At 41.5% G+C, this 72,089-nt stretch overlaps 1 protein-coding gene across 1 annotated transcript; it reads left to right on the forward strand.

Annotated features, from left to right (window-relative positions):
• The first annotated feature begins 33,871 nt into the window (after positions 1–33,871).
• Positions 33,872–37,800, forward strand: MBL2 (mannose binding lectin 2). Its single transcript, XM_007963442.3, has 4 exons — positions 33,872–34,062; positions 34,722–34,838; positions 36,197–36,265; positions 37,022–37,800. Exons 1-4 carry the CDS (start codon positions 33,876–33,878, stop codon positions 37,393–37,395), a joined length of 747 nt encoding a protein of 248 aa, XP_007961633.1. The 5' UTR covers positions 33,872–33,875; the 3' UTR covers positions 37,396–37,800.
• The last annotated feature ends 34,289 nt before the right edge of the window (positions 37,801–72,089 follow it).

Genomic DNA, 72,089 nt, shown 5'->3' on the forward strand with positions numbered 1-72,089 from the left:
TCTGTCTCAAAAAAAAAAAAAAAAAAAAAAAAAAGGTTTTTTTTAAAAATAGTGGTATGAATTGTAACTATGTTCTTTTATATTTGTCTTTGACTAAGAGTGATGATAAAGTCTCTACCTTGCTCCTAACATTTGAAAATAAATTACTATGATGCATTTGGCAATACACATGTACATACAGACATGTGGAAATAATATTTGTTTAGGATCACAAAGAATGTTATACTGCCATTTTTCATATACCTCACAACAAAGATAGTGATATTTCTTTCTTTCTTTTTTTTTGAGACGGAGTCTTGCTCTGTCGCCCAGGCTGGAGTGTAGTGGCGTGATCTCAGCTCACTGCAAGCTCTGCCTCCCGGGTTCACGCCATTCTCCTGCCTCAGCCTCTCAAGTAGCTGGGACCACAGGCGCCCACCACCGTGCCCAGCTAATTTTTTGAAGTTTTTAGTAGAGATGGGGTTTCACTGTGTTAGCCAGGATGGTCTCAATCTCCTGACCTTGTGATCCGCCCATCTCGGCCTCCCAAAGTGCTAGGATTACAGGCGTGAGCCACCGCATCTGGCCAGATAGTGCTATTTCTAAGTTTTCTGGCAGGATGATATGCCAAGCAAGGAATGATTCAATTACACATTCAGAAATCATTCAGTTTTACATATATGTGACAGGGGAACACAGATTAGTTGGAAAAGAAAATGCATTGTCACCAAAAATAGCATTTATTTTATCATTCGGATGTTATTGCTGCAGTTATCTATCAGGAATATCATGTTTGGCCCTTTGGGATTTCTTTTGTACTATAATTTCAAGAATTTGAAAGTCATATTCTTTCTGCATGTTACAAAGTTACTCTTTTTCATATCAAAAATTGATTCTTTTATGTGAGTTTCCCACTTCAGCATAAATTGTTTATTACTAAATGGCTTTGTAAGGTTGCAGGAAATACGCTTACCTCTTTAATATCCTTTTAAACCAAAGTGGAATGGAGTCCACAGGGAACATTTAGTTGTATTAGGAGACTGGAAAATTTGACTAACTTGCTATATTTTTTTATGAAACTGTTGATAAAGGAAATTTTCTAAGGTAGTTTTGATCTTTATTAAATCTGTTTTTCTACAAAGAAAGCCAATTTCTACAACAATTGCCAATGTTACTTGAAAGTAACAAGGCAAATGTGTCCTCTATACTTTCTCTGCACAAAAGTAGAAAAAAATGAAAAGGAAAGGTTGAACTTTTTTCTCTCATTATATAAAACTGTGATCATTCAGTAGTGTGCAGTGATTTCTCTAGAAATTTGTTGAAACAAATAGTCATCCTCATCTGCTACTATAGATATAATTTTGATAAAGTACCATACCAAAACAATGTAAAAATAATTGTGACACATGTACTATCTTAAATTGCAAAGTATGTTAATGGTTGTTATAAGTCTGAAGTGGGTCTTGGAAATTCTCCTTCTAAATCACACCCACTTCCTCAATTTCACGGCTCAGGAAGGTTGGCTCTGGAAGGATACAAAAATAATAAAATAGTGCCTACAAGTCCATGTTTCCTTACTTTCAACCCCAATGCTCTTTCCAAGTCAAATATCCGTTAGCTTACCTAACTAGCCTGAGCATGGGATGGTATCCAGCTAATGGTTACTGAGTGTTTGACATGTTCAAGAAAGAGAGGAAACCTGTCACAGAGAGGGAGACCTTGGCAAGACAAGCTAAGGAACAAGTCACCAAGAACCAAAAGCAGCAGAGAACATCTTATGCAGAAATAGAGGAATTAGCTAAGTACCCAGAAGGTGCAGTATTTATGAGCAATAGATGGGTACAATTTGAGGGGTTTCAGTTTCACTGAGTGGAGTACTCACATGATAAGTGAGAAAGGAATTGGTCAGACCCATGGAGTGCATTCTGATAGTCTCTGAGAGGAAATAACAAGGAAAGTGAAAAATAATTGGCTGGAAAGGCAAAATGATAGCATTCTAATGATAAGTTTGACTTAATGTTAGCAAACTTATGAATCCTTGCCCATAAATCTTCAGGCAGTTATCCATTCTCATTAATCTAGGGGGAACTGTGCTCCGTTTGGGATCTGCGTATCAAATATTGCTTTGGTATGTGGGCCACAGGAGCCCTGCCTCTCCTGCCACACATAAACCAGAGGTTCCCTGGAGAGTCATACTGGCTCATACATGCACTGAAATATTGATCCCTGTATGGCTCAGAGAAGCTGAGTGGAATCTGAAGCACTTGAAGCTGGATTAGCAAACAAGAAACATGCTATGAGGGAGAGAGTAGAAAATAGGAGGTAAGATGACAAAGGGAATATCAGGCAAGCATGCATTCATATTCTATAGTCACCATAAGAAGCTACACATACAATGAGGATGCACAGACCCTCCGTAAACCAGTCCTGATAGCATTCTTTCTCCACTCTGACGTGATTGCACAAAATTGAGGTGGCTCAGCTGAAGGGTAGCAAGCTAATCAGTGAGCACCAGTACAGATTTACAAATGCTCTAAGTAAATGACATTTGAATACCAGTCACTGGCTTTTTCAAACAAGGTCGTTTATCATAAATAAAAATCTCCCAGGAGGAGCACAGTGGCTCACTCCTGTAATTCCAACACTTTGGGAGGCCAAGGCGAGTGGATTACTTGAGGTTAGGAGTTCCAGACCAGCCTGGCCAACATGGTGAAACCCTATCTTTACTAAAAATACAACAAATTAGCCAGACTTGTTGGCACATGCCTGTAATCCCTGCTACTCAGGACGCTGAGGCAGCAGAATCACTTGAACCCAGGAGGCGGAAGTTGCAGTGAGCCGAGATCATGCCACTGCACTCCAGCCTAGGTGACAGAGTGAAACTATATCTCAATGAAGGGGTCCAGCCCCTCCACACTTGTGGGTGTTTCTCATCAGGTGGAATGAGAGACTGAGAAAAGAAAGAGACACAGAGACCCAGTATAGGGAAAGAAAATTGGGCCCAGGGGACTGGAGCTCAGCATACGGAGGACCCATGCCAGCACCAGTCTCTGAGTACCCTCAGTATTTATTGATCATTATCGCTACCATCTCAGAAAGGGGTATGTGGCAGGACGACAGGGTAATAGTGGGGAGAGGGTCAGCAGGAAAACATATGAACAAAGCTCTCTGTGTCATAAACAAGGTTAAGAAAAGGTGCTGTGCTTTGACGTGCATAGATACAAACATCTCAGTGCATTAAAGAGCAGTATTGCTGCCAGCCAGCACATCTCACCTCCAGCCCTAAGGTGGTTTTCTCCAGTCTCAGTAAATGGAATATACAATCGAGTTTTACACCGAGACATTCTATTGCACAGGGAGGAGCAGGAGACAGATGCCGTCCTCTTATCTCAACCGCAAAAAGGCCTCCTTCCTCTTTTACTAATCCTCCTCAGCACAGACCCTTTACCCCTTTAAGGTGTCAGGCTAGGGGCCGGTCAGGTCTTTCCCTTCCCATGAGGCCATATATCAGACTATCACATGGGGAGAAACCTTGGATAATACCTGGCTTTCTTAGGCAGAGGTCCCTGAGGCCTTCCGCGGGTGTATTGTGTCCCTGGGTACTTGAGATTAGAGAGGGGTGATGACTTTTAACAAGCATACTGCCTTCAAGCATTTGTTTAACAAAGCACATCCTGCATAGCCCTAAATCCATTAAACCTTGAGTCAAGGCAGCACATGTCTCTGTGAGCACAGGGTTGGGGCTAGGGTTGCAGATGAACAGTATCTCAAGGCAGAAGAATTTTTCTTAATACAGAACAACATGGAGTCTCTTATGTCTAATTCTTTCTACATAGACACAGTAACAGTCTGATCTCTCTTTTCCCCACACACAAACAAACAAACAAACAACTCCCATTGTCACATGATCAATGGGTGTTCCTTCAACCTCCCAACCTCTCTATCAATATGAAAGTTGCATGGTGAGAGAAGTGACCCCCTCTCCTGGAGCACACCCCTAAGGTGTATCCAGTTGCACCAAGTCACCCATTCTGTGATGGAGAGTTAGGAGACCAACTGTATGCATTCTGCTAACCTTTGCTTCCCCAGTAACCCTGATATTTATGCTTAAACCTTATGGCTTGACACTTTTTGAAAAGCCCAAGAGATAGGAAGTTTCTTCATTGTATGGTTGCGCTCTGACTTTAAACTAAAAATTGATTGCAGAGAGGTAGAATTGTGGGAAGGTAAACATTAGTCTTTGGAGTCACAGTTAATCTTCAGTTTAAACAGTGTCTCTGGCACTTAAAGATTGTGTGACCACAGGCAATGTATATAATTTAGGATGTGGACACTGATAATACTAATGCCTGCCTAATAGATTCTGATAAGGACTAATAAAGAACTGTATGCAAAGCACTTAGTACTGTGTCTGGATCAAGGTAGGTACCCAATACATACTGGCAGGCATGTATGTATAATGTACATCATAAGTACTTCATAGAAGTTATTCCTGTCCTCTTTATCTTTTCTTCCAATTCAACCTGCCAGCCTATTTTATTTTCTTCCTTTTTGTTTTTCTTTTCTTTTCTGAGACAAGGTCTTGCTCTGTCACCCGGGCTGCAGTGCAATGGTGCATTCTTTGGCTCATTGTAACCTCCTTCTCCTGGACTCAAGTGATCCTACCACCTCAGCCTCCTAAGTAACTAGGACTACAAGTGCCAGCCACTGTGCTGGGTTAATTTTTGTAATTTTTGTATAGATGGGGTTTTGCCATGCTGCCCAGGCTGGTCTCAAACTCCTGGGCTCAATTAATCTGCCCACCTTGGTCTTGCAAATTGCTGGGATTATAGGCATGAGCTATCTAGCCTATTTCTAACCTAGCTAGCCTATTTTCTTTATTACTGGGTGGTCACCTGACCTCTGAGTCACCCTAAAGAAACACAATGCTGGGATTTTTGCTGAAAGCATGGGGAAGAAAACTTTTTCTAGTTAGGTTGCTAAACGGCAAGAATGTGATCCTGGGGCTGCTGTTAGATATCTTGGCAATACAAAAGGAGAATAGTCTAAATCAAATAGAACAGTATAAATAAAATTTCTATACAGAAATTTGGTCTATTAACTTTGGCTATTTATATAAATTAATTCATCCTTTATAAGATGAAGATTCATCACAACTAAGTACAAAACAACTAAGTACACAACTATATCAAAGCTTTGGTCTGTGAAGACAATTTTCAAGAAGTGTCTTTTGATTGAATTGAGAAATGTCAGAACCATTTATTGAAATGCTGTAAAAGAGAGAAAGATGTATCAATTGATAAATTCTATCCAGCTTGAATAAAATTAAGTCAGTTATTAACAGTGGTCAATCGCCTCCTTCATTCTACTCCGATTTAATTTAGTAGATTTTTTTCTTCAAGAGATTGTGCTAAGCATTGTGTAAAGAAAGACTGAATAATATACATTTGCTGTCCTACCTAAATAATGGGGTCATTTTGAGAATTTAAATAAGAAATGATGTATATAATACTTTTTGTAAGTACCTACTTTTTGGAAATCTCTGTATTGCAAGTGAGTAAACCAACTTGATTAAACAAACACTTCTCAAGAATAGGGAGTGGTGTCTAGTGGTTCTAGTAATCAAAGTCCAGGACTGTCTCTTCAGGGGTGGCTAGATTCCGAGGCACAAGAAGATAATAAATAATCTGCTCCTGTTTTTCTGATAGCTCTGAGTCAGTTCTATTTCCTGTATACTGACTTCCTGTTCAGGCTATTCCGCTTTTGTATTGCCAAGATGTCTAACATCAGCCTCAGGATCACATTCTCACAGTTTAGCAACCTAACTGGAAAGAAAAGTTCTTTTTGCCCTGCTTTCAGTCAGAATCGCAGCACTGTGTTTCACCAGGGTTACTCAGAGGTCAGGTGACCATCAGTGAGCCATTCATTGTCCAAGTAGGTGGAATGCTTGAATTGGTCAGACCTGAATCAGTTATTCCTCCCTAGTTCTATGAGCTGGAATCAATCTTACCCAAGCTATCTGGACTGGAAACAGGAGAGAAAAATTAGGTGTTTCCTATTAAATGAGAAATGTATGTTGAACAAACAAAAACACTTAAAATAGACTACAAGGATATTGGTTAGAATTATGTTAGATATAAATTACATAATAACTCAGTATAAGTTTATTTCTCTTTCAAATAATCTAAAAATTGTTAGTCTGTAACTAATATGGATTCCATTCAGTAATGCAGGGGTCCACAAACTACAGCCTGCAGACCAATCTGGCCTGACACCTGCAATGTAGATAAAGTTTTATTGAAACATAACCATGTTAATCATTATATGCTACAATAGCAGAGTTGAGTTAGTTGGAACAGAGATCATTTGGGTCACAGAGCCTAAAGCATTTATTATCTAGACTGTTACAGAAAAATAAAAACTAAAAAATGTCAAAAAATAAAAAGTCAAACCCTGCTCTAGGCAATAAAAGTAAACCCCAATACATTTCAAATGATGAAAATCACATAAAGTATGGTCTATTACTACAACTGAAAGATCTGTGACAAAAATAAAATATAATCATCAAGTATTCCAAAAATTAAAAAAAAAAAACAAATTAAAAATAACTCATGGATAAAAGATGAAGTCATAATGATAACACAAATATTTTCAACTAAATGATAAGAAAAACCCAATACATCATACTTTGGAGATGTAGCTAAAGAAGAAGTTAAAGGTTAATATAATTGATAAACACCTAGCAGTACAGAACTGATCAAAACAGAGAGAAAGAGAGAGACAAAGAGAAAAAGAGGGAGAGAGAAAGAAAGAAAAAGAAGGAGAGGAGGGGAGAAAGCATGTGAGAGAGAGTGAAAGACTGTAAAAAATGAAAAGGGGAACATCACAACAGATACTACAGCTAGCAAAAGGTGAAGGAATATTAGGAACAATTTTATGCCACTAAATTTGACAACTTAGATGAAATGGACAAACTGCTGTTTAAATTTTTTTGAAAAATGCAACTTACCAATTTGGACCCATGGAGAAATAGAAAATCTGTACAGTTCAAAATCCATTAAAGGAACTGTCATTAAAAGTCAGGTTATAAAGAAATCTTCTAGTACACAAGATATTGCTGGTGAACTGTAACATTTGAGAGAGAAATAATACCAATCTCACATGAACTCTTTCAGTAAGTAAGTGAAAAAGAAAAAGTGGGAGGGGGGACATTCCCAACTTACTTTAAGGTAGGCATATCATTGATAGCAAAATCTTAGGGCTTATGGGAAATGCTGACTAATACTCCTGATGAAGCTACATGCAAAATAACTTAAAACAACAGCAAATGCAATCCAGTAGCACTCTCAAACTTATCAATATTGCCTTAAGAGAAGAAACATACCAAAAAGAAAATCTTTACGCTGAGCATCTTGAGAAGATTATTGTTACAGGACCTTAGCGAACTTAAAGAATGATCCGTTTTCATTTCTATGTCAATAAACCCTGACTATCACCCAAGTCCCTGGGAAAAAGAAACTTGATCTGTGATTTGAAGGCATTAAACATTCTGGTGTGAGACACGTGCCTTCCTGGAGGTCTTGACTTTTTCTGCTCCCTTGCAGGACTCTTTCTCCTGGCAAAAGGTCACCTGGGAGCACAGGACAGTGGTTCCTTCCCTTGTGCCTGCCTGTCCTATCCCCGCGTGCCGGGTGATCCTATCCATCGGCCCTGGCAGAGACATCACAGGGTAGAAGCACTGCTGGGAGGCGCAATGAAATACTGTATTTTTCCCAGGAAAGAAGAAAACTTTAAAGTTGCAAGCTCACACCTAAGTCTGTGAGGAAACCAGAACTACCAGTTCAGAAAGTGGGGGCTTGATGGCGCTTTCACCAGCAGTGAGAAACAATCACCTGCCAGCACTACCACCGAATTCTAGGAAGAGCCTCCCGCTCCTCCGGTGAGCCTGGAGCTCACATCACAGCCCCCGGTCTCCGAGTTCACCCGGAAAACACAGGGCATGGGGAATCCTGTAGGTTCACACCACCAAAGGGCAAAACTCTTGCCTCTTTGGACAAAGGGACTGTTTAAAAGTCCGTTCCTTCAGGCACAAGGACAGAGTCACTTAAGGACTTAGGCGCAGGTCAACACCCGGGAAGCTCCGGGGCTTGGCGCCAGGACTTCTGGCCCTGGGGATCTGCAGCATGCAGAGGGTGAGCTGACGCGGGAGGTGGTGACTGCTGACTCTCGTGTGGTGCTGAGGTTAGTAGATCCCCCAGAAGCCACCATGGGCTACAGTGTAATGCTGGCATTTCTGCCAGAGCCAGAGCTGCTTTGAGAGGGGTCTAACCACGCTGCAGTAAATACCAACTGAGAGTTCACAGCGCTGTCATAAACATAATTTCATAGAATGAGAACTCTTAAGCTTCTGATGGGTAATGTAAACATGAAAATCAACGAAAAAAATATGGGCAGAGGGTATTTGAGTATGCAGAGTATTTCATTTCTTTGTGGATCTGATCTGGGATGTGGGCACTTGTGAGTGAATAGCACCATGGCTGAATTTTAAATTCACAGTTCTTTTGTGTAAAAGACACATGGGCAGAATTCCATTAATTTAGTGAATATGATTAAAGTAGATGCTCAAACCAGAGCAAAAATCAGAAAGACGTTTCTCTTTGTGTTGAACGCTGTGTAATCCAGTACTACTTGATAAAGGCAAAGTTGAGACTCGGGTGCACACTCCTAGAGCAATTTGACATTGCCAGGACCTACAAGTGTGATCAGTGGAACCCTCTAGTTCAGCAGGGTAGAGAACTGCTCTCTAACAATTGATTAGGGTTTCCCGAGCCTGACCCCAGCATTAGTCATGCACAGTAGGACCACCTTACAATATGGCATATTTTAAGATTGGTTCTGCAATTGTAACCTCAAAGTCTAGCAAACCCTTAGTGCATTTCCTTTGGAAGATAATTTCAATATAACTATAACTTAAGAAGCTAACTTGTTGTAACTGCCATTGATAGAGCATTGAAATAAATATCCAGAGCTTAATAAAATTGCTTTAAAAATATCTGAGAGGTTTCTCTACTATAAGTATTATTAAAATAAATCATATAAACATATTACACATGCCCTGTGAGCCATGTTGTCACCCCCACTCAGTCCAGATCAGATTCAATTACTTCCACCTGGTGTCTCCCTTAGCATATGAGGATTATGGGGATTACAAATCAAGATGAGATTTGGGTGGGGACACAAAGCCTAACTATGTAACAAGCTGAGAATCAAATCAAGAACTCAACCCCTTTTACACTAACTGCAAAAAATTAAAATAAAATACTTCAGAATATGCCTAACTAAGGAGGTGAAAGGCCTCTACAAGGAAAACTACAAAACACTGCTGAAAGAAATCATAGATGACACAAACAAATGGAAACACATCATGGATGTGTAGAATCATGAATTTCCGAATTTCATCTCATGGATGGGTAGAATCAATATGGTGAAAATGACCATATGGCCAAAAGCAATCTACAAATCCAATGCAATTCCCATCAAAATACCACCATCATTCTTCATAGAACTAGATAAAACAATCCTAAAATTCATATGGAACCAAAAAAGAGCCCGCATAGCCAAAGCAAGACTAAGCAAAAAGAACAAATCTGGAGCCATCACATTACCTATACTATAATATAATACAGTATAGTATATTCAAACCATATTATAAGGCCATAGTCACCAAAACATCATGGTACTAGTATAAAAATAGGCACAGAGATCAATGGAAAATAATAGAGAACCCAGAAATAAAGCCAAATTCATACAGCCAACTGATCTTTGACGAAGCAAACAAAAACGTAAAGCGGAGAAAGGACACCCTATTGATCATATGGTACTGGAATGATTGGCAAGCCACATGTAGGGGAATGAAACTGGATCATCATCTCTCACCTTATACAAAAACCAACTCAGAATGGATCAAAGACTTATATCTAAGATGTGAAACCATATAACATTGGAAAAACCCTTCTAAACATTGGCTTAGGCAAAGACTTCATGACCGAGAACCCAAAAGCAATGCAACAAAAACAAAGATAAATAGTTGGGACTTAATTAAATTAAAAAGCTTCTGCACAGAAAAAGAAACACTCAGCAGAGTAAACAAATAATGCACAGAGTGGGAGAAAATCTTTTCAATCTATACATCTGACAAAGGACTACTATGCAGAATCTACAAGAAACTCAAATCAGCAAGAAAAATACAAACAATCCTATGAAAAATAAATAGGCAATTCTCCAAAGAAGATATACAAATGATCAATAAACATATGAAAAAATGCTCAACATCGCTAATGATCAGGGAAATGCAAATCAAAACCACAATGCAATACCATCTTATTCCTGCAAGAATGACCATTATCGAAATATCAAAAAATAATAGATGTTGGTGAGGATGCAGTGAAAAGGGAACACTTTTACATTGCTGGTGGGAATGTAAACTAGTACAACCACAATGCAAAACTATAGAGATTCCTTAAAGAACTAAAAGTAGAACTACCATTTGATCCAGCAATCCCACGACTGGGTATCTACCCAAAGGAAAAGAAGTTATTATATGAATAAGATCCTTGCACACTCGTGTTTATAGCAACACAATTAACAATTGCAAAAACATGGAACCAGCCCAAATGCCCATTAATGAACAACTGGATAAAGAAACTGTGGTATATGTATATATACATACCATGGAATACTACTTAGCCATAAATAGGAACAAAATAATGGCATTTGCAACAACTAGGATGGAACTGGAGATCATTATTCTAAGTGAAGTAACTCAGGAATGGAAAACCAAACATTGTGTGTTCTCACTTATAAATGAGAGTTAAGCTATGGGGATGCAAAGGCATAAGCAAGATACAATGGACTTTGGGGACTTGGGGAAAACGGTGGGAGGGGGGTGAGGGATAAAATACTACACATTGGGTACAGTGTACACTGCTTAGGTGATGGGTTCACCAAAATCTCAGGAATCACCACTAAAGAACTTATTCATGTAACCAAGGAACACTCTTCCCCAAAAACCTATTAACTTTTCAAAAAAAAAAAAAAAAAAAAAAAAAAAACCAAAAAAGTATTTGCATAATTTATTTGCAATAGAAAGTGATAAGCTATATAAGATCTATTTGCTGCAAATTGAAACACACGTTGCTTCAACAAAGTTACTTAAATGGGTAAAATACTACCTGCAAATCTAAAGATGTGAAATAGTGTTCTAATATTTACTAGATAAACATTTATCAAGTGATATTTGATGGGCCAGTAAGTTAAAAAGTTGGAATTAGTTCCTAGATAAGAAATAAAAATTTAGAAACTTTTTAAACACAGCATCTACATGTATTTCTCAGAATATAATATCCTTAATTTATACTTGTTTTCTGGAAACTACCTACATATTATAAAAGGCATTTAGTTTGTGACTTTAATTTTTAAGATACTTTCACCCTACACTTTTTTCTTGCTTTATTTGTTTTTCTGAACGTTAATAATAAGAGCTTATATGTGTCAAGCACTTAAATGTTATAAATGTTATTTCATTTGAAACTCATAATATGCAGAAGATATATTTACTATAATCATTTTGATAAGGAGGATCAGAAAAAAAAAATTATCAAGGTAGTACAATAGAAGGAGTTAGAGACTGGAAACTACCATGGATTTGCCATGTGGTTTATAATTATGTTATACTCCCTGCCAGAAGGCAGGAAAGAATTTCAAGAAGACAATATATGTAAAAGGAATTGGCAAACTGTGATTATTGTATTATTTTGAAACATTACGGAAAATGATAAGCAGCAAGACAGCAAGATTCCACAGGTCTTTTCTGCTTCTTAGTCAGATTGTGTGATACAAGCACAGTGCCATATCAAAGGCCATATATATCAATCATGGCTCAAAGAATGAAATGGAATTCAAATGTACAGTAGAAAATTTTTTAAATGACTTTTACTTGACTGAGTAGCTTGTTAATAAGTACTTGCCATTCTTCTGTAAAATACTATGACTGTTGCTCGTAACAATCTCAGTACTAGAACTAGGCATGCATGTCCCTATGAACATCCGCCCCATTACACAACCATCTTCCAGTTCATCTTTTGTCTGAGACTAGGGTTTTACTTATTAATAATACAAAAATCCACATAGATTCAGACTCAGTAAAACGTAATCCATTTTGATTACAATTCTTCTTTCATTGGTAACATTTTAAACAATAGAATAACCTGCTTGGTGAAACAATTTAAAGCACCAAGAGAGATTCTGTAAGGCCTTTTAAGATAGATTTTGAGATTACTGCCTTGTTGAAAAAGACTTTCAATGACAATCATGGTTTATTTTCCACTGTTTTAGAAGTTTTTTCCAACAAGTTTTAGAAGTTGAATTTTTCATGAGAATATTAGTTCTATTAGAAAGGATCCTTGTCTGTTCTGTTCACTGTTGGCTCCCTACTACATATCATAAAGCAGGCTTGTGATAAGAATTTGTTGAATAAATAAATAAATTCTAAGTATCCTTCACTATCATCATGCATTTCTTTTTAAGGGATAAGCCTTCAAATGAAATAATGCCTCTAAGGAAGCTCTGTAACCACAGAAAGAAAGATTCAGATTCTCATTAAATTCACATTTTAAAATTTGAAAATATATACAAACATATATATGCGATAGCAGAGGACAGAACATTTTTCTGATAGTCTGATCTATGAAGCTCTTACAATTTTAATTATATTTTCTTGGATAACTTCTAAGGTGCAGAACCTTAGAAGGATTATTGAATCTTGCTGACTGTTGATTTGTTTGTTTTGCTCTAATCTTGGGAGAAAATAAGGATTTTTTTCGTTTATGCCACATCAGAAGATTGATTCCCATGTAAGTTTTAGGACTTCTCTTGAGTAAAGAGGCTATTAACTCTACAAGAGTATTGAAAGAGGATTCCTGGAAACAGAAAGGTGATTTAATTTTCACTTAGGTAGGTATCTTAGTGTTTTAAGAAAAGCCTCTTATTAGAATTATATTAGTTTAAAAATCTTTATCCTGGATTTTTCTGTTATTTAGGTCCTAAGCAGGTTTTGACCTTCCTTTTTATTTGAAACATTAAAAATAGCAAAATCACAGCTTTGATCAGAAAAATTTTCATTGCTAAGGTAATGCTAACTCTGGAAGCAAACACTAAAACAATTGTACTTGGGGAAAATATAGATAGAAGTTGATTTTTCAAAAATAAACTTGAAAACTGACAATATTCCTTCTCTTAAAATTGCTGTCTTCTAAGTAGGAATTCAAGGAGACAGTCACCTTCTGTCATGTAGCATGTAAAAAACTTACCTACCTATTCCTAGTTTGCCAAGATTTTTTTTCATCATGAAAGGGTGTTGGATTTTGTCAAATGCATTTTCTGTATGTGATTTTTGTCCTTTATTGTATTAACCCTTTGTATTTCATTGACAGATTTTCATATGTGGGACCAGCCTTGCATTCCTGGGATGTATCCCACTTTGTCATGGTGTATCCATTTCTGTATGTTGCTGGATTTGTGTTGTTTATATTTTTGTGTCTATATTCATAAGACATATTGTTCTGAAATTTTATTTTTGTAACATTTTTTATTTTGGTACTAGGGTAATACTGACCTTATAGAATCAATTGGTAAGCATTTCTTCCTCCTCCATATTTTGGAGGAGTTTTTGAAGAATTGATAAATTCTTAAATATTTGAATATTTGGTAGAAGTCACCATTAAAGACCTCAGGACCCGATCTTTTTTATGTGGAAAGTTTTTAAAATTAAATCAATCACTTTACTTGTTACATGTCAATTCAGATATTTTTATTGCTCTCTGAGTTTGTTTCAACAATTGGTGTTATTTTAAGTTTCCCAATTTGTTGATATAAACTTCTTGTTCATACTATGCCCTTAAAATCCTTTATTTCAATAAGTTCTGTACTACTGTCCTTTTATTCCTGATTTTAATATTTTGAGTATTCTCTTTTCTTGTTCATTCTAGCTAAAGGGTTGTTACCTCTGTTGGTCTTTTCACAGGAACAATTTTGATTTTGATTATTTTCTCTATTGTTTTTCTATTCTCTGTTTCATTTACTTCATTCTCTATTATCTATTTTTATTCTCTAATCCTTATTATTTCCTTCCTTCTGGTTGTTTTGGTTTTATATTTTCTTATTTATCTAGTTTCTTAAGGTGAATGCTTAGTTTGAGATCTCCGTCTTTTAAAACATATGTAGTCGTTTATAGCTATAAATGTCTCTCTAAGTACTACTTCAGCTATACCTTAGAAGGTTTGGTATGTTGTATCTTTATCACTTCCATCAATAACAAAATATTCTAAACATTTTCCTTGAGATGCCACTTCACATCCACTGGGATGGCTATAATAAAGAAGACATATACAGTTGAGCCTCGAACAACACAGGCATGAGCTATGTGAGTACACTTATATGTGGATTTTCTACCACATCTGCCATACCTGAGACAGTAAGATCAATCCTTCCTCCTTCTCCCGCTCCTCAGCCCATTCAACATGAAGAAGACAGTGAGGATGGAGATCTTTATGATGATCTACTTCCACTTAATGAGTAGTAAATATATTTTCTCTTCCTTATGATTTTTTTATATAACATTTTCACTTCTCTAGCTTACTTTATTGTAAGAATATATAATACATATAAAATATGTGTTAATCGACTGTGTTATTGGCAAGGCTTATGGTCAAGAGTAGGTTTTTAGTAGTTAAGTTCCAAGGGAGTCAAAAGTTATATGTGAATTTTCAACTGCACAGGGGGTGGCGTCCCCAACCACCATATTGTTCAAGGGTCAACTGTATTAACAAGTGTTGCTGAAGATACAAAGAAACCAGAATCCGTATCTTGCTAGTGGGAATGTACAATGCTGTAGTCAATTTGGAAAACAGTTTGAAAAGTTCCTCAAAATGTGAAACATAGGCCAGGTGCACTGGCCCACTTTTAATCCCAGCACTTTGGGAGGACAAGGTAGGAGGATTAGTCTGGAAAACATAGGAAGGCCTCATCTCTACAAAAATATAAATAAATCTTATCTGGGCATGGTGGTGTATACCGGCAGTCCAAGCTACTTGAGGGGCTGAGATAGGACAACAGCTTGAGCCCAGGAGTTGGAGGCTGCAGAGGGCCATGATTGCAACACTGCACTCTATTCTGGCAATAGAGTGAGACTCTCTCTGAAAATTAAAAAAAATAAAAAAAGATTAAACATAGAATTACCACCATATGATACAGCAATTCAATTCCAAGGTACAGATTCAAGAGTATTGAAAACATACATCCACACAAAAACTTGTACACAAGTTTTCATAGCAATATTAATCATAATAGCCCATAGTGAAAACAACCCAAAAATCTATTAAGTGGAAAATGGAAAAACAAATGTAGTATATCTATTCAGCCATTAGAAGGAATGAAGTATTGATTCATTCTACAACATGGTTGAATCTTGAAAACATAATCCTATGTGAAAGAAGTCAGCCAGAAAGAGCCAGATCGTATGTTATTATATTTGTATGAAATATCAAGGATAGGTAAATCAATAGAGATAGAAAGTAGATCAATGGTTTGCCAAGGGCTGAGGAAAAGGGTGAATGGGAATGACTGCTAATGGGTACAAGGTTTTTTTGGGGTGATAAAAATATGCTAGAATTAGATAGTGGTGATGACTGCATCATTTTATCAATATACTAAAAACAACAAAACTGTATGATACAAATAAAACATCTACATTTTGACTTCGGAGGAAACATGAACATGGAGAATCACATGCAAGTGGTATGTAATGGGCCAAGTCTGTAGGTGATACAAGACTCCAGTTCACGCTCCATTGACTAGAACAAAGTCACATGGCCATCTCTAACATCAAAGAGTGCTAGAAAATGCAGTTGAGTTCATGAACAGCAAAAAAGAATTAGGTTTTAAAAAGACCCATCAGTTGGGCTCCGTGGCTCACATCTGTAATCCCAGCACTCTGGGAGGCTGAGGCGGGTAGATCATCGGAGATCAGGAGTTCAAGACCAGCCTGGCCAATATGGTGAAACTCTGTTTCTACTAAAAATACAAAAATTAGCCGGGTGTGTTGGTATGTGCCTGTAATCCAGCTTCTCAGGAGGCTGAGGCAGGAGTATTGCTTGAACCTGGGAAGCAGAGGTTGCAGTGAGCTGAGATCACGGCACTGCACTCCAGCCTGAGCAACAAGAGCTAAACTCAGTTGCCCCTCCCTCCCCCCCAAAAACCCTGTCATTTTAGTGAGTCTCTGTCATAAGAATCAAACATGTCCTAATATTCTTACCAATTTTCCCAGACTCTTAGCTCCACAGTGTCAAAAGTAAAAGTGGTTGTTGTTCACAGAGAATAATATGACTGGGGCTCTATCTCATTTTCTGTCTCTCAGCTCTTATTCTACCTGTTGCCTTCATTCTCAAAAAGGCTTTTTCTAAGCAGGACCATCAGAAAGATGGTCCTGTTAGTCTCCTGTTAGTCTCCAGCCTGCACTTTCCTTACAATCTCTTTCCCTGGGTCCATGTAATGAATACCAGGAAGCACTCCCAAAATATACCCATCACTGAAATAATCATGGTGATCTATGGGCAATATACAGGCTGGACATGAATGTATATCCTTTTTTCATGTGGTAAAAGGGGGAGCAAATCAGCTGAACCACATAGAAACAATTTACCACAGAAAAGAAGGATTCATTTACTAGTATCAGAAGGAAAGAGATTCTGGAGAATCAAAGACATCCAATGCCCAGTACATGGAAATCTGAATGGACTGTCCTGCCAGGATGAACACTGATGGAGTTTATTTCAGAGTCACAATAAAAAAAATAAGCAACAAGGAAGAGCAGTTAATTTGGACTAGATTGTGGAAGAGCTTGGGAATCATCATGCTTATATTTTGCACTGCTTTTAAAAGGAGTAATAACAGTGTGTGATCTAGTTTTGCTCTGTGTCCCCACCCAAATCTCATCTCGAATTATAATCTCCACATGTCAAGGGAGGAAGCTGGTGGGAGGTGATTGGATCATGAGGGCCATTTCCCCCATGCTGTTCTCATGATAGTGAGTTCATTCTCATCAGATCTCATGGTTTAAGTGTTTGGCAGTTCCCCTCTCCCCTCACTCACTCTCCTGCCACCATGTATGAGGTACCTTCCCTTTTGCCTTCCACCGTTATTGTAAGTTTCCTGAGAAAACTTTCAATTGACTTACAATTCCACAGTTACGTGGAACTGTGAGTCAATTAAACCTTTTTTCTTTATAAATTCCTCAGTCTCAGGTAGTTCTTTATAGCAGTGTGAAAATGAACTAATACAGCGTGCAAGGTCTACAATGGGCAGATTCATACAGCAGTGGAAGCAGAACAGATGGCAACAAGGACCAGTGAGGGAGGATGAGCAGATGTGTCAGGGGCTACTGCAGAAGTCTACAGGTGAAGTAACAATGCCTGAGAAGAGCTTATGGATCTACAAATAAAGCAACAAAAACATATGTGAGATGTCGCAAATGAAAAATCAACATGACTTTTTAACGTTTGGATAAAAGAAAGAAATAAGAAAAAAAATTGGTAGAGAGACTTTGAGAAAAGTAATCAGAACTAGGTTGAACTGAGTTATGGGGTGGGGGATTTTTAACTTTCCCCCTTTTTATTAGGCACCTGAATGTTACCATGATGTTACAAAATGAAGGGCCATCTAGGATGTGTAATTTTTATTTTTTGTAATTCCAGTGAATAGCTCTAGGATACTCCTGTTATATCCAGCAATTCCACATATATTCAGCTTCTGAAACTCCTGGTTTGTTTTATATGTGAATTTTTTGTAACTTGGTAAATTCAAAACTCTGAGATACAAGAAATCTGGAAAGTCAGGCAATATTAGCAATATCTGAAAATAACTTAAGACACTGAAGGAAAAATATCAAAAGCCCTGGAATATTTTGGAATGTGGATTTATAGATTTACTTAAAAAGAGAAGAGCCTTGATAAGATTTATTATATATATGTATTATTTATATGATATAAATATTAAACAATGCTAGATTATATGTAACTACAACAACAGCAAGACAAAAAGCATTAAAAAATAAAATAAAACTTCATTTGGTAAAAGAAAGTACAGACCAAAAATTATACCCAATTTAGGCCACGTTCTACCCTGGATTGGGTCCTTCCTACCTTCAGGCCAATGTTACAAATGCTGAGCCAGTCACGGCATCCCAACAGGACAGAAACTCCTTCCACGTAGGTGCTATTCAGATTCCCATGCAGCAGATGAGAAAACTGAGGCTCAGATAAGTGAGGTCACTACTGAGGACGACCCATCTCGGGAAGGAGCAGTGCTGGCCAGGGGCAGGTGAGGTCACTTCTGGAGCTTCTGGAGGTCACTTCTGGACCCAGTTCCAGAGGAAGCAGACCCTGACATGACTCCCAAATTGGCCAAGGAAATGATGATCCAGTGGTTTCCATTTCACTCTTCCCTCACTCTCCACCTGTTTGGGGCCTTAAATCATCACTTTTGGCTCACACTTAGCTCCTCAGGGTCTTCCTAGCATCAGAAAGAACCCGGATTCCAGGGTCCATCTCTTACTCCAAAGTCACAATCAAAGAATCACACAATAAGGCTTGAGTCTACGATTCTAAAAGCACCTCCTAAGCTCAGAAGGCAGAGAGGATCTGCTCATCAGTGAACAGAACAGAGCCCACAACCTGCAGCCCACACTCCAGTAACCAGAGCTTGATCAAGGAACCTGCAAGGAGTGGATAAGATCGGGGACCACAGCTAAACTCCCAGCTCCAACCTTTACATAGTACCAAGGACAAAGCCCAGAAAAATAAGCTGACACCTTAAAACCCAGGGGTCTGCAGTCAGTGTCAAGCCAGTGCCCAGAGCCAGAAGGCTGAGCCTGAAGCACAGCTAGTGTCCAATGCAAAGGATCCCACATGCAGAGCCTGAACTCTCCCTCCTGGGAACCAAGATCAGAGTCCAAGAATAATGCAGGGTCCATCCCAGAGGCGGCGAGTGGGACATCCTGTTACCACAGACATACGGGGACAGAGAATCAACTTGGGCTGTACAAAGCAAAGCCATGTTCACAGTTTCTCCTTCTAGAGTCAGTGGCTTTGGGCCCTGGGTTCTAGGAGCTGGGAGATGCTCTGTGTTGTTAACAGGTGACTCCTTCTTGCTCTGTCATTTCTGGCCTTCTGCTAGTACCTGTTCTGTGCTAGGGCTGTACTGGCTGGGCACAGTGATGAGCAGCACTCAGCCCTGTGCTGAGGAGTTCACAGTTTGGTAGAGTGAGACCTCATCACTAGACGAAAATGGCTATAGGTTTTCCCAGCAGCCCTCCCGGCAGATAATCACAACTGAACCTAGCATGAGTTTCCACAGAACTCTCCTCTTCTGTTGTGTCCACAAAGAAGCCCAGAGAGTGATCTGAGGAAACCTGGTAGACTAATAGCTACAGGCCGGGCCCTGTAAAGGAAGTTTAATCCTCTGGACTCCACCCAGGAGTCACTTAATTGGCCAGGAGGGAACTTCCCTCCCTGGCTGATCTGATAGGAACAGGGTAAGGTCTCATGCTGCCTCCATCTCAGGCCGCCCTACTCCTCTATGCCCTCACTGTCAGTCCCAGTCCTGCTTGTTCCTATAGGCCCAGCTCAGCTCTGCATCCATGAGGAATCCTTACTATGAATGATGACCAGGCTGAGCACACGCGGGGGCCCATCCTCAACACATCACCTTTGTTGTAACATTCCAAGAACTCTGAGAGGCAATTACTACATTAAGGAAGCCACTTTACTGGACAGAATCTTGGTGCCCAATAAAGGAGTATCACTGACTCCAGGTGACCCAGCCTGAAAGTTCAGCAGCCCAGTGCAAATGTCGGTAGGTCCCACTCCACAGTGTACTCATTCAGAACAGCTTCCTTGACAACCCTAACCCTTTCCTCTAATCAGAAATACTTCAGCCACTGCCCAAGGTCCTGGGACTGCTCAACTCGGTCCATCAAACTGTAAGGCAGGAGCCTCAAGACCCAGGAGCCTAGCAACTTCTTTCTCTCCCAAAGGCGAAGTTTCTCTACTGTCTTCCCAGTTCCTGTAATCATTCCTGAGGATGAGGTTGATCTGCCTCACATGAGCATGTAGGCACCACTAAATCACATCACACGCTGTCACCTAGCTTCCAGACACCCAGGTGTTCAAATGACAGGTCTCAGCACATGCGGCCTGAGACAGCATTGTGAAGTGTGGGTGCCACTGGGAGAGGCCCACCAAGCCAGATGAAGAGCCTGGTGGCCCTGGGTCTGGTCCCCCTTGTAAAGAAGGCAAAGCTGAGGAATCACAGTCAGAGCTACCTTCCTGTGGCTTTCACAGCTAAGCCTCATCCAACCCCACTCAGGACCCTGCAAAGTCAGAGCATCCAGGGTACCAGACCTGGGGATCAGAGTTCTCTGGGCCCTCCTGGAGTCATCACTATACACACTTCTCCCTCTAGTGAATCCTGAGGGTTAAGTCATTGCTATGTAGTGAACGTTTGTGTCTACCTAAAATTCATATGTTGAAGCCTAAATTCCCAAGGTGATAGTATTAGGAGATGGGGCCTTTGGTAAGTAATTAGGTAATAAGGGTGGAGCCCTGATCAGTGGGATTAGTGCCCTTATAAGAAGAGACAAGAAAGAGAGAATCTCTTTCTGTATCCACTATATGAGGATACAATGACAAAATGGCCATCTATACATCAAGAGCAGTGCCCTCACCAAACATCAAATTGGCCAGTGTCTTGTTTTTAGACTTCCCAGCCCCAAGAACTGTGAGAGATAATTGTCTGTTGTTTAAGCCACCCAGTCTATGGTTTTCTGTTATAGCAGCCCAGACTGCCTAAGACAGTCATTCTCTAAATCAACTAAAATGTATTGAGACAAACATCTTTCTTCTTTCTGAAAGGTAAAGTGAAGGTACAGGACTTCCCGGAAGCTGAGCAGAGAAGCATGCAGCCGTTCCATCCCAGAGGAAGCAGCACCCCATGCCTATGGGCTGAGAAGCAAATGCTCCCTGCTAAATGTTCCATCACAATCAACAAATACAAGAGGATCCACTGCTAGAAACTGGAGTTGAATTTCTCTTTCCCTTATTCTTTACCTCAGATCTGCAACCTCCTGTCTGGTGAGGATAAGATTTTGTTCAGCTTTCCAAGCTCTCAACCAATTACCATTAGCTTTTAGTTCTAAGGACAGAATCTGTCCCTGAGAGGAAGAAATGGTATTTCCAGCTTTTATTTGATATCTTGCAATGTCTTCTGTAGATCTCTAGCTCATTTTTATGACTCATCAGGTCTTTGGCTTCAAAACTTCCCACCTCTTGCTGTTAGTCATAATCTACTCTGACAGTAATAACTGAGACACAGACTCCATTTCTTTCTGCTGACAGAGTTCACTCATTTCATTTCCTCTCTCCTCTAAGATGTGGATCTGATCTTTTGATTCAGGCTTCTTCAGTTTCAGCCCCTTTCAGAGGACTTGTCAGTTCAGCTTTTCTGTACTCTTCTTCAGCATTGTTGGCATAGAATTGAATTTTCCTCTATTTTCAATGTTTAAATGTCCAACTGCCTTATAAAACCCTTCAGTTTCCTCTAGGATCCTTTTGCCTAGTTATCAACATGATCTCCATTCTCTGATTGGACATGATCACCAATGTTCTCCTCTCCCAGTGAGGTTGCCAGTCCTTTGGTTTTGAACTAACAATCCTGCAGAAACTTGAACTTACTCTTCACATGACTGTTGGATCTTTACATGGAAATGACGAGACTTTTTTCAGTTTTCTGTGACAGGTTCAAGTATATGTGTATTGGTATTTTCCACTTGTGTTGTGATGAATTGGATTTCTTCATCTAGAGCCTGTGTCTTTCTTTTAGGATTAGACACTGATTGTCCTTGATCTGAACACTGAGGCTTCTCGTAACCAATGGTTGACTAGGATGTGAATGCAATTCTATATTATTCACAGAGCTCAATCTGCCCAGAATACAAAGCACGTCTGGATTTTCATATTCTCTGATCATAGGTTGACGTTTCATGAGATACAGAGTGGTTGTCAGTCCTCAAGAGTTTACCTCTGGTGGAGGAACGCAAAATACTCACAAATCATCCACCATTCTGAAATATGTGTCCTGTAGGAGGGGAAAGAAGCCATGAGAAAGAAGAAGGTATAGTATCCCAGGCAGTGGGCCAGACTGCACTGAGGCAGAAGCAGGAACAGAGTTTGCCATGTTGAAGAAGTGAAAGAACAAAGGCAGAGCAGTAGTCCTGGGAAGGAGGAAGTGGAGGTTTTCTGCAAGAAAAGGATGTGAGGGGAGTTTCGGAACTCACAGCAGACCAGTCACACTCTAGTGGTGACATAAAAAGGCAGGTGTTGGCAGTTGGAGCCACAGTCACACAGAATATTAATTGGGCCGAGGGGAAAACAATGGCTTTAAAAGCTAGCAGACTTTAGGTCCTATTTGCAGTTCTTCCCTCATCTGAGAAATGGGGATATTGACTCTGACCCCCACAGGATGCCTGGAGAGAGTAAATGCCATGCGGTGTGTAAAGTGCTTGGGTCTGACATCACAGGGAAATATCCAGTGCTAAGATTCATACAGATTCCCCAGGTCTTAAGCACTTTTGGTTAGCCTTGGTGGGTTTTTTCAAACCTTTAAACATTAATCTTCCCCAAATTTATCTTCCTTCCAGGCCCCCACAGGGTCCAGCCTCCTTCTGTGATTTCCTCAAAATGACATCCTGGAGGCTGTTGATGAAAGGACACCCAGTGGTGAGGAGACACTGGGTTCACAGTCCAAAGGCTCAGACACTGAGTATCACAGTACCAGTCATACTCAAGGTGAAGAAAAAAATGCACATAGTAGGCCTGAGACTATTATTTTTAGAGGCCTACTTGCAAGGTTGGCCTTTGGCTGAAGTCTGGGAGCTTGGATTTCTCAAGGGTTCCCACCATTCCCACAACTTATAAGAGTGACTCACTGTACCTAACTATTCTACAAACAATATGATTTATGCTAAACGCTTCTTTTCCTTCTAGGAGTCCAGAATTTTGGTGTATGCTAGGCAGAAAGTGTCTAACATCCAATAAAAACTTTGAACACTGAGTCTCTAATGAGCTTCCCTCGTACATAATATTACACGTGTGTTATCAGAGTCTGTTGCTGGAGGAATTAAGCATACCCTCTGTGGCTCCATTGAAAGAAGCCTCTTGGAAGCCTGCAATTGGCTTCCTCCAGACTTCACCTCCTGCACCTTTTTCCCTTTGCTGATTTTGCTTTGCACCTTTTCAGTATAATAAATTATAGCCAGGGCTAGGTGCGGTGACTCATGCCTGTAATCCCAGCACTTTGAAAGGCCAAGGTGGGTGGATCACCTGAGGTCAGGAGTCTGAGACCATCCTAGCCAACATGGTGAAGTCCCGTATCTACTAAAAATACAAAAAATAGCCAGGAGTGGCTATTTTTGTGGTGGCACATATCTGTAATCCCAGCTACTTGTGAGGCTGAGGCAGGAGAATTGCTTGAACCAGGGAGGCAGAGGTTGCAGTGAGCCATGATTAAGCCACTGCACTCCAGCCTGGGCAAGAGAGTGAGACTCTGTCTCATATAAATAAATAAGTAAACAAATTATAACCACAGGCATGACTATAGGCTAAGTCTCAGGAGTCCTCCTAGTGAATCATGGAACCTGGGAAGCACCTTGTCACCACGACACAGATGACATACTGTATGCCAACTCAAGGTGTTGTGTGAATTAAGTGAGGTATTACCTACAAAGCAACTAGCACACAGAAGCACACATTAGTTACTCAACAAATGCCTGTTCTGTCTCCCTCCCTCTGTCCTTCTACATCTTTCTAAGTTCTCTCTCATAGCTCATTACTCTTTTATTCATTAACAAATGTTTGCTATGGTCCCACATGTTCCAGGCAGTGTGAAAGATACAGGACAGGAAGACCACAGTGAGCCTGACCCTCTCTCCTCATCTCACAGTCCAGTGTCTGAGGTGGTCTGTCTCCATTTCTGTGTTTGTATCTGGGCTGGCCTGAGACATCAGGGATGGGCAAGTTTCTGCATCTCTTCAAGATGTGCCTGTGGGTCCTCGATCCTCCCAGGACAAATCTTTGGCCAGACCCATGTTTCCTAGGGCAGTTCCTGAGGAGAAAGTGTCCAGGCAGGCCCAGCTCCCTGTGTATCTGCAAGAGCCTCTTTTATGCTTTACAAGATGCAAGACCTGCTGCCTTTGTTTCCAGCCTGGCATGAAGAATCTGGCTAAAATCCTAACCCTACAGCCAAGAGCAACAACCTCCAGGAGGAGTAACCTCAAATGAAGCACCAGCCAGCAGAGCACAGAGACACCTAATCTGGAGCAGATCCAGTGACTTGTTGTTCAGGGCTTACAATATAGGCTCCTGCCTATCCAGAGGGTAGAGACCACAATGTCGAATGCAGCCCAGAGTTCATCCAAGTAGCACAAGCCCTGACCAAGGCCTTGGTGTCCTGATTCCCAAGGTCTAAGTTCAGAGATCAGAGCAAAGAGACCAGGAGCTCTGATCTCCTAACCTTCAGGCATGATCTCAGAGAACCAAGCCCAGAGACAGATGGATTGAGCCTAGACAGTCAGGACAGGGACCAGACCCCAAATTTAGAACTCAAGTTTCAAAGAAAAAATTTAGGTTAAGGCCCTGGGGTCAGTCTAGAGAGCAGCTCCCAGAACGAGGAGACCAGAGTCCAGGCCCAGAATCTACATCCCAGAGTTCATATCTTGGAAAAGGAGGAGGGGAGATACAGCACTGCTGTTTGTGAGATGCCTGGCACCCTGAGAAGTTCAGGAGACCTGAGTCTGGATTTAGTCTTTCAAATGCCAAGATCTTTACTAATTTGCAATGCTTTTCTTTCTCCTTGAAATGTACTTCCTCCTACTTCCATACTTTGGGATCCTTCCTATTCCCCAGCGAGGTTTTCCCTGACCACATAATCTTCAGTGATCTCTCCATTATTACCTCTTTCAGTCCCTCATTTGTCATCTTTGTTGCAACAATTGTATTAATATACATTTGTGTCATCTTTCCCCATTATACTGGGAGCTCACAAAGGCAATTATGTTTTCTGTTGTCTCCCCAGGTTCCCTCCCAGAGCCTAACACATAGTAACTTTCCAGAATTAATGTGTAGAATGAGAAGACAGGTGTCAGGTGGCAAGGGGGCGGGCAGGGGACGGGCAACCCCTGATCTCTTAGGGTATCCCTTGGCCCCCTGCAGTCCTAAGCATGGCCACAAGATGGCAGGGCTGACCCATACTTTCCCTGCGGGACACAGCAAAGTTTGTTCTTCCCTCAAGTGCCTTGGGCCTTCAGGGCCCGGATAACCCCCATCCCTCAGCATGGCCCTGGAAGCCATACAGAGCCGCCTGAGGGGAATAATCCTCCCTCTCCACCATTCTATCGCTGTTTAAACAGGGGAGTCAACTTGGGGCCAAGTATTTCCGGGTGAGTCTGACCTCGTTATTCTAGGTCTGCATGTGTCTGTCCGCACCTATCTCAGAAAGCAATCTGTCTTAGTTCTCTTTGGGTGACAAGAATTTTTTTCTTGTTTTGTCAGTGGGTAGAGCCTCCCGATTAGCACTCTTACATATTTACCATTACTAAATGCTCTCCTTCCTCCCATTTCAGCTGAATAACTGAGGCTCAACAAGATGAGGGCATTTGTCTAAGTCACAATCCTCAGGTCAGTATGGAGTGGAATGAAAACGAGATACGTGTACATTTGTCTGTGATGCCTTCCTGACCCCCTCACTTGTGGGGTCTGGCGGCTGGGTACCCGACTGTATGCAGAGGGGAAAGGCAGCTAGTCTGTAGCCCAGCCAGCCCTGTGGAACCAGCCTTTCCTTGACCCTTCTGGTAGAGAAGGTCTTCCTTAACCCTCCCCGACCGTCCCCCCACCTCCAATTCAATAGGCAGTTCATTCTCAATCAGTTCGACTCACTCTCCTCCAGGATCTCTACTTTTCTGTCCAGGACAGACTCACCTGTAACTCCATCTTCCTATTCTGGAGAGGTGGTTGTGGGGATTGGTTGGGTTCCTCTGAGGTAAGTGGGTCTCTTAAAGCGGCACTGGGCTGGGGGCCAATGTGTTGTGCCTGGGGAGGGAGGGAAGGAGGGGAAGAGGGAGGGAAGGAGGGGAAGAGGGAGGGAAGGAGGGGAAGAGGGAGGGAAGGAGGGGAAGAGGGAGGGAAGGAGGGGAAGAGGGAGGGAAGGAGGGGAAGAGGGAGGGAAGGAGGGGAAGAGGGAGGGAAGGAGGGGAAGAGGGAGGGAAGGGGGGAAGAGGGAAGGAAGGAGGGAGGAGGGAAGCAGGGAGTGGACAAGGGAGACAGGGATGGGAAGAGGGAGGCAGGGAGAGAGGGGAGAAGATGAGAAGGGGAGGAGGGAGGCGGGGGGGCGGGAGGAAAGGACAGAAGGAGGGAGGCAGGGAGGGGAGGAGGAAAGGACAGAAGGAGGGAGGCAGGGAGGGAAGGAGGGAGAAGCAAGGAATAAAGGAAGGAGGGAAAGAGGAAAGGAGGGAAGGAAGAAACACGGAGCCCAGCCTCAAGCCTCGGGGCCCAGAGCCGGCAAGGCCCACCCTTCTGCCTTCCTTTGCTGCTCAGCTTTCCCGTGAGGCCGGGCTGGAGGGACCCTTCATGTTACATCTGCAGACAGAGGGAGCACACAGGGCCTGTGGACTTACCGTGCACACGACGATGCGGACACACCTACTGTGCCAGGGCATCAAAGGACTCTCAGCTCCCAATTTACCCTTCGAAACATGCTCTGTGATAAACCACAGAATTCCTTTCAGCGTTTTTCGAGTGAGCACGATGCAAAGCTTTTTCAGTAGAGGGCGCTAGAGAGACATGGCAAGAAAAAGGGGGCTCCTGCAGTTTTCGGAGGCCCTCTCGGGGGTCGGCCTGGCGGATGAAAACATCTGGAGGCACCGCGGTTGGAACACACAGTCTGACCGCGAATCCGGGAGCTTGCAGTCGCGCCCTGACCTCGCCATCAACCCGCTGCAGCCCTTGCGGCAGGGACTCCGGACCGAAGCTTTCTGCCTGCACCTCTGTTGTGCTGCCTCTGCTCGTCCCTCTTCCCCTAGGTGTGTCTCCCGCAATCTTAGGGAAGCAGTGGTCCCCCCGACAGGGTCGTCGCGCTCCGGGCCGTCTGCTGCACTTGCGCCCCACTACCTCTGCGCGACCACTGCGGCCACCACCTGCGGCTTGCCTGGCCCACCTGTGCTCCGGAGGAGGGCTGATGCCTGCTTGTCCCAGAACTGCAGAGAAGCTCTGGTCCAAAAAACCAGCACAGCCACCCAGTGGGTTCAACTACCCTTTCTCCAATGAGGTCTGAACCATAGAGAATGTCTTACATTCTATAGTTACTTTTTAATCAGGGTTTGATAATTATTTATATTAAACTACCCCTGTTTTGAACACTGTGTGATGTCTGTTTCGTGATTGGCTCCAGGGTGTTAAACCTTTTCATCCTCGCAAAGCTACAGGTGAGTTCATTTAGTCACAGGTGGGGAGACAGACTTTAAGAAATGGCACAGACTCACATTCAGATACTCCCCTCCCCCCCACACACACATACACAAGTATGTGTACACAAGGGCCTGCACACGCACACACCTGGATGCGTAGAGGGTGAATTTTTGTCCGAGTGTACGGTGTGGGATATTAGGTAAACTAATGATGCAATTAATCCGTTAATAACGCAATTAATCTACCATTAATCTACAGCTGAGCTTTCTGTATCTGGTCCCAGGGAGGTACAAAAGAGCAGGAAGGGTACCAGGAAAGCTGCCTCATGATATTGGAGGCTCTTTGGGGTCACTTACGGTTTTTTCCCTGTTGTACCTAGGCTTGGCTGTTACATGCAGCTGATCACAAGAATCAAGTGAGATGGTGTTGGGAAGAAGAGTGTTTCTGCCCAACTCCCTACATTTCTGATACTGCCGTAAATACCTAGATTTTTAACCGTCACGGGGAAGGGCGTTTGGTTGTCTAATTGGTTAGAGCCCAAGCACTCACTGAGCCATGGCTTTCGGTGATCCTCAAAATGTGAGCACCTCTCTGTGGTATCCTCCCTGTGTTGCCCGTTTCAGGCCTGGGGAGCTGCCATCTCTGTCTCTTCCACTCCTTCTTGCTGGTATCTGTGTGACTGGGTTGGTTTAGATACAGAAGTACCGTCTCTCCAACTCTGTTTTGTGTGTCAGAAAGCTTTGCTCATTTGTCTTTAATATTCCGAATCTCCCATTTCCAACCCCCTGACTTCCATTTCTCCAGTTTCCCAGTCCTGCAAGAGTCCTTCGCTCTCCTCTCCCAGTTCCTCGGAGTGTTCTTCAGCAATATCCACCCTGGCGGCTTGCACTTTCTATCGTGTTTATTATTTCAATGACTAATGTCCATGTTAATATTTCTACTTCATTGCTTTCCTACTGCCTCTTGCCTGTATCATACGGGCAGTATCTTCACTGATTTCTCTATGGATATTGATTATACTAATTTTAAATTACTGGTATTCCTTTCCAATAATGTTGCAGCCAGTAGCGTGTGCTTCTGGTTCTTATCTTTCCATTGTGCTGACTGTGCCCCTCTCAGCCCTCTCCTTATCGCAGCAGTGAGAAACCTCCTTTTGGGGGTGTAACCTGTCTGGTCACCTCTGCCACGTGCTGCTCTGGGTCACCCAGTGAGTCAAAGCAGAGGCAGAGAAAGGACCTGGGCAAGAAGTGTCACTGCTTCCAGAAACCTGTAAATGAGGGTCACCGACCAGGAAATTCCTGGGGGTTGTTTTAGATAGCAGCTGCCCCAGAGTGAGGACACTGGTGGAAGGAATATACCAGGCCTGGGAGTGAAGGGGCAGGAGGAAGAATGGGAGCAAGAAATGTCTGAGGAGACCCTGAGAGCCACATGTGTTCTGATTTCTGCGGCAAAAGAGCAGGTCTTTGCTATCTTAACTTCTAAGCTTCCCTTCACTGCAGCCACCCTGTGTTCAAGGCCATGTCACAGATAAGCATGTCTCTATCACATGGGCAGATATGACACCCTCGGACCACCCACACCGTGGCTGTAGGGGGCTAAGGTAGTCCTTACCAGATGCTGTGGTTCTGTGTATTTGTGTTGGTTAAAAAGAAGGCCTATGACATTTACACGTTCTCAGAGGATTCATGAGCAAAAACAAGCAAAGGAAAAACAGTGGGACTGGAACACAGGACAGTACAGGATGAAAAGAATGGAAAGGTCAGGCCTTAGAGTTACAAAGGACATTGCTGACAACCAGAAAGCAGCCTACAGCTGTCAGCTGTCTCTCACAGCCTGTCTCTCACGGCCAGACCATGGTATTCCCTGCTGACCATGAACACTTCCACAGAATACCGGTGTACAACAAAATTACTCTGTTGTAAGACCCCAAATCATTCCAAAATCATGCCTTCATACAGACAAAAGGTTTCTCTGTGAACCACAAAAACAAAAAACATGCCCCTCTCCTGCTTAACATAAACATTTGCTACTCTTTGACAATTTGCTCTGTTCTACTCATCTCCTAAATAAAAGATGCACAATCAGAATTGCCCAGCTTATGGACAGCACCCTATCCAGAAGAGATTCCTCCTTCTTAAACCCTTCCCCCAAAACCACCTAACACAAAACTAAGTCTTATAGAAATCCCCTCCCGACACCCTGTTACTGAGAAACCCTAGGGTACACCATTGTGCTCAATATTCCTGTTGAAACAAATGGAAAACAAAAAGAACTAAAAATAATAAATCCATTTATCTGACTATAAGCATATTCCTGATGGTCCTCGCTTGGAGAGCAGTAACATTCTCATTCCTAGTGTCCTACTCACAGCATCCCGGTGGGAAAGGGAATGGGGTTCAAAATCTGATTTGAAAGGTATAAAACTGAGGTTCAGCCAGAATATGGGGTCTAAGCTCACATTCATGAGTCAAAACCAAGCCTTCTGGTTCCGAATCTCAAACCATGCCTCCCACATGAAGCCACCCAAGAACGCTGCTTCCCACACTGAGAAGACTCTTGAACAGTCACCCTGGAGGGAATGAAGGCCTTTCTTAAGCAGGCTGTCGTGGTGAGCCGTGTGCCATGCACTCTGAGTGTGGACCAGTTAAGGATACACCAATCTACAGTCAAGGCAGCGGTGCCCGCTTTCCCAGATGAGGAAACTGAGGACATGAAGGCAGTGGAATTTGACTAAGGTCACACTGTTGGGAAGTGGGAGAGCTGGGATTTCACCCTAGTCTACAAAAAAGGGGATGTAGGGCACCAGGCAGTCCTCCTGCAGGTCACAGGGGCAGTTGTCTCTGCAGCATCTTGGGGTGAGGTGGATTTCTTGTGGTGCTGCCAGAGTGGGAGCAGTGTTGGGAAGAGTTTTAAAGTCCAGAACAAATGCACACAGTGGCCTTGTGTATGGGATGGACTGCAGAGTGGGCATTGGTGTGGAGAGAGACATTCAGGCTGCAGTATGTGGAGAGGGGCCTCTCCTGCTGGGAAAGGCCTTCTGGAGAGCAGGATGTAACTGGGCGACACTCCAATCTGTGGCTCAACTGCTAGATTGACTTTCCCTCAGATCCCCCCACCCTCTGAACCCAGTTCTAGGACATTTCAGGGTCTGGAGGGCAGTTTCCTGACCTCTGGACTAGGTAAACAATGAAAGCAAGCACTGTGATTAAAGCCAGCACTGCCGGTGACCTGGAGTCAACTACCTCGCCCCACCTGCTGCTACTGGAGCAGGAGCAGGGGAAGCTCTGGCTGCTAAAGAATAAGAAGGGAAACAAGTAATCTGCTGTGTTCTTTAGGCCCTGGATCTCCTGATATCCATTGACGGCTTTAGGCATGTGGTTCTGTACCATCTGGATTTTTCCAGGCACAGGGGACAGGTCAGCAGGAAATAAGGAAGCCAGTCCCTCCACAAGCCAAGAAGACTTCAATTGGAAGGGACCTGGCAGTGCATCTTACTCACATTTCTTCTGGTGTTTGGAGGCCTCCATAGTATCCCCACCACATGGCCTCGCAGCCTCTGAACTTCCCATGATGGGCTCCCCAACACCCCAAGCTACATGGCATTTTTCTGAAAGCTATATTGGAAATGTAGTTGAGAATCAAGTGAACTATGCTTCATAAAAGTATTCTCCCATCCCTTCTAGATTGTCCCCATTAACCACAGGAACATGGTTCAAGCCGTTAACACTCACGATACTGATGATCTTGTACTACCAAGTGCTGTTCTTTTGCTTCTTATCTCAGCTGAGCGGCCCCTAGATAGTCAAGTCGTAAATGTGTGTGCCCATGAAAACTTCTTATTATCGCTCACTATTGTAGTTAATTCTCAAGTGCAATCAATACCTCCTGTTTCTCAAATGTGCCCACCTTCACAATCCAGCTGCCATTACTCCAACCCAGGCCACTGTCTTCTGCTACTTAGATCACGGCAAGCACTTCCTTTTAGATCTGCTTTTCTCCAGTCCTGTTCCCCTCAACACTATAGCCAGAAAGGTGCAAAATTCACATTGCAAAATTCAAATGTGATCATCTCTCCACTATTGCAGTTCCCCTAGTGACACTTGGAAGGAAACCCAAAGTCTTTAACACAGTTTACAATTCTTATTACAAGGATGAGACTTGAAGACATTGTTCTAAGTGAAATAAGCCAGATACAAAGGAGCTATTGTATGATTTCACATATATGAAGTACCCAGAATAGATGAATTCAGAGAGACAGAAAGTAAAACAGAAGTTACCAGTGGCTGTGGGTAGGGGTAAATGGAGAATTCCAGTTTAATGAGTTGAGAGTTTCAGTTTGGGATGATGAAAATTGTCCCATGATGTGGTGATGATAGCACAACAATGTGAATGTACTTAATGCTACTGAGTTGTATGCTTAATAATAATGGTGAAAATGGTATGTCTATTTTAGCACAACAAAAAAATGGAACAGTAAAGTCAATGACTGTAATATCATAAAGTGTAAGTAGCATGAGAGAAAATAATTCAGGCTAAGAGGATAGAGACTGCTAGGTAGGACTATTTTAGAATAAGTGATCAAGGTACTTATTTCTCTGAAATTGGAATGTTTGAATAGAAGAGAAAGAGCTAGCTGGCAATGCCCGTAAGGGGTCCAGGCGTGGAGACATCAAGTGAAGAGTCTGAGGCAGGAATGACCTTAATGCATTAATGGCAGCAAGAGGTCTATATGCTTTCATGGATGGGTGTGTGCACGCATGCACGTGTCTGTGTGTGTAGTTGGTGGGCATGAGCATATGTCTGCATTTGTGAGTATCTTTGTTTTCCTGTTGTAAACAAGGAACTCAACATGACTAACCAGGTGAACCTAGTTATGGTAGTTCAGCAAGGAGATTTCCCAAAATGGATGGCAATTGAAAGAGAAATTTTACTGTATTAAAGCACACAGCTGCCGAGCACTGTGCTGGAGGCTCCTAAATTTCTCCTAGTCCCGAGAAGAGTTGTTTATTAATCTGGAGTTGAAGGCCAGGCCCGGGCTATCCTTGTTCACAAGGTTGATTGGGCCCTACATTGCTGAGCCTAGCCTCCTCCCTCAATCTGAGGCATCTGCCAGAGCCCCAGGCTAGAGGGCCAGCGTCCTTGTCATTGAGTCCCTGCTCTGCAGAAACACCAGTACGTCATTTCTGGTGAATAAATCTGGGTTCCCGGATCAAGGATTTGGGGAGTTGACATGGCCCTGGAGGTACAGAGGAGTCTTTCTAGGTGTGGGGGAAGTGGGATGAAAGGCAGAAATCAGGTTGAGGATGTCATTTTTTCTGCTTCTGCTGGAGCACCTGTGACTTTCCTCAATTATCTGTTCATCTGCAGTGGAGACTATCTTTGTTTCCAAAGGGAGCCTCGAGGACCTAGACCTATGGGGCTTGGCTGCTGAGGATTCTTAGTGGGGTAATAGCTGGAAGAAAGCTCTGAAGAACAAATGAAAGGTTAAGATTGAGAAATGGGAGGGGGATTCAAGGCAAGTTGTCTAATTGCCAGTGGTTTTGACTCACAGAACGGGGGAGTTTCTGCCAGAAAGTAGAGAGGGATTTAGCACTCTGCCAGGCCCAACATAGTAAGAAAGTTTCAGAGAAAATGCTTACCCAGGCAAACTTGTCTAAAACACCTAGGGGAAGCAAACTCAAGTTAATTCTGGGTTGGGCTGGTGACTAAGATTGAGGTTGATCTGAGGTTGAGACCTTCCTCATTGGATCACCAACCTGTAGCCTAGGGCCTGCCACTGAGTAAATGATAGTTAACAAGCCCTGGAGAGGAATCAGCTGCCCAGATACAAAGATAGGATTCAGGTGGCAGATGGACTCAAAGGGGGTGTGGAGAGAAAGAGGAAGCTCCTACAGACACCTGGGTTTCCACGTATTCTCATTCCCTAAGCTAACAGGCATGAGCGAGGTGTCAATGCACAGTCCCATCTGTTCTCATTGCCATGGAAAGTATGTTTATAGTCTTTCAGCAGCAACACCAGGGGCCTAGGCACAGAAGAACCCCTCCTTAGGATCCCCACTGCTCATCACAGTGCCTACCTTTGTTAAAGTACTAGTCACACAATGTCACAAGGATGTTTACTTTTCCAAATCCCCAACTAGAGGCCAGGGATGGGTCATCTATTTCTATATAGCCTGTACCCAGGTTGTAGAACAGAGGGCATGTTCAGTACATATATGTTGATTAACTGAGATAATCTTCCCTGACTTTTCTCACACCAAGGGGAGGACCATGTCCCTGTTTCCATCACTCACTCTCCTTCTCCTGAGTGTGGTGGCAACATCTTACTCAGAAACTGTGACCTGTGAGGATTCCCAAAAGATCTGCCCTGCGGTGATTGCCTGTAACTCTCCAGGCATCAACGGCTTCCCAGGCAAAGATGGGCGTGATGGCACCAAGGGAGAAAAGGGGGAACCAGGTACAGGTTGGGCTGTTCTGTCTCTGCAATTCTTTACCTTCTAGAGAAAACTGCCTGGGGATATGAGGAGACTGATGTCCTATTTGAGTATATTTTTCTCAACTATACTGTAACTCAAAACAGAGATTCAGCTCTCATTCTCTGGCATCTCAGACTTCCACACAGCAGTTTGTGACTAACAGTTGTCTTGCCTGCCCAGAAAAGTGGCCCACAGGTCAGGCCATCGCATGGGATACAGGATGAATTTTTCTTCTCTGGGTCATAGTTATTGTCATGTCAGACCCCTATTCACTTCAATAGGGATGGCACCAGGTTCAAGAGGCCAAAGTAGAGACCTGGAGCCAGCAAACATAGGTTTTACTGGGGGAATCTATTTACAGGGAGATCCAGCAGCAGTGGGCCGGACAGGAGAACCACAACTATTTATAAAAAACATGCAGTTAATTTTCACTTTGCACCCTCCCTGCAGCAACCTCCATATGGCAACTCTATTTCTTAAGTTATTGCTCTCAGGTGCATACCATACAGTTATTGAGAGCAGTGCTCAGAAAGGTCAGTCCTGGGTCAAGGTCTTCTTTCTCCTGGGAAGGGACTGGGCATCCAACCCTTGAAGAGAAAGAACATGGATGTTAAGTCACATTTCCTTTTTCTTCCAACAGGCCAAGGGCTCAGAGGTTTACAGGGCCCTCCTGGAAAGTTGGGGCCTCCAGGAAATCCAGGGTCTTCTGGGTCACCAGGACCAAAGGGCCAAAAAGGAGACCCTGGAGAGAGTCCAGGTAAGGACTCCAGCAAGGTCCGAGCTGAATGCACCCAGGGTTCTGAGACCTTGAGTACCTGGTGCGCCCCTTCTCCTGTTCCTTCAAAGGAAGATACCCAAATTTGCTTTTTGACCCAGTGCCCTCAGCCCTCTTTTCATTCTTAGAGCCTTAGGGAATTCCTATAAGTGCCTGAGTACAGACTTACAAACTTTTCAAGACAACTCCCTCATCAGGCACTCCCTGTAGGAGCTGAGCCTGGGTTCTCCATCAGTTGAAATAGTTCAATGTTAGGCCCTGGTCCTAGAGGGAAAAAATAGGCCATCTAAGTGTGGGCTTATTATGTCTATTTTTACAAAAGCATGTAACCATGGTATGTCATATTTTACTTCATAAGAAACCAAGCCAAAGCTTAATAGCTTAAAAACATAGCCGTCAATTTAAATCACAAGTCTGTGGGTCAGCCATGTGATTTGTCTGCTGGTTTAAGCTGGGCTCACTCATATATGTCTGTGGTCAGCTGATGGCCAATAGTCTCACTCATGTGTCTGGCTGTTGTTTGAATGTTAGCTGGAGTGATGAGGGTAATTGAACCACGTCTCTCATCATCCAACAGGCTAGCCAGGGCTTCTTCACATAGCAGTGACTACAGGATTCCCAAGAGTAGAAATAAGAAAAGCTTTAGGCTTCTTGAAGACTCAGAGCACATTATCATTTCTGCCAGACTGTATTGGTCAACACAAGTCACAAGGCCAGCCCAGATTCAACAAGTACTGAAATAGACTCGTGTCTAAATGAGAGGAGCTACACCCTATTGAGGTCATTTTTGCCATCTACTACAACAAGTGGTTTGCTCTTGCCCTCCCCACTTGGATAATGGGCAACTCACAAAAATCTTGGTTTCCTGACTAATAGAACAAACCTGGGAAAAACAAAAACAAAATAAAAGACAACAAAAGCAAAACCTCTCCAAAGACAAAAACCCTGTAATCTTTTTAGTCACTCTTCACCAGGTCATAATAGAGTAATGCCTCAAGAGATTTCTTTTTAGTTTTGATAGAACAATTTGTTTGGAAAGAAATAATCTGTGAAGAACCTGGCCTATGGATTGCTAGGTAATCAGGGAGTATATGTGTGCATGTGATATGTACGTGTACTTTGGGATACAGTAAACAGACAAAGAGTGACGTTTGGGGTTGGATGAAAATAGAGATTTTTCATTCTTTTGACTTTTAAGTTTTTATTTTCCTTTGAAGTGTAAACATCAATGTAAAATAAGCTTCTTTTTCAATTTGAAAAAGATACTCTACTCTCGTGTATATGCACAGTTCCGAGGCTCCTTCTCAACAATGCTTCTTTACTTTGTTCTAATTTTCTAGATTGTGAGAGTAGCCTGGCTGCCTCAGAAAGAAAAGCTCTGCAAACAGAAATGGCTCGTATCAAAAAATGTAAGCTTTTTCTCTTACTCTCCAGGCAGCTTGAAATTTGGGAAAAATAGAATGCTACAAATATTTATAGAATGCAACAAATATTTATTGAATGCATATAATTTTCTGTACCCTGATAGGCATTTCTCATATTCTGACCTCATGGAATTCTCACAACATTTTGTTAGAAATGGGGGCAAAGGGAAGTTAAATTACTTGCTCAAATGCACAGAGCTAATAAATGGCAGGGGTGCTTTATACATGGAAGTCAGTCTAACTCGAGAGACCCTAATATTTTACCCTCTGATATTGCTCACTGAAAATGGGACTTATATCCCTTTGTTGCGCTGGTATTGAGACCTGGACATGGGGTCTAACCTGCCTCGGGCAAATATTTTCAGACATTTTTTGTTTGGTCTCAAGTTAATAATTTATAATTTGGAAGTCCAAATTATATATCTTTTAGAATTCTGATCTGAAAGCACAGAGAGGCCTTTGTACCAGTCTGTCTGTTCACATTTGGGTTGCCATATTTAACAAAGAAAAAGACAAAGCACCAGTTAAATTGGATTTCAGCTTAAAAACATTTTTAGTATAAATATGTCTGAAAAATTATATAGGAGATATACTAAAATATTCATTGTTTGTCTGAAATTCAAGTTTAACTGGACATACTATATTTTATCTGGCAACTCTACTCTAGTAGACTTTTTCTTGAGAAATACCTTGAGTTGGGCTTAAGGATAAGCCAATTTCACCCACTTTTTCACATTTTAGGGCTGACCTTCTCTCTGGGCAGACAAGTTGGGAACAAGTTCTTCCTGACTAATGGTGAAATGATGAGCTTTGACAAAGTGAAGGCCCTGTGTGCCAAGTTCCAGGCCTCTGTGGCCACCCCCAGGAATGCTGCAGAGAACAGAGCCATCCAGAATCTCATCAAGGAGGAAGCCTTCCTGGGCATCACTGATGAGAACACAGAAGGAGAGTTTGTAGATCTGACAGGAAATAAACTGACCTACACAAACTGGAACAATGGTGAGCCCAACAATGCTGGTTCTAATGAAGACTGTGTATTGTTACTGAAAAATGGCAAGTGGAATGACATCCCCTGCTCCTCTTCCCATCTGGCCCTCTGCGAGTTCCCTATCTGAAGGGTCACATCACTCAGGCCCTCCTTGTCTTTTTACTGCAACCCACAGGCCCACAGTCTGCTTGAAAAGATAAATTATATCAATTTCCCCTTATCCAGTATTGTTCCTTTTGTGGCAGTCACTAAAAATGATCACTAACAGCACCAACAAAGTAATAATAATAGTAGTAGTAGTTAGTAGCAGCAGTAGTAGTCATGCTAATTATATAACAATATATTTTTAAGATATACCATAAGACCCTATCTTTTGCATCCTACATTAATTATCTAGTTTAACTAAGCTGCAATACTTTCAGTCGCATTAACTTGCTGCAATATGAACATAAGATGGATTTATTTTTCCATTTACAACAAACACCTGTGCTCTGTTGAACCTTCCTTTCCCTTTGGGTAGAGGGCTCCCCTAATGACATCACCACAATTTAATACCATAGCTTTTTAACAAGTTTCATGTATTAATAAAATCTATTTTGTAACTTTATGAACTCTGTTTTCTTTTTAATGAGATATTAAACCATGTAAAGAACATAAGTAACAAATCTCAAGCAAACAGATTCACAAATTCTCTCTCACATACATACCTATATACTCACTTTCTAGATTAAAATATGGGATGTTTTTGACTTCCTAGAAGCCCCTTTATAAGTCCTTCTAGTGTTAACTTCTAGGAAAATACTGTTCTGACCTCCATGACTGCACAGTAATTTTGTCTGTTTATAAACATTGTGTAGTTGGAATCATACTGTGTGTAATGTTGTCTGTCTTATTTACTCAGAATTAAATCTGTGAGATTCATTCATGTCATATGTACAGAAGTTTCATCCTTTTCACTGCCATGTAGGGTTCCCTTATATTAATATTCCTCAGTTCATCCACTCTATTGTTAATAGGCATTTAAGTGGCTTCCAATTTTTGGCCATGAAGAAGAGAACCCACGAACAATCCTGGACTTGTCTTCTGGTGGACATGGTGCATGAATTTCTCTACCTATCCAGGAGTGGAACTAGTAGAGGATGAGGAAAGCATGTATTTAGTTTCAGTAGATACTGCCGGTTTTCCTAAGTGATTGTATGAATTTATGCTCCTACCAGCAATGTGTGGCAGTCCTAGATGCTCTATGTGCTTGTAAAAAGTCAATGTTTTCAGTTCTCTTAATTTTAATTATTACTGTGGATGTAAAGTGATATTTCTCCATGGTTTTAATCTGTATTTCCTCAACATGTAATAAGGTTGAACACTTTTTTATCTGCTGATTGGGTACTTGGGTATCTTCTTTTATGAAGTACCCATTCACGTCTTTTGTATTTTGTTTAAATTACTTAGCCAATATTTTTCTTACTGACTTTTAAGTTATTTTTACATTCTGAATATGTCCTTTTTAATGTGTATTACAAATATTTTGCTAGTTTTTGACTTGCTCCTAATGTTGAATTTTTATGAACAAAATTTCCTAATTTTGAGAAAGTCTTATTTATTCATATTTTCTTCCAAAATTAGTGCTTTTTGTGTCATGTTTAAGAAATTTTTGCCCATCCCAAAATCATGAAGATATTTTTCCATTTTTTTTCTAATAGTTTTATTAATAAACATTCTATCTATTCCTGGTAGAATAGGTATCCACTTGATACAGCACTATTTGTGGAAAGACTATTTTTCCTCCATCGAATTAGGGTGGTGCATTTTTGTAAGTTAGGTAACTGTATGTGTGTATGTCTGTTTCTGGGCTGTCTATTCTACTAGTCTATTTGTTGATGCTTGTGTCAAACAGTACCCTGTTTTAATTACTGTACATTTATAATTGTAACTATAGTCCAGCTTTGTTCTTCTTCAAGTCAAGATTTCCATATAAATATTAGAAACAGCTTCTCAATTTCTGCAAAAGCCTGATGAGGTTTCCATTGGGACCACACTGACTCGATGAATCAACTTATGCAGAACTGACAACTTACTACTGAATCTCTAATCGATGTTCATCGTGTATCTCTTCATTTAACTAGAATTTATTTAACTTTATTAATATGTTTTGTCATTTTTAGTTTAAAAACCTTATATATCTTGTTTTGGTGGTTTTAGGGATTTTAAAAATATGTTTTTAATATTTTTTCTTTTCTATTGTTGTAGACAGAAATACAGTTAAGTTTTGTATGTAGTCTTACGATGTTTAGTAACTTCAATAAGTTTATTTCTTAACTCTAGTAATTTGTAGATTCTTCTGGATTTTGTATGTGCATAGTCTTGTAAGCTGAAAACATGGCAATACTTATTTCTTCCCAATTGCTTTACTTTTTTTCTTACCTTATTGCACTGGTTAGCAACCCCAATACAGAGACCTCCAGAACAGGCATAGACTCCTGAAAGACAATATAATGAAGTGCTCCAGTCAGGCCTATCTAAACTGGATTCACAGCTCTGTCACTTAATTGCTACATGATCTGGAGCCAGTTACTTAAACACTCTGTGTTTCAGCCATGTATTTGCAGCTGGGAGAAAATAATGATTCCTATTTCATGAAAATTGTGGGGACAATGAAATAAGTTAACACCTTTAAAGTGTATAGTAAAGTATCAGGATACTATATTTTAGGTCTTAATACACACAGTCACGCCACTAGATATAAGCTTTTTAATGAGATAATGTGATATTATAAATAACATGCATTGATTTTTACAAATTAAGTCAACCTTTGATAGAATAAACTCTATTTCATCACATTTAATCTTGTGTATATATTATTGGAGTGGAGTTATTGATAGTTTGTTTAGCACATTTGCACCTATGTTCATGAGAGACACCGGCTTTTTTTCTCCTTCTTAATGCACTTGCTAGGTTTTGGTGTCAAGGTTATGTAAGCCTCATTAAAATGAGCTGTGATGTGCCCTCATGCTCCCATTATCTAAAATAACTTGTGTAAAATTATACTTAAATGTTAGATAAATTCACCAGTGAAGCCATCTTGGAATGGTGTTTTCTATTGGGAAATGATTTTAATTTCAGATTTAATTTCTCATGATCTAACCTTATTCATGTTTTCTGTCTTTTGTTCAGTTTCAGTGAGTTATATTTTTCAATGAATGTGTCAGTTTCCTCTGAATATATATGTATTGCCATAAAATTGTTAAAATACCTTCATATTTCTTTTCAATATAAGTAGGATCTATAGCAGTGCCTATGTATCTGTTATAATTATTTGTATTTTATCTCTTTTTTCTTTTTCTTTTTTTTTTTTTTTTTTTTTGAGACGGAGTCTCACTCTGTCAACTAGGCAGGAGTGGCTGGAGTGCAGTGGCACGATCTTGGCTCACTGCAACCTCTGCCTCCCGGGTTTAAGAGATTTTCCTGCCTCAGCCTCTCAAGTAGCTGAGATTACAGATGCCCACCACCATGCCCAGCTAATTTCTGTATTTTTAGTGGAGACAAGGTTCCACCATGTTGGCTAGGCTGGTCTCAAACTCCTGACCTGAGGTGATCTGCCTGCCTCAACCTCCCAGAGTGCTGGGATGACAGGCGTGAGCCACTGTGCTTGGCCTGTCTCTTTTTCTTAATCAATCTTGCAAAGGATTTGTCAATTTTATTAATTTTTTCCAAAAGCTTCTTTTTGGTGTTTTCTCTACTAACCTCTATGATTACATGTCTTTATATCTGTTCCTATCTTTATCATTTTCTTGTATCGATCTTCCGTGGGTTTAATTTGCCATTCTTTTTCTAGCTTCTTTTAATTGACATTTAGAGAACTGATTTTCTTCCTTCCTTCTTTGCTAATATAATCATTTAAAGTTATAATTTGTATTTAAGAACTATTTCAGTTGCATACCACATGTTTGGATGTGTATCTTTTGTCACCAATTCAAAATATGTTTTTCATATCCAATTCAAATTATTTTATAAGTGTCATTGTGACTTCTTTGACTCATGGTTTATTTATAAGTGTATTGTTTAATTCCTAAATATTTGAGCATTTTAAAAAGCTATATTCCTGTAAGTGATTTCTAGTTTAATTCCACTGTATCCAGAAATATACTTTTCTATGAGTTCAATCTTTTGAAATTTGTTAAGATTTTATGATCTAGGTTATGATTTAGAATGGTAAATGTATTATGTGCACTAGAAATAATGTGGTTTTTACAGTTGATTAGTATATCATTAGGTCTTGTTCATATTTTCTATATTCTCACTAATATTTTGTCCTTTTAGAAGGAAATAACAAAGATCAGAACAGAAATAAATGATATAGAGAGTAGAAAAGCAAATAGATCAATGAAACTCAAAATTAATTTTTGTGAAATGATACAATTTCCAAACTTTAGATAAAATAAGTAAGAAAAATACAGAGAAGACTCAAAATCAGAAAAAAGAGAGGAGACATGACAACTGATAACATACAAGTACAAAGGATCATAAGAGCTACATTCCTTTCTGTTACATTGTTTTCTATTTACATTCTGGCTATCTCTCACTAGCTCACTCTCTTAAAGTTTTATTTCATAAGAGCTAAAAAAATCTAGGTTTAAAATGTACAGATGTACTTTGTAACTTAGCATTAGGCAAAATTGTCTTAGATAACTCAATTATTATTCAAATAAAAATGATAAATTGAATTTCATCAAAATTAAAGATTAACTCAGTTTGTTAAACATTAGGAAAACAGGCAAACCATGACTGGGAGAAAAAATATGTGCAAATATTGGCCTGTATCTGTCAAAGGATACAAAGGATACAGAAACAACTGCTATAAGCCAGTAATAAAAGACAAAACTGGGAAGGGATGGCCAGGGACCAAAGGAGGAGAAATGAAACACATGACAGACCACCTTCAATGTCCTTGGTCAGGCATTCCCATTCCTTAATGTGTACTAAATAGTGTCGCAGAAAAAAAAAAAAAAATCTATGCAAGTCCTAACCACCAAGACTTATGACTGCACCCTTATATGGAATTAGGGTCTTTACGGTTATAATAAAGACAAGCTGAGGCCACAGTAGATTCAAGCTGGCCCTAATCCACTGACTGGTATCCTTATAAGAAGAGGGAAATTTGGACACACAGTCACACAAGGAGTATGCTGTGTGATGAAGGTGGCAGAGATTGGAGTGACACATCTTTAAGACAAAGAATGCCAAAGATTGTGGACAATACTGATATCAGGAACTTCTGCCAGCTTCTTCTAAAACATCTGCCTACAAACTTGTTTTCTACTAAAATCTTCCATTCCATGAGAAAACACAGAATATGATGAACCATTCAGCCAGGAAACTGCTGCTAATTCCTCATGGCTGTTTACCTATAATGGCCTATATCAGAAGCTGGGAGTGAGGCATAGAAGAATATTCCTAAGAGTCTTCAGTAGGAACCAACCCTGGTGACACCTTGATCTCAGACTTCTAGCCTCCAGCACTGTGTGTGAATAAATTTATGTTGTTTTAAGCCACTTGGTTTGTGGTAGTTTATTATGGAAGCCCTAGAAAATGAATACACTTGGCAATGGAGACTTCTGTTGTGTATACTACAGTAGAGAGAGAGAGAGAGACAGAGAATGAAAGAATGAATGAATGAATGAATGAATGAATGAATGAATGGAGATATTCCCATGTTCTTTCCAGGACCTCCATAAAAAGTCACTCCTGGGTCTGGGCTCACATCCCCACTGCGGGATTCATGAGGAGGGAGCGGGCTACTGTGGTGTGTGTGATTCAAGGACTGGGACCTGCCCGCACTCATGAGAATAATGATGGCTTCGATGTTGATGTCACAGGAAGGTGTCTCCACAGTACTGAAGGCCAATCTGGGCAAGGAGCTGCAGGCCACCCTCAGGCAGACACCAGACTTTTAGCTAAGGGTGAGGGGGAACTTTGGGGCCCAGTGAGCCCATGTAACCCACAGCAGGACTTTGTCACTGCAACCAAAGTGAGTATTAGGGAGCTGGCTGGGAGAGGACCAGGAGTGAGCTAGGTGTGTGCACAGGTTGGGTGCCATGTGATTTAAATCTTTACAGGAGAATCAGTGGAATAAGAGGTGAAGAAAAACTTGTAGAAGGGGTTTCTGAGTACCTGTTATGTGTCATATTTTGTACTTAGAAACTTTGCACCATGACCTCATAAAACATCATTTTACAAATGAGGAAAAGAGAACCTAAGATGTTGGGATACTTGCAGCAAGCTCACAGTTCATGTGAGGTAGCTTTAGAAAGTTAAAAATTCACAACTATCTCACTCCAAACTCATGTCATCAAGCATATTCTCTGTGTGTTAATCCATACTCCAGGTCATAAATAGGTTCAAGCCATTCCTCTTGTTCTTCTCTCCCAGTTTCTGGCCAGTGTTACGTAACCTGGCTCTTCCTTTCAGACTTGTCTCCCCTTAACATCCCACCTGATGAGGCATCACTTAGAGATGAAACTGCCAAGGACAGTCAAAAGAAGAAACTGCTGAGGACAGGCAACCACTTTCACACTGAAGGACAGAATGATACATAAAAAAGATGATGAGGCAGTACCATACCCCTCCTTACACACACACAAGCACGCATACCACAAACACCCAAGAGACATACAAAATAGACACATATATAGCAAACATACAAACACTCATAGATGCATAGAAGCCAGACTCTACTCAAAGGCCTGACTGTGATCCCTCTCTTCTCCAGCTCTGATCTTGCAGGAATCCATGATCACAGAGGGAAATAGGGCCTTTGCCAGCAACAGGCAGTCATTTGGCCACCCATTGAGAACTCCGTGTCCATGAGTCCATCACCACCCTCATGGACCTGAAGAACACAGGCCTAGTATGTCTCATGAGGAAAGTAACACACCTACGTGGGCCTAAGGGAGGCCCCAGACCCAAGAAATTCCCCTACCTGAATGAGACCCCTGTAACTGTACATTTGCTACCCAGAAGGGCCTGATGGATGAGACAGAGGAAAGTGTAGGGAGATGAACCGGATGGGAAATGGAATAACATAAACTTTGTGCAGTCCTATCTCACTATGTGAGTTCCGCATGCATCACCAGGAAAGTTAGGAAGATTAATGCTTGATCAGGAAAAGGGATTGCTCCCTTAGAGCACCCTTCTGGGCACCAATATCTGAATAGTAATGGTTAGTTTATGCTTACCAGTTTGACCAATTTTATATGAAAAGTACTGTTAGCTGAAAGGTAACCTCTAATGATACATTCATATCCTAATCTCTAGGACCTGTGAATATTACTTTACAGGGAAAAGTAGTGCATACTATCTTATATGTTGTATGCTTGAGGATCTTGAGAGGAGGAATTACCCTGGATTATTTGGTTGGGCCCTTTTTTAGCCATTTCAGTTTGCTATAACAAAGTATTGTAGACTGGGTGACTTATAAATAGCAAATTTATTGCTCATAGTCCTGGAAGATGTAAGTCCAAGATCAGCATGCTAGCATGGCCAGATTCTGGTGAGGTTCTGGACCTCTTCCAGGTTCTAGACAGCTGACTGCTCCTTGTGTTCCCACATGGTAGAAAGAGACTGATAGAGCTCTCTGGAGTCACAGACTCCAATAATGGCACAGACCCTATTTAGCAGGGCTCCACCCTCATGACCTAATCACCTCCAAAGGCCACAACTTCTAATACCATCATATTGAGGGTTAAGATTTCAAGATAGGAATTTTGAGAGGACACAAACATTCAGTCCATTGCAGGCCCTAAATAAAATCACATGTATCAGGATGGCCAGGGGGAGTTTGGAGACAGATGTCCAGAAGAAGAAGAGGAAGTAATGAGGAAGCAGAGATTGAAGCAATGCAGCCACAAGCAAAGAAACATCTGCAAACACTGAAGGAAGTAAAAAGAAAGCTGAGGCTGAAAGAGGCAAGAAACAGATTCTCCCCTAGAGTGTCTGAAGGGAGTGTAGCACTGCCAATACTTTGATTTCAGACTTCTGGACTCCAGAAACTGGAGCAAATGTATTTCTGTTGTTTTAATCCACCTAGCTTGTGTTAATGTACTACAGCCATCCTAGGAAACTAAAACAAGTATGCATGGAGGTTTTTCCTCAAGACTCATGAAAAACCACAGGCTCCTGAAGGAGTCATGAACCTGTCATTTGGACAATCTCTATGCTGTGGCCACCACCAACAGTAACACCCTTCTCCTGTAAAGGGTGTCTGTGGGTAATGAGGCAAACTGCAGTCACTCCTCTTTCAGGATCCATGGGGTCACCTTTTCATGGAGAATGAAGAATGTCTTTAACTCATGAGCAACAGAATTCTGTCATTCCTGGAGGCCCCTGAAAGGCTGATTCTTCTCTATGTCCTTTGATATATTTGTCCCACCCCCGTCTGCTCTAAGACGTGGTCTTTTTGGTGCTGGCCCCTTAAACTCTGCAGCTGTGGATGTCCATGCCCAATTCTAAGTCTTTCGTAACAGCATCCTTATCAACTACACGCACCAAAGGTCTGTTTCCCACTCTTGTCTGCAATCAGTTTATTCCAACCTCCCTCCCACCAAGAGTGGCTTCTCTCCCCACATTTGTTAACCCAGGATCTCAGTGGGTCTCTCTGGATATATGAGCGCTGTCCCACACACACACATTCACAACCACACACACACACCCCTCCCATGCTACGTTTGGCAGATAGATAGTCCAGTTGAAGCTTCTTGCATAATATTAAGCTCCCCTTCCTGCTTCTGACCCCTCACATTAGAAGGAATATTTTAGAATGCAACCACTAAATCTTTCAGTAGCAGCAAAGGCAAGGCACAATTTCCAGTACATCCCAAAGCTGACACCCAGGCAATGACACTGTGGGGAGTGGAGTACCCTGCCTCTGGGTGCTGAGCTCCCTGACGCTGTCAGCATGCAGGAGGTTCAGGAGCATCTTCTACGTGACAGCTACAGAGCAGTGGATGTTTCTACTTGGCAAAATTAAAGACAATTTTATTTCAATCAAAATCTTACATGGAACACAAATACACAGAAGAGGTTAAAGAACAATTTTATCAAAAAGTAATTGTTTAATTCAAATTTATTCCCTTACATGAGACAGAGTGCTCTAATAAACATAAAAGTTTTGAAAATCCAGTCATTGATGATAACTATAGTCTCATGTAAACCCTAGAATTCAGTTTACCTTTTCATATCGGGTTTGGGTTGCGTTAGAATACTGAGTGACGTGCATATATGCTTACAAATGACAGCCAGGTACAATGTGCACTCTGCCATCTTCTTAGCACAACTATGCATTTAGACTCGTCATAGGCCACACTTAGTCCTGGATTCATTTAGAAGGATAGAAAGATAAGAAAGGGAACACAGCCTGCCATCAGGACAGCACCAAACATTGTTCTGCAGTGAGAGGAGGCCTGACAGGAGTCACACAGCAGTCTAGGGGCCGCTCTCTGCCCCTCCAGGGAGACTTCAGGTGTGACGGAGTTAGACCTACACAAGTAGGTACAGTAATGGGTGAGAACTGACCCTGGCTTGAAAGCCCCTTATTCCTGATAGGAGCCAATATATGTTATGACAATAGCTCCATAGGCAAAGTTTCCAGGTCTCCACAAGGGACATATGTGACACAAGAAGCGCCGCACTTCAGAAAGTCCAAAACTGTGGTTCAGAAACTGATATTTTTATTTCATTCTGTCCTCCCAGTTTGAAGCAGTTCATGGTCCGATCACAGGTCATTTTTGTAAGCACTATTGCTCATTAACACTGCTGGATTTCCACCCTGATCAGGGTTCCAGGCAAACAGAACTAGAAAGTTAACCCAAGGTCAAATTTCATAAATGGGAGAAAGGGTTTTGCTAACGCTTTATTCACACAGTGTCATTTCCAAAACTCTTCTGTATCAAGCTATTCTACAAAAGAAGAATCCAAGCTTACAATAAATTGAAAATGACATGTGAAACAATATAAACATGCTTCTAATGTTATGGTTTCACTTGACTATTAGGATCATGACAAATACAGGCACTGGCAAGCATGGAATGGACTTTCCACAACCTTGTGTAGTATTTAAGTGAGCTCAGCCTGAGTTCATAGTACTGAACTGACTTGAACCACAGATAGGGAATGGAATTTACCATGCTGAATTTATAAAGTCACCAGTGTAATGATGAACTTTCTGGTACCCTTTTTTGAAAATTGAAATGCACGGATAAATCTGTGGGGATAATTTTGTTCTCCTCACCTCATTTCTTTCTGGAACCAGACAACAGTACTTCTTGAACTTCCTAGGACCATGTAACCCTTCAGCCAATCATCGTGTCACTGCCCCTCACTATCCTCTTGTCCTCACTTTCCTCCTGCACACTTAGGTGGCGAGGCTAATTATTACAATCACTCTTTTGCAATTTCCACTTCCTTTAATAATTCCCTCCCTCTTTTAAGTGTCTTGGGGGACAAAAATTTCAACCATGTCAAAATTCTACTCTCCATTTACTCTTTACCCACGCCTGCAAAGCTGACCTTGGTTGTAGAAAAATATACAATCATGATGCCTCTCTCCCTATAAATTAATGACTTCTAACATCAATTAACCCCAAGTGCCACCCAGTAAACCTGCTGCATTTTCTCTCCCTTACTCTGCCATGCCTCCAGATAATAACTAACTTTAAACCTTATCCTCTTTTCTTAACCCTTCCACACTTTCCAGTCTTCACTCTTGCCTAAAGATCTTGGATCTTGCTTTTTACTTCACTGCAAAATTGAAAATAATCAGAAAATAACTTCCTTTCTCACAACCAAATGTCCCAATATGCCTCCATCAGTGACCACAAACTCTGACCTCCCTCCTCTTATCATGGATGAACTGTCTGTGTTCTCTTCTAAGACCAAACACGTTACTTATGTTCTCAACCTCACCCTTCTCTCAGTGACTCAAGGATATCTCTCCAGCAAGTAACCCAATTTGCTTTACTGGTTTTCTTTCTCTATTTCATCCTTCTCAGCTGGATGCAGACATGGTATAAGATATCTCATCTGAAAAATAATTTACCCTCCACCCAGTACCTCTTCAGCTATCCTCCATTTCTATGATCGCTGTCCCCAAAGAGCAAAACCCCCTGAGTGGTATCTTCTCATACACCATGGCAGAAATGGGGCTTCATTTCCAGCACCATTTCCTTTCCTTGGGAGCACAGGAAGCAGTATTTCCCAGAATCCCTTGCAGTTGGGTTGGGTTGGGAGCAAGTGATCTGGCTCTAGAAATGCAAATGTGAGGAAAAGTGATGTAACACATTTAATCCATGGCCCTTAGGTATCTATAGTGCCTAATCCTTCCTTTTTTATCTCCCTCCTGAGTGTAAGAACCACATGTATGAAAGCGGAACTATCAGATAGGTTTGCCCTAGCAGGAGCTGTGGAAGAGAAGAAGTCATAGAGAAAGGCTTTTCATCAGTCATGGATCTAAAATCATGCTCTGTAATGGTGGACTTCAGACAGAGATAGAGAGATCCCAGATAAGCCATCCTGGGATGCAGGATGCAGTTCAATTTTGATTTTCCTTAGATTCTATCCCCATGAATCCCTCCCCTCCTCACCCTTTTAGCTTTGATGATGCTTCTTTTGTTCTGAGAATGCTTGGCTGCCTGCTCCATTCCTACTCATCAGAAGAAGCTTGTCTTCGTGTTTCATTTTCAAGGACTTCTTGATATAAACTACTGTCTGAAGGACATTCTGTTCCTAAGTGGGACAGGAGCAGAGTCTGGGCTGCCATGACTCAGTTATTCCTGAGAACTACAAGTGAGAAAGGTTGGAAAGCTGGGTCAGTTCAAGGTCTCTAAAAGAATCATCCTGCAGCTATCGGGAGGTATGTCTGTCTGTCTCTTAAGTAGAGAAGGCAGAAATTAAAAATTAAAAAGGATTGGAACAACAAAGATATAGAGGAAAATAATTTTGGAAACTACCTTTGTAAAATCTATAGAAAAATGTAGAGAAGAGGAGCTGGTAACAGCCATGTCTGGACACCCAGTCACCCTGTTACCACAATCTGTTACCCCGACCCATCACTTCACATAAGAAGCCAAGTTCATGCTAGCCTAGGAGCCCATTTCCTCCAAGAAAATTTCCATCAAGGCTGGCCAGGTGGCTCAGCCCAGACCGAAGCATGGAGGATGTGCAGTGTGACAAAGCACAGACTGAGATGATCATGCAGAAAAGTTTTTGTATAAGAAGGCTGAGGGCCACCCTTGTAGCCTTGTTTTTATAATACTTTCCTGTGTCAAAAAAAATTAATGAAGTTAATTTAGAATGAGAAATGATAAATAATGCCTATAGGTATCTCCAAGAAGATTGCTGCAAAGACTAAGAGGATCACAGACCTTTCTTCTGGAATGTTCCTGTTCCTATCTGTAGGATGAATGAGTGAATGAGTGAATCAGTGACTCAGACAAAGCCACTGTTGCACAACTGTATGCATGCACAGTGAACTCTGCAGACTCTGTGGATGGTTCCTGTAAATACAGCTTAAAACCTCACTGGAAAAGCCACATGCTCCTGATACACTTGTGGGGACGTAAAGGGAAACCCACACACCCAAGGAGGCGGACTCTGGCCATGCAAGGCTGAAGGCCCAGTGTACTGATATGGAAACTGAAGCTCAGAGAGAAGAGGCGATGTTGCTTTCTTAACCACTGGATTTGCAGTGCTGTGGTTCTCAGGAGAGGCCAGGACAGGTTAACCTACTCGCTTGGGAGGCAGGTACCCACATTTCTCTCTAGCTGTTACCTCTAACCCTTAGTTCCACCAGTCAAAGAAGATATTTTATTTTGCCTTGTCCTTTGCTAAAGTGGTGGTACTTGTTTACTTTCTCTCTGACAGAAAATGGCAGTTCTGGTTGCTCCCTCCTCCTGCCAATTCCTGTTGGTTTTAGTCATTTTAATTTTAGCCTTCTTCTTGAAGGTGTGAGTGGTATCTCAGCATGATTTCCTATTTCCCTCACGAAAAATGATGCCAAGTACTTTAGAGTTTCTTCTTCAAACTTTTATGTTTCTTCCTTTGTACATTTTCTATTCAAGTCCTATGCCTACTTTAAAACATTTCTTTACAATTTTATTGATAAGTTGTAAGCATTTCTATATAAACTAGAGGCAAGATTTTTTCAGTTGAACGTTATGAATATTTTTGAACAGTATCCTCATTTTATCACTGGTGTCTTTTGATGAACAGAGTTTTCATGTTTGATGAAAGGTAATCTATCCTTTTTTTTTAATTTTTTCATTAGCATTTTAATTTGCTACCAAAACATTCTTGACTACTCCTATTTCATGAAGCCATTCTTCTGTTTTCTTGTAAATGACTCAGCATTTCACATTTTGACTTAGCTTTTACATTTCTTGAGTTAGCTTTTACATTATGCTCTTATATTAATACTGAGTTAATTTGCATTGATGGTGTGTGGCAGTATTCGATACAGATTTTCTCTTTTAATAAATCTACAGTGATTTAAGCAATATTTGTTCAAAAGTCTTTCCAGTCTCCATTAAAGATCATTTATATCTATATGGAAGTTTAAAAGACCACTTATATGTACAAACGTATGTATGAATTATCTATTCTATTCCATTGGTTTATTGATGCATTCCATGCCAATTCAACACTGTTTTAATTGCTGTGTCTTATAGTTTGTCTTGAAAATATGAAGTATAATTCCTCAGATAATACACGCTATATCAATTGTAGAATAAGCTGGATAATTTCTCTAGAATTTTGATTAAAATGGAGTTGACTCTAGAGATCATGGTGTTGAGAATTGACATTGTATAATACTGATTCACCTATGTTCCAATGAACTGTTGCTAAAAGTATAGAAATAAAAATGAATGTGTATATTCCCCTTAAATGTAAAACCATGCTAATCACATTCATTAGTTCCACAGGTCTAAAAATACATTCATTTAAATGTTTACATATCAATTCATGTCTTTGGTAAATAAGGAAGTGCTACTATTTTCTTTGCAACATTCTGTCTGTTTTCTTTTTTGTTTGTCATGTTGCATTTGCTAAATATTCTATCTAAAGTTGAAGAGAATGATGAGAGCTGATATTCTTGCCTTGTTCTCAATCACAGGGAGAAATGATCTCCACGTCTCACACATTATATTAGGTTAATTTTCTTCATTGATGTACCTTATCATGTGGAGAAAATTCCCATCTATTTCAAATTTGCTGGGATTTTTAAATAAAATAAATAGGTGATGAAATTTGTGAATTAATGTTTCAAATGTATTGAAGTGATGCAACTATGTCTCCCTGATTTAATTATTCCATTGTGCATTTCAAAGTTACACACTGAAGTATGAATTTGCAATTCTGAATAAATGTCACTTGGCCATGATGTCCTATATTTCTCATATGTTATTGGTTTGACATGTTTATATTTTATAATCAATTTTGTGAACAAGATGATAGGCTATATTTGTGTGTCATTTTATTCTGAACACTGTTTTCTATTATGGGTAGCAGGGTATTGCTGGTATCTCACAATTTCACATCAAGTGTTTCTTCTTCCTGTATGCTCTGATGGAGTTTCCATAAGTTTGTTTCTTCCTTGGAGTTGATAGAATTCACCAAGAAAGCCATTTGAACTTGAGATGGACTCTATGTGAATAAGTTCATTTTGTCATACCAATGTGGGACTTTTCAGATTTTCTGTTTGAGCCTGTGTCATTGTGGTGAAGTTCAATATTCACTGAGCATCAGGGCTTGCCTTTGTCTGAAAAGCTGCACACTTAGAGACCACATCTCCAGCAGTTCCTCTTCCTTCACACATTTGTCCTCCAGAATCTGCCTGATTTGGTTGACTCTTCAGCACCTTCTATGAGGTGCTTTCTCAGAAATCATTTGCCCACACTGAATCATTGGTGTCTGTGGGAAGGTGACATTGATCAGCCTCCTCCACAATGACCAGAAGGTGGAACTCCCCAGCACACCATGGAAGAGAAAGGAAAAGGCCCCCCTTTCTCCTCTCCAAGCCCACAGCTTCTGCCCCAGAGTGAGGAGCAGTGTGCAGGGCTAGACTGCTGGTGCATCATGATTTCAATCCCGAGCCAATCTCCTGATCTCAGTTGGCAAAACTTGCAGACCATGAAAAAGTGAGGTATGCAGCAGGACCACACCAGAAGGTGATGGAGGTGAAGTGTCTCACAAGTCCTTTATTCCTCACCACCTGCCCTTCATCACCTGGCCTGTTCTCAGATTTCTTCTACTAGCAACAAAGTTTCAGATACCTGTCTGGAAGAGAGAAAAGCCCTACCTTTCTTGGATATCTATGATGTTGGCACATACACACACAGACATGGAGGCCAGGGTTTGATAGAGTGTGCAGTGAGCCATCCTGGCCTACCATGCCCATCACCTGCAGACACCCTGCACAAGGCCGGACCCTCACAGGGCCTAGAGACCACCTTTATCAAATGCATTCAAATAGTAATGAAGAAAGAAAAATGGCAAGACACTTGTTAAGGAAAAGAGAAAGGAAGAAAGTCAGGAAGGGCAAAGAAGCCAGAGGCAGTGAGCTGTCCAATGTCCTAATGACTTCTGCCAAGCAGAGGACAGTTCTATGAGGGGCATTCAGGACAGGCTTTTTTGGGCACCTGGTGAATGTTTCCCCTGGCAGACCATATTCAGAGCAAATGGTCATGATTGCCCACAACAGTGTGGTCATCTCAAAATCAGGGAACAGAGGATCAGGAGGCAAGGCACATCCGGGCAATGGCTAGGTCAAGAAAAGAGCCCAGGCCCACGCCCTTCCCTATACCTTGGTTTCTCCAGCAGCTCTGTTGACTCTTGACCTTCACCTAGACCTTCCAAGAAGCTGAAGGACAGTGAAAAAGAAGTGGACACCTGTGAGCCACACTGCTCATAGGTTGGCTTACTGATAGGACACATGGATGCCGGTCAGCCCAGTGCCAACCCCCACACGGCCACAGGGCACGTGGCACAGCTTCGTCATCATCCTCACAGCTCTCATGACCATGTTCCATGGCCCAGAGCCAAGGGATAAATCTGTACCCACAGCTCACTAGGTACCTAGGTCAGAAAGTTGGAACACAAGGCCTGTGACTTGCCCAAGGATGATTTGAAACTAGAGATGAGTGTCTCTGCCTCACAGATAGAAACAGCCAACTCAGACAAGAACAAGGACATGAGAATGACAGGAACTAAAACAAAGCCTAGAGTCCCTATCCTGCGATGGAGAGGAGAGCAGAACAGTTCCCCTCCTCCAGTCAATGCTTTCGACCAGAGTTGACTCTGAAGGGTGCTCTCTAAGTGTGGGCTCTCAGGTAGAAATACATCTATAGGGTGTGCGGGTACAAGACCCGCTTCAATCCTGGACCTCTAAGTCTGAGTCCCCCTGTATCCCTGCTCCTACCCAAATTCTCTGTTTCCCTCACCAGATGATCTGATCAATACAGAATGAGTCAGCACTCATGATGGTTCCTGGCTTCTGGGAATGCCTTGGTACTTGTCCCATGCCTTTTTGTCACTGAGGCCTGGCTCACAATTGCATCCTTGGGGAAGTCTTAGTAGTAACTTCTGTCTATTCCTGGGTATGTGCTGGGGGTGAGGGATCAGGGAGACCCATGACTCCTACTGGAATCTTTCAAGGACTTTTCATAGGCAGTCGTGAATGTTGGACCCACGTAGAGCAAGAAAGCCTGAGACTTGGTGGTAGTCAGACAGCCTGTAGGTACTGGAATTCTGTTACACGCCTTGCTCACACTGACACCACAGATCTAGGACGTGACTCTGTTGAAGACTCTGACAGATGCTTTACCAAGTAGAGCTGTGACTCTGAACCAGGATCTAAGTGAGCAAAGCCTTTCCTGTTTTTCTGTGTGGTAGGACTTGCCTGGGCTGAGACCCAAAACTCTTGGCCTAAGAACCTCACAGCTGCACTCTTGTACCGACACTGACATTCTCCACTGTCAAACCTGAAGACATTCTTGACCTCTGTCAAATCAACTGCTGGTCAGATCTGTTCCATAGGCCATATTTTCAGACAACCAAGGATTTGGCACATGATGCCATCCAGGACATTAACATAGGAACATGTAAATGGTATTGTCAAGAGGGGTTGATATGGGCATAGGTTCTTCCATCTACATGAAGAGTTTGAAGGCTGCAGTGGCCCAGCTCTCCTAGGGGTATGGGATAAAGGTGAGGAGTTATAGGCTGGCCCACCACCCTCTTCACTGAGTCTCTAGCCCTGAGTCTAGCCCCTTTTGGAGACCTATAGTACCAGAAGGCAATAGTTATGAACAAGTCCAGCCCTACTGGACTCCCCACATCACAGACTGCCCTTTCCACTAAATGAAAAGAGGGGAGCCAATCTTAAATTCAAGTCTAACGTATTGAAACTCAGAAGTAAAGTTCACCATTCTCTTTTACCCTGCTAGACTGAACATTAAAATGGAGAAAAGTTTTTCTCTTTCAAATGTCTCTTCAAGCTAAAGTGCTCAAAAATCATATTGTGTTTTTCAAAGAAAAGCAGGCTGACTCATACAATAAAAACCTACTGGAGGGCCAGATGCAGTGTCTTATGCCTGTAATCCCAGCACTTCGGGAGGCTGAGGCAGGCAGATCACCTGAGGTCTGGAGTTCAAGACCAGCCTGACCAACATGACGAAACCCCATCTCTACTAAAAATACAAAAATTAGCTGGGTGTGGTGGTAGGTGCCTGTAATCCCAACTACTTTGGAGGCTGAGGCAGGAGAATTGCTTGAACCCGGGGGACAGAGGCTGCAGTCAGCTGGGATCATGCCATTGCACTCCAGCCTGGGCAACAGAGCAAGACTCCATCTCAAAAAAAGAAAAAAATAAAACCTACTGGAAACATATTTTTCTAGAGTATATTGTCATAAGAATAACTTCCAATAATCTCTATTTTCTAAATTTATCCTGAAATCTATATGACTATCAAGATTCTACAAAAAACAAACAAATAAACAAAAACACTTGTGTAAAAAACTCTATCATAAATATAAATATAGAGCGAGAACAGAAAGACATTTTGAGGATCAAATATGAAAACTCATGACTGAAGACCACTGTGTGGTTTCAGAATTTGGAGGACAGAGGTCCCATGGAGGTTGAATGAAACTGAGAGATAACACACAACCATTTTCTAAATTAGAATGTCCAGGGGAAAAAACAGACTATGGCAGATGCAAATGAGGAGAACCATACTTTTGGGATGAAGAAGCCTGGCACGAGTGCAACAAGCCTTCTTGAAGGAGGTAGCAGAAGAAGATAGCTTCTTGCCAGAAACTCCCTATTAAGACTCAGTAACATCTTATTGGGGAAAAGGAAAGAGGAAAGAAAAAGTGAAGGTAATGGAGACAGAGGAGGGGGAGTGAGGGGAGGGCCATCAAGGGAAGTGTCTGAGTAGAAGGGCCAGAGACTCTGCTATTTCTGAGAAAGTACCACTTCATGGCCAGGTATCAGGGCAGAAACCCTAATCTCAACCACATGCTCCACTGGGATGATCAAATCCATGAAGATACATGTGCAGAAGCTGGAGCTGAATGGCTCTTTCCCTTCTTCTTTGTCCTAGGTCTGCAACTTCCTGTCTGGTGATAATGATGTTTCCTTCAACCTCCTGAGCTCTCAGCCAGTCATTGGGAGCTTGACACCTGATTAACAGAATCTGCCACGGCCTAGGAAAAAATGGTTCCTTCCAGCTGTCATGTCAGATCAGGAAATAGCTCTCGGGAATTCTCCAACTCTTTATTTCATGGCTCATCAGGTCATTGGCTTCAGAACTTTCTACCACATGCTGTAAGTCAAGATCTACCTTGACAGGTAGCACCCCCACACACTCCACTTCTTTTAGACTGATGTCATTTAATTATTTCATTTTCTCTCTCCTCAAGATGTCAATCTGCTCCTTCCATGGAGGCTTCTAGATGCTCTTGTGCTGACCTCTTAGTGAGCTTTCTTCTTTTCTTTGGTAATATTGATGTGAAATTGGTTTTTTCTCTTTCTCTTTAATATTGAAATGGGCAAGTAACCTGACAGCATCCTTCAATCTTTTCCTGGATCCTTCTGCCTTCTTAGGAATATGATCACCATTCCTTGGTTCTCCTAATCCCAATTTCTCACTCAAGTCCTTTTCTCAGGGACAAGCTGCCGCTTCATTGATCTTAAGTCTGTCTTCCTGCCAAGACATGGCCTGATTCTTCATAGAAGACATAAATGTCGCTCTGGTCAGCTTGAATCTTTTTTCAGTTTCTCCTGTTAGTTTGAAGTGTGCTTTAGCTTCTTGCATGTATGGCTCAATGGCTTTTTGTGCCTGGTGTAAAGACTGCATGTTTCTTGCTGTCTCAGACATGAGCCGTTTTTGTTCTGAACAATGAGGGTTTACTTTTCCTGTGTCTCACCACAATGCATATGAAGTTCCTCTTCACAGGCCTGAACCCATCCAAGTCATCAGTTACTTCTGACTCTTCCTTTTCCTCCACCCCAGGATGAAATTTGCTGAGATCATTACATTTGACTACTGCTAGTGCTAAATTGCTACTGGCAGGTCCCTTGTCTCTTGATCAAGAAAGACTTTCTTTGAATTATTAAACAATTTTGCCTACAAACAAGAGAACTAGGAATACCTGGACTATCAAAATACACTCTTCCATCTCCCACTGATATACAGGCACAGTGAGATTTCCTTCACATCATCAGGGACTTCTGCCATGAAATCCTCCAGTGTCTCATGGGTTGGACAAGAGTACACATCCCAGCAGAATGAAGCTTCTCCATAGTGGCCCAGTCTGATGCAGAGGTACCTAGGGCCACCCCGGCCAGTAGGCCCACACCACACCATGAAAATGATGCTTCTGGTTTTCACTCAGAACCAAACCTGCACTGGGCAACCAGGGCAAACCATGTCTGTTGAGGGTGGGTGGGCAGGCCCAAAGCAATCAAGAACTCTTATATCCTCCCTCATATCCTTGGCTCTTTCTTTCATTACTTCAGCTTCTTTATCTGGAGCTTAACAAGGACTCTAATATATTATGTACACTGTTTGCTCAGTCTGGAAAGCTGCTCATAACATTTGTCCTATGTGGGGCACACCCCTGTCTTGTGACCACAGTTCTCTCACTCCAGCGGCTCCAGTGGCCTCGGTTGGGCCTGGCCGTGATGAGCTGCACAGTGCTCCATGCGTATTTGTGGAGGGAATCGGTGAACAAGCATTAGAATCAATGGAAGAAGGCCAGAGTTATCCCTTGCCTTCTCTGGAAAGTCACACCTAATGCTCTGCAGACCCAGCAAACAGTTTACTAGAAAAATTGCATTCCAGTGGAGGCAAACAGAGTAATGTATTTAAAAAGCATGAACTAATGGTGAACATCAGAAAACCACAAGCAACTGCTGCTTCTCTACTAATTATAGCTTTAGCCCTCTTTGGTCCTCTCCAGTTCCAGAAAAAGGGAATGGCATTCAATCCTATTATTCCTGCTTCCTGACAGCACCCAGACCAGATCAGACTTACACTTTCTTGAGTGCCCACCTAAACAAAATCACAAAGCACAAGCCCAAATTCCATACAAATTCCCTTCTAACTAACTATGACTGTGCGGTCCCGTGGTTCCTCCTGTGGTATAGTCTGCCTTGATGCAAGTACCAGGAAAATAAACTTTGCTTCATGACAGGTGTGTTCCTGGTGGTTTTCAACTGAAGGTGTTTGATTGATGGTCCCATTTTCACTGTCTTTCTCTTCCTCACAACATTTCTGGGGAAGCAGCATGGAACTAGAAAACCTATTTTATGCCAGTACAAGTGGTTTGTTCAAATTCACATAGATACCAAATTCACAGTTATGAATCAAAATCTCTTAATATCCAGCTCTTTCTTCAAGATGGGTCAGTCCACGAAGGCTGCATCCCAGAGAAAAAGGAAGTAGAGATCATTGCAACTAAGACCAGCAGACTCAGAATGGAGTGGGGACCATAACAATCCTGCAAGAAAGGGTTGTGGGAGGGGAGCAGAAACAGGCCAGGTTGTGAAAAATGGGCCATGGGAGGAGCAGACAGTCATCTTGTAGGTTGGAGAGGCAACTGATTCCGCAGGGAGGTGGATAAGTTATATGGGGTGGATGTCTGGGAGGAAGAAGCAGTGGGCAAGGTTTAAGGTCCTGGAAGCCCTGACAATGACTATAGGGGTGGTGTGAAGGTGCTCAGAGAAGATAAATGACAACGAGTAAGCAGAGTTTGTTTGTTGTACTTGTTAGGAGCTCATCATTGTGACTATGAGCATTCAGATGACCATTGCTCAGCATTTTAATAATTACAGCACCAGAAGTCAACATTTTCTGGAAAGAAATTGGTACTTGCTTCTTGAAATGCAAAGTTCACAATTGCTTGGTGGGGGCTTTTGGGTCAGAGGTACTAACAAGATGGAAAAGAGTTTTGTGCTCTTAGGCCTGTCGGGTGGAGTGGGTTGCCCTGGTCTGAGGATAGCAGGAGGGCCAGGTCAGTATATGCTGAATGGGTCAAGGTGGGAGGGAAGGATGGGGTTGAGAAAGTTTATTTCTACCCTTGGCCATCAGAGAGCAGGGCTCCTCTCTGTGCCCCTGGTTGGTGGGGAGCATTCTCCAGATTGTTTTCAGGAGTCCTCACTAGATGGTTCTGGGACTCAGAAACCTGGGAGGAGTCTCCATCTTTCAGACAGAGTTGCAAATGCTGAACCAGTCATGGCTTCTCAATCGGACCGGATTTCCTTCTGTGTGTGTTATTTAGATCCCCATATCATTAATAGAGAAACTGAAGCTACGACAAATAAGGTTAGGGTTAGGGCTAGGGTCAGCTCTAAAAAGGAATAAGATCATGTCCTTTGCAGGGACATGAATGGAGCTGAAAGCCATTATCCACAGCAAACTAACACAGGAACAGAAAAACAAACACCACATGTTCTCACTCATAAGAGGGAGCTGAACAACAAGAACACATTGACACAGGAAGGGGAACAACACACACTGGGGCCTGTCAAGGGGGTGGGAAGAGGGAGAGCATCAGGATAAATAGCTAATGCATGCAGTGCTTAATACCTAGGCGATGGGTTGATAGATGCAGCAAATCACCATGGCACATGTTTACCTATGTAACAAACCTGCACATCCTGCCTATGTATCCTGGAACTTAAAACTAAATTAAATAATAGTAATGACAACAACAACAAAAAAAGAGTAGACTTTCAAAGTTATTCTAAGAGGAGAAAAAAAAAAAAGAAAGTGGGAGTCTGATCTGGTGTGGGTGCTGTCAGGGAATAGGGGTAATACTACTGGATGTGGTAAAGAAAATTTCAGCTGAATTAAATTCAAAGGAGTTTAATTGAGCAATGAATGATTCATGAATGAAGCAGCCCCCAGAAACAGCAGATTCAAGAGATTCTGTGGATGCCTCATGGTTAGAACAAATTTAATGACAAAAAAAGGAAGTGTTGTACAGAAATCAGAATTAAGGTACAGACACAGCTGGACTGGTTACAGGTTGGCATTCGCCTTATATGATCAGCATTTGAACACTCAGCAGTGTATGAGTGGTTTAAGTACGCCTGCTGGGACTGACCAAGACTCAGCTGTTGTTACAGGTGCATACTCCTAAGCGTGGTTTTCAATCTCATATACCTCTCAAGTTAGGTTACAGTTTGTCCACAGAGACTCAAATACAGAAGTACGGAGTCCTTCTCAGGCCATTTTTAGTTTGCTTTAACAGATGTCAACTTTTTTTCTAGAACTGGGGAGGAACAGAGAGGACTAAAGCTGTATTTGACAAAGACGCAGCAGTTGCTCATGACAGCCAGAAGAGGGGCCTCTTGGCCATTTTTGTCTTGTGCATAGCGACCTTTTTTGGATTCTCTAACTAATGTTGAATGGAATAGTGGCAGCTACAGCTGATATCTTTGTCTTGTTTTCAATCACAGGGAGTAGTTTTTTTCTCTTTCACCATTAAAGATCATGTGAGCGCAAGGTTGTTCTTACACATACTTTATCACGTGGAGGGAAATTTGCTGATTTTTTTTTTTTAATAATGAATGTGTGATGAGTTCTGAATTGATTTTTCAGAATCCATTGAATTCACTCTCAGCTATGCCTCCTTGATTTGTAAATATGATGGATTTCAAAGTTTAATATTTCAATATTAATTGCATTCTTAAAACAATATTTTTCCAGGCTTAATCACTGATGTCTGTGGGAAGGTAGTTCTGACCAAGTTTCTCCATCGTGACCAGAGGGTGGGACTCCACAGCACACCATGGAACACGAAGGAAATGGTCCCTCCACCTCTCCAGGCCCACACTCCTGCCCCAGGGTGAGGAGCAGAGAGCAGGACACAGAGTTTTCTCCTATGTGCTCCGATACATTCAGTCAACATCATTCACTGATGGCTTCATCCTGTCCTATGAGTTGCATGTGACAGTTATGACTGACATCCACATCCACATACTGGGTGTAGTCTAAGTCCCTGTTTTGAGAAGTTTTCTATATTCTTAATCTTTCCGTCACTTTTAATTTCCTGTTTTTACTGACACATTCTGAACACCTCATCTATTTCTAGAATCCCTAGGTCCACAGAAACCCATACACAGAACACAGCCTTTTCCCTTGAATTCCCCACAGTCCCTTCAGGAGAGTCGCCGTGGAGTGGGCTAGGTTCCAACTGGCATGACCAAGACAGTGGCAGAGAGTTCTCAGCTGAGGACCAAATACCAGACACACAGTTTCTTGACAGATGCCGAGGCCCTACCTGTAACTGAGAAATATTCACCAGGACATTTTTCTTCTTATAACCACCCCAGGGATCCCTTTACCCTCAGAGATGCTTTGAGCACAGAGGCTGATACACACAACCCTCCAGTGTCAGCCCGGTCTGTCCTCCTGCCCAGTCTCCCCTGGAGCTCAGTCCCTGAATGTCTCTGAGTCAGCCACATGAAGCTCCATGAAGTTCTCTAGATGGTCTGCCGCATCCTAGTCCCAGAGCACAGACATACTGTATTCCCCCTTGGTGGAATGCCTTTCTATGCATTTTCCTGTATTTAATTAGTTGATAATACTGTATTAATAGATGAAACACTCTGAGGAACTCTAAAAACATTTCAGGAGCCCAAGGCCTTCCTGATAAAGGCCCATAAACCTTGTCTTCGGTATTCTTTGAAGTTGAAGCAACATCTCCTGAGGTCTGGTTTTTCAGTTTGATAGGGGCCATGGCACTGGATTCAAATTCTAAAAGTTCTGAATATCCAACAACGTATGAGTCTGTTGAAACTTTAGTTTAAAGTAAGGACACCTGGAAAACTCTCCCAAAAAATGGGATAAGGAAGGAGGTCACAACACAGCCCACCTGGCTCCCTCAGGGCGTCCTGTGGCACAGGGTGAGCCTTGGGCACTGGAGTCATGGCCCTCAGTGAGGAGGCTTGCTCTCATCCTTGTCACTAGGTTGTGGAACCGCAACCCTCAAGAGGCCGAGTGACCTGAGCAGTGAGTCTACCAGTGATGCCCTAGGATAATGGGTTTTACAGCATTGTTGTCCAATAGAAATATGGAGTTAGAAACACATCTAATTTTAAATTTTCTAGCAGCCACATTAAAAGGGTGAAAATATGTAAAATTAATTTAAATAAAATGTAACCCAGCATATTCAAAATATTATTTCAACATGCAATCATGTAAATGCATTATTCACCTAATTCAGTTCAGCCATTTGTTTCTCACGAAATCTTTAAAATCCAATGCACATTTGCATGCAGAGCACGTCTTGATTTGGAGTAAGCCTATTTCAAGTATTCACATGTGGCTAGTAGTTTTCTATTTGGGCAGCGAACATCTAGGGGTCAATCTCTGTGTATCCCACAATCAGGGAATGTGATTATTAATTTTTCACATCAACTTGGTCTAGCTACACTATCCAGCTATTGAATCCAACACTGACCTAGGTGCTGCTGTGACGGTACTTCGTAGATATGGTTAGCATCCACAATTAATTGATCTTAGGTAAAGGAGATGACCCTCCATCATGCGGTGAGACCCCATCTGACAGTTGAGGCTTGAAGAGGAAAAAATAGGTTTCCTGGAGAAGGAGAAACTCTGCCTCAAGGCTGCAGTAACTGTGACCTGAATTTCCAGCCCACCAGCCATACAGATGGCAGACTTGCCAGCCCTCACTGGCACTTGAGCCACTTCACACATACACACAATTATTTGTCTGTTTCTCTTTAGCACCTTAATCGATACAGGGAACATCCACAACAGTGACTGAGACTACACTTGATGGCTTTCCTGAGAACTTGTAAATCACACACATATTTTTGAATCCTGAGGGAAAGATGTGTCTAGCTACTAAACAGCCAATAAGGAGACTAGAGTCCATAGACGTTAGTTTTCTTTCAGCAACCACTTCTATGAAAATAAACAGCCAGGCACGGTGGCTCACACCTGTAATTCCAGCACTTTGGGAGGCTGAGGTGAGTGGATTATTTAGGTCAGGAGCTCGAGACCAGCCTGGCCAACATGGCGAAACCCCATTTCTACTAAAAATACAAAAAAATTAGCTGGACATGGTGGCGGGTGTCTGTAGTCCCAGTTAATAGGGAGGCCGAGGCAGGAGAATTGCTTAAAACCCTGGGAGGCAGAAGTTGCTGTGAGCAAAGATCACCCACTGCACTCCAGCCTGGGCGACAGAGCGAGACTCTGTCTTTTTTTTTTTTTGTGATTATTATAAAAAGCAAAGCATGCACAAATTGGTGAGACTGACCTCTACCCAGCCTCAACTTAGTAGAAATTAATTCCAATGTGAGTAATGAAAATACAGATATGCTTTGCCCTCACCAAGTGTCACAGAGTGGTTCATACTTGTGCTTCTTTATGCATCGGGGTAGGTCTATTTATGTCCCTATGATTCTTGTATGTCTGTGCTTGCCCTGTGTATTCCTGTCTGTGTGAAGCATGTCCAAGTGTGTGCAGGTGGTTGTGTATGTATGTGTGTATATGCACTGGTATTGGGGAAGTATGTGGATGTGCACAGATGTACAAGATGAGGATGATCTGTAACTGATGAGGTTCAGGACTATAAAGCCCCTGTCTGGCCCGAGGGCAGCTTTGGGGTTCTTCCTTGCCAAGTGGCAATAGAAAGAGAAGAGGCATCCCTGAACCCTCCTCATCCTCTTATAAGAAACAGGGTGAAGCAGCAGCACTGGGCACTATGTTAGGGTGCTGCTGAACAAGAAAATAAAGATGGGGAAGTTGGATGAAACCATGGCAGGGCATGATTCAGGATCCTCAGCAGCTGTGTCCTGGGAGGCTTCATCCAGGGGATGGTTTGCAGTCCTCCTCCAGCAAGAAATGCATTGGAGACCCCAAAGAACTGACTCCTAGTCCAGATGAGGCTGCTGCAGTCATGAATTTCCCCCATACCTCCCACTTATTTTTCCAGTGCACCAGCCACTGGTCTGATAACAGGAAGAGGGGAAGACAGTGGATGTGCATAGACCAGATGCCACTGCATGCCACATGCCTGCTCTGCCCTTCACAGAGCAGTTACTTCCCACTGACACAACTTGCTGGGCCTCCGCTCTCACACCTATGAAACTGGCAAGTGGACAGCATCGGCCAACAGAATGTTTGCTGTGAGCATCGTTTGAGATAGCATTTGAGTGTGTGTTCCCTTAGCCTGAAAAAAAAGGTCTTCCCTAAGATCTGAGCAGGAAAAAGCACTGTCCTGCGATATAGGAAGCTGCAGATATTCAGAAGCCCACAGAAAGGTGGTTAGACTAGCCAGAAATACCTCTCCACAAGACTCTCCTCTTCACAGAGATGCAATGACGAAGAAAGCTTCTCGGAATGGCTTCTTGGAGCCAACAAGAGGGGAAATGCTGACCCCTCAGGGACCCTGTAGGATAAGCAGAAGCCCCTGAGAGGCAGCCCCTTCTACGACCAGTGGGAAAAGCATGTAACAGTTCTGCCCTCTGCTGGCAGCATTTAGAACTGCAGTGGGCCAAGGAGATGGGCCCAAAGATCTAGCAGGCCTTTTTGAGGACTGGACATGACATCTAACATGAGACCTGCGGAGCACCATGTAGAAATGTTCAGGGAAGGGAAAGAGCCTGACTTTTGTGATGATCTGCAAGTAGATCAAAGGCCTGCATCCTCTCTAGCATTGAGAATCAACATAAGAATCATATGCAGCTCCCAGCTGTCACTTCTTTAGGACACTCTCCTCCCGGGTACGGGGTTCTGGTCTCTGGATCTCAGGGTCCTGGGCTCTCAGCTGCAGACTCTGGGAAGTGGTCACACCCTCAGTGATTGGGTATTTGAGCTCAGAAAAAAGAATTAGGATTCTAAATCTGCTCCCTCCGCTCTGGTCACTGAGCTTGTGGCCCTGGACTCTGCAGTCTGGGCCCTGGGTCTTGGTTGCAGTGGGTGGGATTCACCCTCTACTGTGCTTGGGCGGTGATCCCAGTTTTCCTGAGAAGAGGCGGCTTCAGGCTCTGTGTGTTGGATCCTGAACTAGGGGTCATGGGCTCTGCTTGAGGCCTGGACCTCTGGCTCTGGGCCCTTGCTTGGCATCTGGCTTTTGGGTTATAGGAATTGACCGTATATTTTTGGGCTCTACTTTGGTGATCTGCAGGGCTGTAGTGCTACAAGCTTAAGTGAGCCCCTAAATCTTGTCTTCTCCTTGCAGGTTCCTCATTCAGGCTTTGGGCACTGCGCTGTGGGCTCCAGACTCCAGCTCTGCCCATGTTGCTGAATCTTTGGGCTATTTACTGCTCATTGATGAAAAAATGGGATTCCATTCCTGTCCTCTGGGCAAAGAGGTGTCCTGGATCCCATGCTGTAAGTTTGGGATGTGAGTACTCTAGTCTGGCTTTGGGGTTCCATGCTGGACCCAAAGATCTTAGTTCTGCCTAATGCTGAAGGAATCCTGCCGAGGGAAGGAAAATGGGGTGATTAAATTTGAGACAAAGGTGGTGATTCAACGTTCCAAACCAGAGAGCCAATGGATCAGCCACAAGACCAGCATCTGCTTAGCAGACATGGGGGCCAGACAAGGGTCTACTCTCTCCTGAGCTCAGTGACTTTCACAAGTGGCCTCACCTGCCTAAGGAGAGGCTCTTCTCTTTACTAAGTGCTCACTTCAGAAGTGACCTCATTTGGCTGAGCCTCAGTTTCCTTATTCATGATATGGGGATCTGAATAACATACACATGGAAGGAATTCTGGTCCAATTGAGAAGCCATGACTGGCTCAGCATTTGCAACTCTGTCTGGAAGATGGGAATGCCTCCCAGGTTTCTGAGTCCCAGAGCCATTCTGTGGGGACTCTTGAAAATCTGGAGAATGCTCCTCACCAGTCAGCGGTAAGGAGAGGAGCCCTGCTCTCTCATGGCTAAGGGTAAAATGAGCTTTTTCAAGAGCACCCCATCCTTCCCTCCCACCTGGACCCACTCAGCATATACTGACCTGGTCCTACTGCTGTCCTCAGGCCAGGGCAGCCCACCTCATCCCGCAAGCCTGAGACCACAAAACTCTTCTCCAGCCTGTTAACACCTCTGACCCAAGAGCCTCCACCAGGGAAATGTGAACTTCCCATTTCAAGAGGCAAGTACCAGTTTCTCTCCAGAAAATGTTGACTTCTGGTGCTGTAATTATTAAAATGCTTAGCAATGGTCATCTAAATGCTCATGGTCACAATGCTAAGCTCCTAACAGGTATAACAAACAAACTCTGCTAAATTGTTGTCATTTAGCATCTATGAGCACCTTCACACCACCCCCATAGTCATTGTCAGAGTTTCTAGGACCTTGAGCCTTGTCCACTGCTTCTTCCTCCCAGACATCCACCTCATTCAACTCATCCACCTCCCCACAGAATCAGTTGCCTCTCTGACCTATAAGCTGAGTGCCTGCCCCACTCGTGGCCCGGTTTTCATAGCCTGGTCTGTTTCGGCTCCCTTCCCACAACCCTTTCTTGCATGATTTTCATGCTCCCCACTCCATTCTGAGCCTGCTGGTCTCAGTTGCAATTATCTCTACTTCTTCTTATTCTGGGATGCAGCCTTCGTGGGCTGCTCCATCTTGAAGAAACAGCTAGAGATTGAGAGATTTTGACTCTTAACCGTGAATTTGGTATCTATGTGAATTTGAACAAACCACTTATACTGGCATCAAATAAGTTTTGTAGTCCCATGCTGCTTCCCAAGAAATGTTGTGAGGAAGATAAAGACAGAGAACATGAAACCATTAATCAAAGATCTTTAGTCAAAAACCATCAGGAACACAACTGTCATGAGGCAAAGTTCATTTTCCTGGTACTTGTATCAAGGAAGATTGTACCACTAGAGGAACCGTAGGACCACTCAGTCAGTTTGTCAGGAGGGAATCTGCATGGAATTTGTACTTGTGCTTTGTGATTTTCAGGTTGGGGGGACTCAAAATTATGTATGAGTCTGATCTGGTCTGGGTGCTGTCAGGAAGCAGGGGTAATAGGATTGGATGTCATTACCTTTGTCTAGAACTGGGGAGGAACAGAGAGGGCTAGATCTATATTTAGTAGAGAAGCAGCAGTTGTTCATGCCAGCTAGGAGAGGGGCCTATTGGCCATTTTTGTTGTGTGCAGAGAGTCTGAGTAGTCTAGATTTTGTCTAGACTTGTTAAGAATTTGTACCAACATGTTTATTAGTGGTGTTTTCTTGGAGTATCATTTTCAGGTTTTAATGTCGGGATTATACTGCCTTCATCAATGAATCAGAAAGTGTTTCCGTATTCCTTCTTCCTTAGAGAGTTTACATAGGATTTACTTTCTTTCTTTCTTCATATTTAATAGAATGCACCAGTGAAACCCCATCTGGGCCTAGAATTTTCTTTGTGGGACAAGTTTTGATAACAAATGAATTTTCTTTGGTAGGTAGAGGGTTATTCGATTGTCTATTCTATCTTGTCTATTCGATCTTATCTATTTGAGGATTGTCTATTTGATCTCGTATCATATTTATATTTTAATTTTTAAGGAATTTAACTTCACAAATTTATTGACAAATTTGTTCACAATCTTTTTTTATGCTTTTGATAGCTATTAGGATCAGTTTTGATAGTCCTTTTTTATTCTTGATATTGCTAATTTGCATTTTTTCATGTTTTCTTGATCTGTCTTGCTAGATATTTAAAAACTGTATTAATGTTTATAAAAAACAACATTTGGATTTATTTTCTCATTTTTTTCAACTTTCTATACCATTAATTTTTGCTCTGATCTTTATTTCCTTTCTTCTGCTTACTTTACTTGCAGCATATTTTTCTAGTTTTGTAAAAGGAATAATTAGATAATTTATTTCATATCTTTATTCCACTCTAATATAAACATTTAAAGCTATAAATTTTCTTATAAGAACTGCTTCAGCTATGCCTGTCACCAAAATTTAAACATTTCCTTTTTATTATGACTCATATAAAAATAATTTCTAATTTCTCCTATGACTTCTTTGTGGGTTTTCTGCAAGTGATTTACTTAAATGTGAAAAATATCATCCTGGCACCCAGTTAAGTTACTTGGAAGTAGTTGATTTTTTCTCAGGTCGTGCTTTTATGTGGAGATCCGGAGCACTGCTCTGTCTAGTGCTCATGTTTCCCCTCTATTGAGCAGTTTCCCCAAAGCTCCATGAATTAAGAGCTTTTCTAGCTGGTTGGTTGATAAAGGCACTGGTCTCAGCCTTGTGTGACTGCTGGACACTATTCACTCTAATCTTTTCAGACTTTTTTGTTCTTACTTTGGGCGAAATCTTCATAAACCTGTACAAAGAGTTTTGAATACTCAAAGATCTCTAGGACCCTTTCTCTGTGTAGTGCTCTCTGCTTTGGCACTCTTTTCTATAAACTCTAAACGCCCATGTCTCCAGGATCTCCCAGCTCTATCCCCTCAACTCAGGGCATCCAATGCACTTCACCTCATTTTTTATCCCTAAACTTTGACCTGAAAACTCTCCCAGGGAAGTGAGCTGGGGGTGTCTTAAGGCTCCCTTAGTTTGTTTCTAGTCTCTCCATTCCCCTTAGCCTAATGTTCAATGTCTTAAAAACCATCGTTTCATTGGTCTTATAGTTTCAGTTGTCAATGAATAGTAGTGGTTGTGTACAAATAAACTTTTTCTTTTTACCAAAACTGGTGGTGGACTGCATTTGCTCTGTGGTCTGTGGTTTTCCACCTCATGAACTAGAGCAACCTTAATCTAGTTTATATATTGGATTCTCAAGAAAGATCATTTTAGAAGAATAGTTTTTATCACTACTAAATTGTTGGAAAATATCAGTCCTATCTCTTCAGATTATGTCTATTCTTTAGAGGTTCAAATAGACAGCAGACATTAATAAATAGTTATTAAGATTAGAAAAAATTAGAAAAAAGAAGTGGGACTAAAATTCAGAGGTCTATCACATAATCTTTTTTTTTTTTTAATTATGCCTGCCATATAAAATTTTTTTGAGGGAATTAATTTTTTTTAATACAGAGACTCGTTCTGTTGCCCAGGCTGAAGTGTTGTGTCATGATCATGGCTCCTTGCAGCCTCGACCTCCCAACTTTAAATGATCCTCCCACCTCAGTCTCCTGAGTAGCTGGGACCACAGACGCAAGCTTTTTAATTCTTTGCAGAGACAGGGTCTCCTTATGTTGCCCAGGTTGAGTAATCATTTTTGAGAGTCTCAGAGAGTGTTTTTAATCAGGTTATAGAATCATATGAACTGTATTGATCCCACATAAAGGCCTCAGGGGAAAGAAAAATTGGAAGAGAAAAATAAGATGTAAGCACAACGAACATGTATATTTTTTCTCCATAATCCCCATGATACTGGGTTTAAATGAAAAGTTGACTATGCTGTCATACCTTGATTTTATTTTTATTTGCCATAACTGGTAACTGGAAAAATCGAAAATGCAATTATGTCTCCCCATTTGTGGTGCTATTTCTTGTCAGGACAGCAGAGGGTGCTCTTCTATTAAGATATTACACTCTCTAGGCGATCTGTGTAAGATGTTCACTGGACAGGAGGAAACATATTTTAATAAAATTACCATATTTATGATTTTATTCAATTTGTTGGTTTTCCAACGAGGTCGTTTCTCGAATGTAAGTATTATTAATTGTATTCCTGTTTATTCAATCATCTTTGAAAACATAATGAAAGCTGCAGACCTTCCCAGAAAAACAATCTCTTCACATATACATAGAAAATTGGTAAAGACTATAAGGAAAAACGTAAAATGTCAATTTAAATCTTACTCTTACTAAAATATTGGAAATGATTTTGCAGAGCCAGTTGAAACAGTTTTTCTTTTGGAAAGTTTGAAACATAAAAAAGTAGAGAAAATAACATGATGAGCTCAGTAACCCCTGTCACTTCTTCACTATTTTCTCTCCCCTTTCCCCTAATATACACTGGATGATTTTGAACCCAGTTCTCATCCTCATATTCAATCCTACCATAAATTGTGTGTGTATGTCAAAAAGATAAGAATATTTTCAAATATCAAGTTATCACTTTCTCATAATTTTTCATGCTGATTAGTTCAATGAATCTAGAAAAAAATGTACACATTACCTTGATTATTATGTCTCTGGAGTCACTTTTACTTTATAGAACACTTCTCTTTGTTTTCCTTGCCTTTATTTTATTTTGTTGAGGCTTGTCACTCAAAGTGTGGTTCATGGACCAGCAGTATCGACAACTACTGAGAGATCGTTACAAATAAAGAATTTCAAGCACTATCCTACATTGCTAAATCAGAATCTCCATTTTTACAAGATCCTTGGGCGATTTATATTCATGTTAAAGTTTGATAAGCGTTCCTGTAGTTTCTTACAGTCTGGATTTTTGCAGATTGCAACTCTGTAAAGTCATTTTGCATTTTCCTCTCTTTATTTTCTGTTCACTGTTATCAAGCCTAGAGGATTGATACGATTCAAGTTTAATTTCTTGGCAGGACTGCTTCCTAAGTGTTTTGTGTACTTTCACTGGGAGGAGAACAATGTCTAGTTTTATATCTTTTTATGATATTATCAGCCATTGATGACTACTGCCTTTGTCTAGTATTTTTTAAGGTTTTTTGAAATAGTGATATGCTAATTCTATCATCCTTTCTTCTTTTATTAACTTAATTTCATGAAGAGAAAAATTTTTCTTATCTACCATTTTATTGCATTTGAGCTAAAATTCATACAGAAAATATAGGATACAATTTTAACCTCCACCCCTTTTTTAAATCAGTTTCATTGGGTCCTCAAGTATGTTACAAAGGTTCCCTAAAGATTTTGTTTGTTTGCTTTTGACGTGTAATTATAAACTCGTGGGATTTTTAAAACGCTTGATAGTTTTAATTGATCACAATTGTTATTTTTGCCAGTTCTCAGTTTGTCTCATCTTTCACTGTTGGGATGCATTTCATGCTGGCTCCTGACTTCTTTAGACATGACTGCGACCCCAATAGTCTTTAGTAACTTTCTGTTATCAGAAAATATTCCCAATTTATCTTGTACATTTCTTCTACCAGTCCTGGATTCAACCATTTTCCAATAACCTTTGGATTGATTTAGTGGGAAATGGTATTTAAAGACCAGAATCATCTGTGCATTAATGGTATTCATTGCTACTGAGTAATCATTGGTCATTGTGTCTAGGATGTCTTAGTGAACACAGCTAAGAAATGCATATATATCATGAGTTTACACCCATAATTTCAAGTTCAAATTTACAAACACAGAATTTTGGGTTAACTTCTCTGATTTTATGATTATATCCCTTTTTATTATGAAAATCTTAATTCCTAATATAACGATAATCGCATGAGTTATAGTTTTATCTTACTACGCTGATAATCAGTTTCAAAATAACAATACCAAATTATTACTAATGATATAACCAGTGAAAACATTTTTTAGGTTTTTGGGGGACAGTTGGTTTGCAGTTATTTGTTCTTAAGCTATATTTTACTAAGAGTATACAACTTGTCAAATTACCCTGTTTCAAAGTAACCTGAAAAAATTCCTGTTTATGTGATTAATCCAACAACTCAATTCAGAGTTACATTTATTTGTTTCATTTTACTTTCTATTTTTAGGAAATTTTAAATATTCGTTTTGATGTAATCTTATTTTATAATTACATATACTCATTATTTCACAGGCAAATCTACAAAATGACATACATTCTGAGGAGTGCAACTGTGAGAATCTATTTTTTTTATTTCAATATGTTTTTGGGGAACAAGTGGTGTCTGGTTACGTGAATAAGTTCTTTAGTGGTGATTTCTGAGATTTTGGTGCACACATCACCTGAGCAGTATACACTGTATTCAATGTGTAGTCTTTTATCCCTCACCCCTCTCATACCATTCTCCCCTAGTCCCCAAAGTTCACTGTATCATTCTTGTGCCTTTGGATTCTCATAGCTTAGCTCCCAGTTATGAGTGAGAATATACGATGTTAGATTTTCCATTCCTCAGTTACTTTACTTAGAATAATGGTCTGCCATTCCATCCAGGTTGCTGCATATGCCATTATTTCATTCCTTTTAATGGCCGAGTAGTATTCCATGATATATGTATACACACACAAACACACACATATATATATACACACACACACACACATACACATATATATGTATAATTTTCTTTATCCACTCGTTGATTTATGGGCATTTCAGATGGTTTCATATTTTTGCAACTATGAATTGTGCTACTATAAACAT

The sequence above is a fragment of the Chlorocebus sabaeus genome, chromosome 9 (assembly GCF_047675955.1).
Source record: "Chlorocebus sabaeus isolate Y175 chromosome 9, mChlSab1.0.hap1, whole genome shotgun sequence".
NCBI lineage: Eukaryota > Metazoa > Chordata > Mammalia > Primates > Cercopithecidae > Chlorocebus > Chlorocebus sabaeus.

Coding starts and splice junctions, on each gene's coding strand:
- MBL2 (XM_007963442.3), top strand. CDS start 33,876: ATGTCCCTGTTTCCATCACTCACTCTCCTTCTCCTGAGTGTGGTGGCA. Junction 34,063..34,721: donor GGGAGAAAAGGGGGAACCAG/GTACAGGTTGGG, acceptor TTCTTCCAACAG/GCCAAGGGCTCAGAGGTTTA. Junction 34,839..36,196: donor AGACCCTGGAGAGAGTCCAG/GTAAGGACTCCA, acceptor CTAATTTTCTAG/ATTGTGAGAGTAGCCTGGCT.